The following is a 72,089-nucleotide window of genomic DNA, read 5'->3' as shown; positions in this document are numbered from 1 at the left end:
CGGTGCTCCCCAAGGTGAAACACTAGGGCGAATGAAGCCCTTATCAAGTAACTCTTGCAACTGTATTTTCAATTCTTTTAGTTCTGCTGGTGCCATTCTGTATGGTGTTATGGAGATTTGGTACACACCAGGCATAACATCAATTTCAAATTGCACTTCTCTTTCTGGAGGTAATCCTGGCAATTCATCAGGAAACACATCCGGAAAGTCACATACAGTAAGGATGTCCCTCAGTGCTGGACTCCCCACTTGGGTGTCTATCACATGTGCCAAGTACGCCTTACACCCTTTCTTAATCATTTTCTTGGCCAGTGTAGCTGAAATGATGTTTGAAGGTAATAACTGTCTCTCCCCATGTATTACTACATCACCATACTGAGGAAGACCAAAAGTGACTGTCTTCAGTCTACAGTCAATCATCGCATGATGCCTGGCTAACCAATCCATGCCCAAGATAATGTCATAATCTCTGAAGGGCATTTCAATTAAATCAGATAGAAAAGTATGTCCTTGGATCACCAAAGGACAGTCCCTATATAGCCTATTTACTCTGACCTCCTGGCCTAATGGACTAGTTACTAGCACATCATAGTCCATTGGTACACACTGAATAGCAATAGAACACATCACACTAGCACTAACATACGAATGTGTGGAGCCAGGATCAAATAACACATGTACATCTTGGTCAAGGATGGAAAAATTACCAGTTACAACATCTGACGTTTCAGCCTCCTCCCTCTGACGCATGGTATACACTCTAACTAGTGCGCCACTGGGTACTGGCTGGTTAACAGTGCTTTGACTTCCAGGAGTGTTACCAGGACCCCTACCTCTGCCTCTACCTCTAGCAGCTGACTGTGACCCTCTAGGTGCAGAGACTTGGGCTGATCCTTCAGATGTAGCAAAAGATCCAGACCGGCGCGGACTAGTGCAATCTTTAGCGAAATGTCCGCTCCCTCCACAGTTAAAACATGCACCGGTGGCCTTGAAACAAACCCCACCATGAGTTCTACCACAAGTTTCACACTGCCAGACTGATAGAGCTCCTCGGGGTGTCTGCTAGGTCTGCTGACCAGACCGGGGTGGTCCTTGGCCAGAAAATCTGCCTCTGCTAGATCTACGAGAGCTGGATCCCCCAAACTGTTTCCTCTTTCTAGAACCACTCTCAGATGCTGTCCCATAGTCTTTTCAGTCTTCTCTTTTTCTTGTGTACCCTTCTTCACTGCCCCTTCTGATTCTATCCTTTCCAGTTCCAGGGCCTGTGAGATCAATTCAGCAAAATTCTGATGTCGAAAACCCACGACTTGCATTCTCAAATTCGGCCTTAATCCGGACTCAAACCTCTTACATCTGTCTCTGGGGGTGGAGACTAAGCTTTCAGCATAGTGGCTTAGCCTTGAGAAGTCTCTCTCATTTTCTGCTATGGTTTTGTCCCCTTGTTTCAAACTCAAGAATTCTTGTAATTTCATATCTACATATGCATCAGGAACCCATTTCTGCCTGAATTCCCTCAGGAAGTCTGTCCATGTCAGCACAGGTGGCTCAACCAGGCTGTGCGGGATGGTCTTCCACCATTCATATGCATCCCCTTGTAACAAGGAAACAGAATACTCGAACTTCATCTCTTCCGTACACTGCAGTTTTCTGAAAACTCGTTCCATTCTTTCCAACCACTATTCAGCCTCTAGTGGATCCACAGTGGCTTTAAACTCGGTGGCCCCAAATTTCATCAATTTTTCATATTGCCGAGCTGAGGGCTGTGGTTGTGCTACAAGTACTGGCATTTGAGCTTGGGGTGGCACATTACCTGCCATTTGCTAGAAAAACGCAGCCATCTGCTGTACAAATTGAGCAGTGGAATCATGGTCGAGCAGAGCCGGAGTGGCTGACCCACTCACGTTCTGGAGTGTTGGGGCTTCCCCTTGAACCTCAGCCTCAACAGATTGTTCTTCGGAATGATCTCCTCCTTCCATTTTGTTTTCCCAAATTTTCTACTTCCTGAGATCAAACACAAGGAGGTTGACCTCCGTTAGTGCATATTCATGATGTAAATATGTCATATGTATCAATTAAAGACACTTGAGCAGTTGTACTTATCAAAGAAATATTCATACACATAGTCAAAATTTATTGAAAAACCATGCTCTGATACCACTAAAACATGTCACACCTTATCCCTATGTAAGGCATAACATGATCCCGTAGAATACTTAATGAACTATCGAACTTCACCTACCGATAACTCATTAAGTACCCTACAAGGGATTTTAAAACAATTTTCTTATATTTTGGAAGTGGTGAGCATTTTGGTAGGAATTAAAACCATTTATTCAAAGTTTAAATACTAGTAAAAATTTTTGTCCATTTTAATTTTGCCGCAAATTTTATAAAAATTTTGACAGAGTTCCGTTTGTAATTAGAGAAAACAGTTCTTCAAATACCTGAGAAAAACACTTCCAAAAAATTTTCACAACTCCCAACCTCTAATAAAAATCAATCAACTCAATTCAAATCACTTCAAGGTAATTCCACAATCCAAATCAAAATTTATCATCTCAAAATATTTAACAACTCCATTCACAAGGCATAAAATATGAAATTCACATGTACAATTATTAATTTACAGAAGGAAATCCAAAAAATAATATGATTACAATTTATTTACAACTGCTCAACTTACATTGATACATACAACATTACTATATTTACATCAAAATTAACTACAAGGGTATAAAGTAATACCGTTACAAAAAGATCAGTGGAGGCCTCAATTCAATAGCAGCTCACTCTGCTACTTTCTCCTTGCTCTTATCTGCGACAGCAAAATAAGCTATCGCTGAGTATAAAATACTCAGTGGTACACAATAAAAATTTAAAATGCAATACATAAATCGTTCATTGATGAAACACAATTTGAATACTTCTCAATCACATTTCACAAATATCAAAGCTCATAATAACACCATTTAGCCAAATAATTTATTAAAACACAGTGTTGCCAAAATCATATACACTTAAACCATGACACAAAATTTCCGATCAATACCGTGTTGTACACCACGACAAAGCAATCTACAACCCCATTAATCGAAATCAATGAGGGAGGTGGCTAGCTAGCTAATGAGTACTCATCCGATCTCAACCTCAACTGGCAAGCCAGAGAGGGAGGAAAATAAACGATCTCAACCCCATAAATAGAGGAGGAATAATGTAATACTGTCATGCTAAGTGTGAACATAAAATCAATTCAAAACAATTTATTCAAATAATTTATTGGAAATCTGGTAAATTTTCAAAGTCATATTCACAATCATAAGTGGCAACACAATTCGTAATTAACTCAAGAAAAATCAAATTTTCAAGAATCATATATTTAAACAACAATTACTGTGCACAGACCTGACGTGAGTCGCCTCTAGGCCTTGACTCAGTCTCTCAGAGCTTCCAAATCTTTTTCAGCTGAAACACACAATTTCACAGTGTTTCAGTACCATAACTTAGCATAAATCCAAAAATAAATTTCACTTCATTTTTACCTAGCTTTAATGTGCTAATTTCGACGTTCTCGAAGTTTTTGTGTTTCGGATTACTATTCACTACACTATTCAAGTCAAATTGTTGACTTTTTAAGGCTTAATAGGTATGGGAACTCCAACTTCACCCACATACCACATTTTGGTCATTAAATTTGTTGGTTTTGGTCATTTTCTCAAAGCTTAAGTCCTTTTGGCAAAATTGTCAAATTTTCAGTTTTGATGTCCCTAATTGCACTATTCTATTGGTCAATCTACTGTTGGAATTTGACAAAACTTCCTTCATAGAAAATGTTCCTTATTGTCTTAAGTTTATTCTCATTTTTGGATCACCCCAATTGGAGTTTTGTAGCTCAAGTTATGGCCATTTGAACCAGGGCTGCCGGGTTAGACACAACCCAGATTTTCTGGGCAAATTTTGGTGCTAGCAGTTTTGGGTCACCAACTTGGGGTGGCCAAATGGCTTGGTTGCTGGCAGAATTTGGATTTGTGTTCTTCATGAAAGTTTTAGGTCTATATCTCATCTAACCACTGGTAAAATTTCAGGTCATTTGGACCTGTCTAGCTTGAGTTATGACCAAATGAATAAATACTGTTCATTTGGTCAGTTTGTACAGTGGCAGACTGCACTTATCCAACTTTGGTCAATTTGTTCACTAGGTTTTGGTCACTTTTTGGGCATAGTTCCTAAATGAAATTTGTGTCATTTTATGTCTATTTTCATCCCCAATTAGTGCCATATCAATTGGACTTGTAAATTTTCATTTTTGGTCCTTCAAAGTTGACTTGGTCATGCTACCAGCAGCATGACCATACACCCTCCGAATTTAACTTAATTTCCAACCATTCCCACACAACTCATTTGGTCACAATTGACCATTTTTCACTTCAAAATAGGTCAAACACATCATTTACTCATTTCTCCAAATTTTTGCCTCAAAACCCTAGGCCTCCAAACCCTAATCACACTAAATTATTGCATTTAATCACATTTAAGCATTTCAATCTTACTACCATTCTCATACAAGTTTACTAACACATTTAATTCATTCAAAATACATCATACCCTCATACATCCATGGCTGGCCAAAATTTCAGTTTAGTCCCTCACATATATTTTTATTTCATTTTAAGTTTATTTACAAGTTCTTGATGCCATACATACACTAATTGAACTAAAAAAAATTGGAAGTTTGTATTACTAACCTTGTGCAGAATTTTCTTTCTTCTTTTCTTCAAATTTTTCTTCTTTCTTTTCCTTGAATCCTCTTTCCTAGTTGCCCAAACAAGGTCTAGTTATGGTAGGACAATTTTCTATGGTTGGATTTTGGGTTCTTCAAGCTCAAAAATGAGCTTTCATGGTGATTTTGTGAGAGAGCTTTGGGAGAGGGAAGGGAGGCGGCAACTTGGGCTAAGGAAGATGACTTTTGTTTTTTTTTTTTCTTTTCTTTTCTTTTATCTTTATCACTTATAGAAGACCAAAAATCCAATTTAATAAATAAGTTAATTAATTCCTTTATGGCATCATGCATGGGTCATGCATGATGTCATCACCTTTTTACTTTTCCATTTTTCTTTTTTTTTTCTATTAGTTCTTTAATTTAATTCTCGATTCTGAAATTTTCTTTTCTCCCATTTTATTTGACAGTTAGGTCAGGAGTCAGCTCTCGGGGTCAATTGACCAAATTGCCCCTGGCCGGTTCATCCCGGTTTGCAAATAATTTCATATTTCTTCCGGCTCCCTGACCTAATTATTTGACTGGCTTAACAGTTCTTTTTCGTGATTTTCTCTTTTCCACTGTGTTCATAAGTGTCCTAAGGACCGCAGCGTCACATTTTACGGTTCGAAATTTGAGTTTAAAACGACTTCGCAGTCGTTCCCGAGGAGGTCACCCATCGCTGTGACTCTCGGCTCGTTTAACTTCTTATGTTTTGTTTTTTTTGTTTATACTTAACTAATTGAACATTACTAATTATTTGTGTTTATGGTTTCTCTAGTTATCTTAAGTGTGGTTCTAATCCCCTTAATTGTCCGAACTGACACCGGTCACCAGAACAGTGAAATATACCAGGCTATACAAATAGGGGTGTTGCATGTGGCCAGTAAAATCCTGCTTGCAAAATCTTGGCTGCGGTCTTTGAAGTGCCGAAATGTCCTCCATATAGTGATGAATGGCAGTGATAAATGATACTTTCCATATCTTCCTCTGGTATGCACATTCTTATCAGCCCATAATTACATCTCTTGTACAGTAGTGGTTCCTCCCATAAGTAATATCTCACATCATGTAGGAATTTCTTCCTTTGCTGATAAGTCATGTTTGGAGGTAGTACTCTGCATATAAGAAAATTAACAAAGTCAGCATACCATGGAGCTTTAGAGAATGCAAGTAATTGCTCATCAGGAAATGAATCGTCAATTGGAAAATCTTCGAAATCTTCTATGTACTCCAATTTTAGTCTGGAAAGATGGTCAGCTACTACATTTTCATATCCCTTTTGTCCTTTATTTCAAGGTCAAATTCTTACAGGAGTAGAATCCATCAAATCAGTCTTGGTTTTGCTTCCTTTTTGTTCATAAGGTACTCGATTGTAGCATGATCTGTGAATACAATGACTTTTGACCCGATGAGGTAAGATTTGAATTTGTCCATTGCAAATACCACTGCTAGGAATTCCTTCTCTGTGGTAGCATAATTAATTTGTGCATCATCTAATGTCTTGCTAGCATAATAAATAGCATGGAGCTTTTTATCCTTTCTTTGCTCGAGCACTGCTCCAACTGCAAAGTCACTCGCATCGCACATCACCTCGAATGGTAGCTCCCAATTCGGTGGCTACATTATTAGTGCTGATATCAGAGCCTTTTTGATTCTGTTAAAGGAGACAAGGCAATTTTCATCAAAATCAAAGGGAACATCTTGACTTAACAATAAGTGGCTTAGCTATTTTGGAAAAGTCTTTGATGAATCTTCTGTAGAATCCTGCATGTCCCAAAAAGCTTTGCACTCCCTTTGACTAATGTTGGGAGTTGCACATTTTCAATGATTTCAATTTTTGCCTTATCAACTTCAATTCCTCTTTCTGATATCAAATGTCCCAGAACTATGCCTTCCCTTACCATGAAATGGCATTTTTCCCAATTTAGGACCAGGTTTGATTCTTCACATCTTTGCAACACATTAGATAAATTAGCTAGGCACTCATCAAAAGTAGTTCCATAGACAAAAAAATCATCCATAAAAACTTACATGATATCTTTAATATAATCAGAAAAGATAGCCATCATGCATCTTTGAAAGGTAGCAGGGGCATTACAAAGACCAAAAGGCATTCTCCTATATGCAAATGTTCCATAGGGACAAGTGAATGTTGTCTTTTCTTGGTCTTCTGAGTGAATAGGAATTTGAAAGAATCCCGAATACCCATCTAGGTAACAGAAATAAGAGTGTTTCGCTAATCTTTTTAACATTTGGTCAATGAAGGGGAGAGGGAAATGGTCTTTTCTGGTAGCATTGTTCAATTTTCTATAATCTATGCACATTCACTAACTAGTGACTACTCTAGTAAAGATTAGTTCATTGCTTGCATTTTGGATAACAGTTGTCCCACCTTTCTTAGGAACTACATGTATTGGACTAACCCATTTACTATCAAAGATTGGGTATATGATACCTGCATCTAGAAGTTTTAAAATTTCTTATTTCTTTCTTGACTATCTCTTTCATGTTTGGGTTAAGTCTTCTTTGGTGTTCGATTGTGGGTTTACTGTTTTCTTCCATGGTTTTCCTATGCATGTAAATTGAAGGGTTGATTCCCTTCAGGTCTTCTATTTTATACCCTAATGCTTTGCTATGGATCCTAAGTTCTCTTAACAATTTTTCCTCTTCTAACTTAGACAGGCTAGCATTGATTATAACAGGATATTTAGAATTTGAGTCCAGAAATGCATACCTTAGTGAAGATGGGAGAGGTTTAAGCTCTGCCTGTTTGGCATTTTCCTGGAGCTTACCTTCGGTTTATTCCTCCTTCAAATCTTCCATCTTGGAAGCCTTAGCTAAGGGTAGGGTTGAAGGAGCAGCCAACTATTGTGCACATGCTGCTATTTCTGTATTTTCATCATCCACTGTGTGGCTGCGCACAATACATGCTTCAAGAGGATCTTTAGGATGTGTCTTATGAAATTCCTCTTTAACTTGTTTATCAATTATGTCAACCTTGAAGCATTCATCAAGTTCAAATTTGTGTTTCATTGTGTCGAACAAGTTGAACTCTACTTCTTCTTCTCCTATCTTGAGGGTTAATCGTCCATTTTTGACATCTATGATGGCTCTGGCGGTTGCTAAGAATGGTCTTCCCAAGATGATAGGAATTTGGACACTTCTTCCATCTCAAGGACAACGAAGTCCAGTGGAATGAAGAATTTGCCCACTTTGATAGGGATGTTCTCAAGTATTCCTATAGGATATTTAATGGATCGATTAGCCAATTGCAATGAGATTATTATGGGTTTCAGTTCCCCGATCTCTAGCTTTTTGCATATTGATAGAGGCATTAGACTGACGCTTGCCCCAAGATCGCAGAGGGCCTTGTCTATTTTCTTATTACCAATGATATAGGGTATGGAGAAGCTTCCTGGATCCTTCAATTTCGGAGGCAGTTTGTTTTGCAAAATGGCACTGCATTCCTCCATTAGAGCTACTGTTCCATAGTCTTCTAGCTTCCTTTTCTTTGACAGAATTTTCTTAAGGAATTTGGCATAAGATGGCATCTGAGAAAGTACTTCAGTGAAGGGGATGTTAATGTAAAGTTTCTGCAAAACTTCTAAAAACTTTCCAAACTGCTTGTCCAGTTTGGCTTTCTGAAATCTCTAAGGAAAAGGTAGGGGAGGCTGATATGGTTCTGGTAATTTCTTTATCTTCCTTGCTTCCTCTTCCTAATCTTTCTTAACTTCTTCCTCCTTTTTCTCTGCTTGGTCTTTAGATTTTTCTATGGTTTCTTCTATTGATTCTACCTCTGGTTGTACTAGAGTTCTCCCACTCCTTAGTGCAACTGCCTTGCAATGCTCCCTTGGGTTCATTTCTACTTGACTGGGCAGTTTGCCAGCAGCCTTACTTGAAGAACTTGCTTGCTGAGCGATTTGATTCTCTAGCATCTTGTTATGGGTAGCAAGTTCGTCCATTCTGGACGTCAGCTGTTTAATCAATTTAGTTTGTTGTTGTTGAGCTACTAGGAATCCTTCCATCATAGTTTCCATGGTCATTTTTGGTTCAGGTTGTTGAGGTTAGAGAGGTAGTGGTGGCTGTGCAAAGTTCTGACCTCTATTCTGAAATCTAGGGGGTGCTGGAGCTTTGTACCCTTGTTGCTTGTTTGTTGGCTGGTTCTACTGATTGGACCATGAGAAATTTGGGTGGTTTCTCCATCCAGGGTTGTAAGTATTTGAATACGGATTGTTTGGCTGCCTCTAGTTGAAGTTTTCTCCATTATTCACATAGTTCATCTGTTCTATAGGTTTGTTGAAATTGTTGTATTCTGAATTCATGTATCCTCCTTCATAGCTGCCCTCAGGTTGACTATTTATACCAACTGCGTTGGCTTGTATTCTTTCGAGTTTCTTTGTGAGCTGATCAAACTGGGCATTTATCATGCTTAGGGCATCTACTTCCAGGACCCCTGCAGTTCTTCTTGTATTTCCTCTTTCATTTGACCACTAATAATTATGGTATGCAACCCTTTCTAGAAGTTTAAGTGCTTGTGGCACTGTTTTCTCCATTAGATCACCCTCTGCAGCTAAATCAACTGTGCTCCTTATAGAGGATAGTAATCCATTATAGAAATTTTGCACCAATAGCTAATCTTCTATGCCATGGTGTGGACATTCCCTCTGCAGGTCTTTATATCTTTCCCATGCGTCATAGAGTGACTCTCTTTCCTTTTGTCTGAAGGTGTTGAGCTCAAGCCTCAGCTTTACAGTCTTTGTAGGAGGGAAATACCTTGCTAGAAAAGCTTGAGAGAGGTTTTCCCAGGTAGTAAATGTTCCAGCTGGTTGAGAAAATAACCACTTCCTTGCTCTGTCCTGAAGGGAGAATGGGAATGCTCTGAGTCTTATTGCTTGATCAGACACTCCATTCATTTTGAATGTATCACATAGGGCAAGAAAGCACTGGAGGTGATAGTGTGGGTCTTCTGTTGGTGAACCTGCAAATTGGGTTTATTGAATCATTTGGAGCCATGTTGGTTTTAATTCAAAGTTGTTGGCTTTCACTGTGGGTCTAGTGACACAGGGCTGAAATCCTTGGACAGATGGAGCTCCGTAATCTCTCAAAAGTCTTGGTCTGTCTTTATTATCGGCCATGGTTGGGATTTCAGGATCTCCTTGACTGTGCTCTTGATGTTTCCTTTCCCTCCTGATGGCTTTCAGAGTCCTGTCTATTTCTGGATCACAGTCCAAAATTTCTTCTGGCTTTGTTCTGGTCATATACCAGATCGGGCACCTGAGAGAAAAGAAAAGAAATACAACCAGTAAAATAAAATTAAATAATAAATATAATTGCCTAAATCAGCTAAATCGCCTATTACTAAAACCAAAATTCCCCGGTAACGGTGCCAAAAACTTATTTCGCTATTTTGCAATCACCGCAAGTGCACGTATTGCTAACAAGTAATAAAGTGATAAGTAAAGTATCGTTCCCATGAGGAATTTTGTTTGGCAAGTACCAATCTACACAGAAATCTTGACTGTCTAGGCTATCGAATACTTAGAGAATGAAGTTTGTTAACTTTAAACACTAAAATGGTAAACTTAAAACGAAATGATTTTTTTTTTGAAGCAATTCTGGAATTAAGATTTCACACTTGAATCTTACTAGGGATGTTATCTCGTTTATTTACTGAATTGAAGATCGTTTTCCTTGATGGAAATCAGTCCTAAGTTCTCCTAAATCCTCTCTTAAGGCATTTAGGGTGTATTCTAATTAACTCGAACCCTACTTTCGTGGTGATCAAATTAATTAAAATCCTTTAAGACCTTTGACCAATTTTTAGGTTCCACAAAGGTATCATCCTATGTCTAGGTCAGAATTCCTAGGTTCAAGATCTTGATTTTCTAATGTTAATCTTCACCTTTCACTCCTTCAATTAACATCTACAATCATAACTATGTGGGCACCAACACGTAGCATGCATTAAGATTGCAAGAAATTAAATCAAGAAACGAATCTCAAATCCAATAAATAAAACTCAGTATTCATCCATAATAATAATTACAAGAGCTACTCTCCCAAATCCAGAATAAGAAAACTACTCACTCATGGTGAGTACAGCAAAGTCATGATAAAAAAATAAAAACAATAAAAAGAGAGTTATGCAGAAGAAATAAAATAATAAAATCTATCTAAGGACATGAAACGAAGGAACCAAAGAGAGTTTGCAGCTTTGATCTTATGAAGCTTCAGCTGAAAAACTTCTTTTGGTACTGATGTAGAGTCTGACAATAGCAACCTTCAGCAGCAGTCCCAATGATAGTGACTGACCTCCTTTCCTGATGTTTTCTTTTCTATTTATATTGGTTGCTCCCTTACCCGTCTATAGTATAGCCGAGTAAGATATGTCACACAGTGTACCGAAATACCATATTTTATCTCAATCATTTTTATTCTTCCTAATATATTTTTTTTCATAGTTATGAAGTACAATTTATGAAATATAATTCATTTCAGTCATTTATTGAAATCATAAATTTATTTGACGTTCCACAAGTTTTATAAAAAATTCGACAGAGTACCGGCTAAAAAAGGAGAAAACAGTTCTTCGGAACCTGTGAAAAACACTTCCAAAATTTTCAATCAATCGTAAACTCCATTTCATCAACAAAATCTCAATATTTTTCAACAACATTTCCATTTCTCAATCATTCATCTCATATAATATTCATGTAAAAGTCATAAATAAATATTCACTTTTTCATTCATAAACACAATTTCTACTATTTACATTAATACCAAAATACACTAAATAAGTTTCAATTACATATGAGAAAAATAAAAGTTAATTACAAAATACCCGAAATGAAATCTAGTGTCCTACCAATGCACTGACGTTGGTGAGGTGACACGAATACTATGCAGAGCTACAGATGATCTCATCTAGTCTGTGGTCTACTGGGCTCTCTATCGGTCTCTCCAAAACCTACGCGTGGCAAAAAGCAATGCGCTAAGTAATAATGCTTAGTGGTGCCAATAATAAAATAAAAAGAAATAACAAAAAATAAATATGCAGTCCATGTTCTGATGTCTTATGCAGACCATTTTTCGATCATTATTGGTAATCTTATTTATTATGTACTTGTTATATTCATAATTTCATTAAATTTATCCATTTTTATTTTTGGTTGCCCAAGTAACCTATACTGGATGACTAGACTTGATAAACGGGTAAATTGGCACTGAGTATCAAGTACCTCGGGCCGTAACACCATTGGTTACATATGTATCTCCCGGTGTGCAACAGAATAGTTAATAAGCTGTAATAACATTAGACACAAGGCCAAGTCTCAACACAATGTCAGAATGGCTAAAAGCCATAAAATCACAGAACGGCATAGTGCCATGTGTAGTACTGCTAACTGAACCCTATTGGCATGCCAACCTATCCAAACCAATCTTGTTAGGTGTACTAGGGCATGTTACACTTTTAAATTGTACAATTCTTGAAATTTAAGTTTAGGTGTTACTATTCATTTCATTAGTCAACTAAAATATTGACTTTTGCATAGACAATAGGTACATTGGTTCTAATACTCCCAACATACCACATTTTGCACTCTAAAATTGTTAGTATTGGTTGACAATACCATTTCTAAGCTTAGTGTTAGCTATTCAAAAGTTTCAGATTTCAAGCCTCATATTTACTGTTAAAATGGTCATTTGTACAGTAGGAATTTGGCAAAAGTTGTATTCATAAAAGTTGTTCCTTATTTTGTCTAGTTACATTTCCTTTTTTGAATCACTCCATTTGGAGTTTTGTAGCTCAAGTTATGGCCTAAACACCATAACTGGCCGGATTGGACAGCATCCAAAATTATGGGCAAAACTGGTTCTGCCAGATTTGGTAACCTAAGTTTGGTTGGCAATTGGACTAGGTTATGATCAGAATTTGGATTTGTATTCTTCATGAAAGTTGTAGGTCTATGTCTTAGCTTTCTTCTGGTAAAATTTCAGGTCAATTGAACATTTCTGCACTGAGTTATGAGCAAATGAATAGACACTGTTCATTTGGTCATTTTGCTCAAGCAGAATGCAACTCACCTGGATTAGGGCAATTTTTAGGTCAACTTGGTTTGGTTTTCTGGGCAAGGTTTCTGCACCAAAATTGTGCCATTATGTGTCTAGTTTCATGTTCAATTGACCTTTCACCAATTGAACCTCTACAACTCCAGTTATTGCTGCCCAAACCTGCTGGACTCATGGTTAGTCCTGCAGGTCAGCCAAGGCAGCAACACTAACTTCAATTCCCACTGCACAAACCACTTCATTTCTCACTCACACATACCCAAATGGTCACTAATTGACCATTAAAACTTACTTTTACCATTGCATGATCAAAGTCTCAATTTTATGCTCAAACCCTAACTCCAATTTCCAATTCATGGCATACACACACCAAACTCATACCAAATCACTTTATCCATCATCTATACTCATCAATAACATAATTAAGCCACTTAATTTCATCAAAAACCAACAATCCTTAAACTTTCTCATGGCTATCAAATTTAGAGATTTCATTTACTCAAGTTTTTCTTTTAATTTCACACAATTTCTACTTGATTTAGCATACTTACAAGATTAAAGAAAGAAAAGAAATTATTTAGTACACTAACCTTGAATTGGATACTCTTTGGGCTTGTTAAAACTTCAATTTTTCCTCAAATTTCTGCTGCCTAAAGCTTCCTCAAGGTGCTAGGTTAATTTTTTGTGAAGAAGGCTAGGGTTTCTATGGTAGAATTCCATGGGATATAAGCTTTGAGAAAGCTTTAATGGTGGAAAAAGTTTAGGGAAGGGTCTCGGCTGGCTGAAACAAGGGAGGAAGACAACTAATTTTTTTCAAATTTTATCTCCTTTTGATTGTTTTAATGTGTGCTTGTTGAATTCTATTTTGCCCATAAATTTTATTGTATCATGCTTGCATATGCATGATGTCATAATTGGGTATTTGATTCTATTTTCTTTTTCTTTCTTTTCTACTCAATTTCAATTTAATTTTTAGCAATATTTATTTATATTTTATGTCATAATAATTATTTACTTAACTAGAAAAGTCAGCCAAAAATCATATCTGAAGACGAAATGACCAAAATGCCCTCCTTTTGGTTTATTGAACCAAAATTATCTGTACCGATCGAAAAATTTTTCTAAGGATTTTCTTGGTATTCTAATGCCATAAAACCTCAATGACTCTTCTCTGGAGTCCCAAAAATTATTTTATGAATTTTCTCCCGAGTTTAGGGCTTCTAGCTGCGAAGACCGCAACTTCCCACGGGGTTACCAATCACTAGGGCATCGGCTCATTTAACTTGGTTGTATTTTATTTCTAAAAATTTTCCTAAATTTTTCTTATTAATATTTAGTTAATTATGGTTCCTCACTTTAGTTTAAATATTTTTCTGGAAGTTCTAGCTATCCGGACCGACACTGGTCGCTGGAACAGTAGAATGTACAGAGTTGCTACAGGGAGGGTGTTACAATAAATTTTTGTACTTCCTAGGTGCATAGCATAAACACTAGTGTGTGCCTCTTTCAGAATACTGGCTTTCAATTCCCCATCATCTGGTACACATACTCTTCCTTTGTAGTACAGACACCCATCTTCTTTCACCTCATAGTCAGTTGCCTTTCCTTCTGAGATTTTACTCACAGTAGTCATTAACTTCTCATCTATCTTCTATCCATCTAAAATTTGCTATAGCAGGTTTGGCCTCACTTACAACTCAGCCAAAATAACTCCATCTCGAGCCAACGATAGACGGGCATTCAATGATCTCAAAGCTACGATGGATTTTCTGCTCAAAACATCAGCAACTACATTTGCCTTCCCAGGATAATAGTCAATTACACAATCATAGTCCTTCAGGAACTCAATCCATCACCTCTGTCTAAGGTTGAGCTTCTTCTGGGTTGGCAAGTATTTTAGACTTTTGTGGTCTGTGTAAATGTAGCACTTTTCACCATACAAGTAGTGCCTCCATGTCTTCAGTGCGAAGATAATTGCTGCAAGTTCTATATCATGGGTAGGGTAATTCTGTTCATGTGGCCTTAGCTGCCTGGAAGCATAAGCGACCACCTTCCCCTCTTGCACCAATATACACTCTAACCCATTATGAGAGGCATCACTGTAGACCACAAAGTCTTTTCTCGACACTGGCTGTATTAACACTAGTGCCTCTGTCAACATAGCCTTCAACTTCTCAAAACTGGTCTAACACTTGTCATTCCAGTCAAATCTGACATTCTTGTATAACAACTTGGTCATTGGAGCAGCTATTAAAGAAAATCCCTTCACAAATCTTCTATAATACCCAGCTAGCCCCAAGAAGCTTCTAACCTCAGTTGTATTTCTGGGAGGCTTCCATTCCATTATTGCTTCTATTTTCTTGGGATCCACCCTAATCCCATCAGCTGACACTATATGTCCAAGGAATGCAATCTCATTTAACCAGAAGTTACACTAGGACAACTTAGCATACAGCTTCTTTTCTCTTAGGGTTTACAGAACAATCCTCAAATACTCATCATGTTCTTCCCTGGTCTTGGAATACACCAAAATATCACCAATAAAGACCACTACGAACCGATCTAGGTATGGATGGAAGATACGGTTCATAAGGTCCATGAATGCTACTGGTGTATTTATTAGGCCAAAGGGCATCACTAGAAACTCATAATGCCCATACCGGGTCCTGAATGCAGTCTTTGGCACATCTGCATCCTTCACCCTCAACTGATGATACCCTGATCTGAGATCAATTTTAGAAAATAATCCTGCTCCTTTTAATTGATCAAATAGATCGTCAATTCTGGGCAACGGGTATTTGTTCTTCACTGTCACTTTATTCAACTGCCGGTAATCAATGCACAACCTCAAAGTCCCATTCTTCTTTTTCACAAACAGCACTGGAGCTCCCCATGGTGACACACTGGGGCATATAAACTCCTTATCCAGTAACTCCTGTAACTAGATTTTTAATTCCTTCAATTCTGTGGGTGCCATCCTATAAGGAGCAATAGAGATTGGTGCTGTACCCGGTAATATCACAATAGCAAACTCGACTTCCCTTTCTAGTAGCAAGCCAGGCAATTCTTCAGGGAACACATCTGGGAAGTCTCTTACTGTGGGTATGTCACACAGATCTGGCTTAGCCTGCCTAGTATCCACCACATGTGCTAGGTAGGCTTCACAGCCTTTTCTCATCAGTTTTCTTGCAACTATGGCTGAGATGACATTAGACAAGAAATCTGTCGTTTCCCCCACAACTGTAATCTCATTACCCTTAGGAGTTTTCAATGAGATCCTCTTCAACTTACAATCAACTATTGCTTGATGACGTGACAACCAGTCCATTCCTAAAATCACATCAAACTCATGGAAAGCTAAATCAATCAGGTCTGCCAAAAATTCATACCCCTGAATTCTTAACGGGCAACCCTTGTATACTTTGTTCACCACTACATTGTGGCCCAATGGATTAGTGACCAGAATGTCTTGGTCACTCTTCCCTACTAATATTCCCCTTTCTACAGGTAGGTTAATGCAAATGTATGAATGAGTGGATCCTGGATCCACCAATGTATGCACAGATGTATTGTAGAGGGAGAACGTACCCTTGATGACGCCCGGGGCATCTTGTTCCTCCTGAGCTCTTATGGCATAGGCTCTGGCAGGTGCTCTGCCCTCAGGCCTCTCTGCTGGCTCAAATGCAGGTCTCTGTGATGGTCCCACTGCCTCAGATTTGCCAGATTTCCTACCCCTTTGTGGTGCAGGAGCAGGTTTATCTACTTGTGTTGGAGCAGCCGTAGCAGTTCTACGTGGACAGTTCCTTAACTGATGCTCTGTCGACCCACACCTTAAGCAGGCACCAGTCACTCTCCAACACTCCCCCTTATGCCATTTCAAGCAATGCGGACATGCAGAAGATGCTGGAGCTGGTCCCCTGAACCCCGTCCTTGGAGAGCTGCCCACTAATGGTGTGGACTGACCTCTCCTAGGGGTGAACTGTGGCCTGGGTCCCTGGGACTGACCCTGACCTTGAGGTTGACGTGAACTCTATGCAGGTAGACCTTTGAACTTTTTTCTTGGTATAGGAGATGAGCTAGATTAACTCGGGCCCCTCTTCTACTATCTCTCCCTTCTAGTCTGCTCACTTATTCTAACCTTTTCAACTTTTATTGCAGCTTCTACTAACTTGGTGATGTCTATGATTCCCAAGGCAGTAATCATGATATTTATGTTATCATTTAATCCCTCTTCAAATCTCTTACACTTTTTGGCCTCATTAGGGACTATTTCCCTTCCATAGCGGCTCAGTCTGACAAATTCTTTTTCATACTCTGCCACTGTCAGCTGTCTCTGCCTCAGGTTAATGAATTCTCTTCTTCTCTCTTCTAGGTATACACTAACCACATATTTCTTTTTGAATTCTGAAAGGAAGAAGTCCCAAGTTATTACTTCTGGCTGCACTTCACTAGACACAGTATCCCACAATTGGTAGGCATCATCTTGCAACAGAGATACGGTAGCTTCTAGGTTTTGCTCTGGAGTGCAGTGGAGTTATTTTAAAACTCTCCCTATTCTGTTCAACCAGTTTTTGACTACAACAGAATCATCTTCTCTCTTACCAAAGAAATCATCTACTCTAATTTTCTTAATCTTTTCAGATGTGATTTCTGCTGTGGAGGTGGAGGTGGTGGTGGTAGTGGTGGCATTACTCCAGCCATTTGTCTGAAAAACTCGGCCATTTGCTGGAACATGGCCTGTGGAGGCTAAGCAAGCTCTACTGGAGCTGGTGGAGCAGGTTCTCCCCTACCCCCAGTCTCAGCTGCTGCAGGTGGAGCATGACTCTCCACTTCCTCCTCAACTGCCCTCTGAGATGTAGGGTCCATATCCTATTCAAAATAACAAAGACAAATAGATCTGCATTAGTGTCACCTCGACTCTTACAAATGCAATGCACGGTATGGACTCGATCTAGACCCAGAAATGCCTAAACCGTGCTCTGATACCACTAAATGTGACACCCCTTACCCGTTTACAGTATAGCCGAGTAAGATATGTCACACAGTGTACCGAAATACCCTATTTTATCTCAATCATTTTTATTCTTCCTAATTTATTTTTTTTCATAGTTATGAAGTATAATTTATGAAATATAATTCATTTCAGTCATTTATTGAAATCATAAATTTATTTGAGGTTTTGCAAGTTTTATAGAAAATCCTTCAGAGTACAGGCTAAAAATGGAGAAAACAATTCTTCAGAACCTGTAAAAAATACTTCCAAAATTTTCAATCAATCCCAAACTCCATTTTATCAATAAAATCTCAATATTTTTTCAACAACATTTCCATTTCTCAATCATTCATCTCATATGATATTCATGTAAAAGTCATAAATAAATATTCACTTTTCATTCATAAACACAATTTTCACCATTTACATTAATACCAAAATACATTACATAATTTTCAATTACAAATGAGACAAATAAAAGTTAATTACAAAATACCCAAAATGAAACCTAGTGTCCTACCAATGCACTGACGTCGGTCAGGTGACACGGACACTATGCAGAGCTATAGATGATCTCACCCAATCTGTGGTCTACTGGGCTCTCTATCGGTCTCTCCAGAATCTATGCGTGGCAAAAAGCAATGCGCTAAGTAATAATGCTTAGTGGTGCCAATAATAGAATAAAAAGAAATAACATAAAATAAATATGCAGTGCATGTTTTGATGTCTTATGCAGACCATTTTTCGATCATTATTGGTAATCTTATTTATTATGTACTTGTTATATTCATAATTTCATTAAATTTATCCATTTTCATTTTTGGTTGCCCAAGTAAATAGATGGACGACTGGACTGGATAAATGGGTAAACTGGCACTGGGTATCAAGTACCTCAGGCCATAACACCATTGGTTACATATGTATCTCCCGGTGTGCAACAGAACAGTTAATAAGCTATAACAACATTAGGCACAAGGCCAAGTCTCAACACAATGTCAGAATGGCTAAAAGCCATAAAATCACAGAATGGCATAATGCCATTTGCAGTACTGCTAACTGAACCCTATTGGCATGTCAACCTATTCAAACCAATCTTGCTAGGTGTACTAGGGTATGTTACACTTTTAAATTGTACAATTCCTGAAATTTAAGTTCAAGTGTTACTATTCATTTCATTAGTCAACTAAAATGTTGACTTTTGCATAGACAATAGGTACATTGGTTCTAATACTCCCAACATACTACATTTTGCATTCTAAAATTGTTGGTATTGGTTGCCAATACTATTTCTAAGCTTAGTGTTAGTTATTCAAAATTTTTAGATTTTAAGCTCCATATTTTCTGTTCCATTGGTCATTTATACAATAAGAATTTGGCAAAATTGACTTTATGAAAGTTGTTCCTTATTTTGTCTAGTTATATTTCTTTTTTTGAATCACTCCATTTGGAGTTTTGTAGCTTAAGTTATGGCTTAAATACCATAACTGGCCGGATTGGACAGAATCCAAAATTCTGGGCAAAACTGGTTCTGCCAAATTTGGTAACCTAAGTTTGGTTGATAATTTGACTAGGTTATGATCAGAATTTGGATTCGTGTTCTTCATGAAAATTGTAGGTCTATGTCTTAGATTTCTGCTGGTAAAATTTCAAGTCAATTGGACCTTTCTACACTGAGTTATGACAAATGAATAGATACTGTTCATTTGGTCATTTTGCCCAGACAGAATGCAAGTCACCCGAATTAGGGCAATTTTTAGGCCAACTTGGTTTGGTTTTCTGGACAGGGTTTCTTCACCAAAGTGGTGCCATTATGTAGTTTCATGTCCAATTGGCCTTACACCAATTGAACCTCTACAACTCCATTTATAGCTGCCCAAACCTGCTGGACTCACATCCAGAACTGCAGGGCAGCCAAGGCAGCTCACCCAAATTCAAAAATGAAGCCACAACTCACTTCATTTCTTCATCATACACAGCCAAATGGTCACTAATTGACCATTTAAACTTTCATTCACCAACACATGAGCAAACCCTAGGTTTCTCCCAAACCCTAACTCCACAATTTCAATTTGTTCCATTTTCATATTTTCTACTTTAGATTAATGTTGTAACAAAGAATATAAGATAAAAATAAACAAAAGTGGCACTAACCTTCACTTAGTTACTTTTCAAGACTTAAAAACTTCACTTTCTTCCTTTCAAATTGCTGCCCAAGGCTTGCTCTAATGGTAGGGATAATTTTTAATGAAGGCAAGTTAGGGTTTTGAGATGGTTTAAGGTAGGAATTGAAGCTTTGATAAGCTTTCAATGGTGGTTTGGGTGTGGAAGGTGTTTCGGCTGGTTTGGGTGAAGGAGATGAATCTGATTGTTTTTGTTTATTTTTGTCTCAATTATCCCTTTTTAATAGGTTAGCTTAATTGTGATTGGTGGGGAAAGGGTTGATGACATCATGTGATGTCAAAATTGTCATTTAATCTCATTTTGTTTCTTTTTATTCTCTACTCATTTTCAATTTAATTTTTAGCAATATTTATTCACAATTTATGTCATAATAATTATTTACTTAACTGGAAAAGTCAACAAAAATCACCTCTGAAGGCGAAATGACAAAATGCTCTCCGTTTGGCTAAATAGACTAAAAATGTCTGTACAGATTACAAAAATTTTCTAAGCATTTTCTTGGAATTCTAATGCCATAGGAACCTCAATGACCCTTCTCTGGAGTCCCAAAAATTATTTTATGAATTTTTCCCCTAGTCTAAGGCTCCTAGTTGCGAGAACCGCAACTTCCCACTAGGTTACCCATTGCTAGGGCAGTGGCTCATTTAACTTGATTGTATTTTATTTCTAAAATTTTTTTCTAAATTTTTCTTATTAATATTTGAGTTAATTATGGTTCCTCACTTTAGTTTAAATATTTTTTTAGACGTTTTAGCTGTCCGGACTGACACTGGTCACCGGAGCAGTAGAATGTACGGAGTTGCTACAGGAAGGGTGTTACAGGTTAGGTCATTTTGAGTCCGAAAGGCTTTAGGAGTCTCGTTCGAATCAGAAAACAGGAGGGGAATTTGAGTCAGAAAACAGGCTGCAGTATAGTACACAGCCCACTTGTCACTACACGGGTCCCACAAAGTAGGGCCGTGTAACTTGCTGAAGGAGAATCGCGTGGTCTTGTTTTGGCATTGAGAGTTACACGGGTCTGTGCCAACTACACGGGTCTGTGCCAACTACACGGGCCATGTACTATTGTTACCATAAGGTTCTTCAAGCTTACGCCCGGCAGAGACTTACATAGGTCCCTGCAGATTACACGGGTCTACTTACATGACCCGTGTACTTGTGTTTCTCATCGATTCTCTTAACTTTCTTTTGGCAGAGAGTTATATGGGTCTGGGGCTTGGTTTACAAGCCCCGTGTACTTTGTATCAGCAGCAATTCTTTGTCTTTTTACCTCTTTAAGCTTTCCTTTGCACCCCCATCCTTTGGGGCTTCACCCAAATACCTGAAATAATGCAGAAAACATGGAATTAAGGGCTTGGCAACAGAATTTATGAAAACTAATGAAATCAACTACTATGCATAAAAATACTTGCTTAAATGCTAAGATTTAGAATACAAATGTGCTCAAAAACATCTATACAATTCAAGTGTATCAATTAGCAAATCCAAAATAATATTATTACAAACTCTATACAACTACTCATGACCAGTTATTACATCTATATACATTTACATACACCAAAATAAATATTATAATCAGGGTATAAAATATACCCGATAAAAATTCAGGGACATAGCTCCAAGATCCTCAGCAGCTCACTCTGCTGCTCCTCTAGTCTCTATATCTGCGACAGCAATAATATTCATCGCTGAGTACTATGACTCAGTGGTGCACAATATACTAAAATAACATTTATGCATAATTTAAATCACATTTATTCAAATACAATACTGAAAATGAAAAGACAGATACAAAACATGATTTATAAACTTTTAGTCTAAACAATTTCATTTAGGAAGTCTCAAAACGAATTTCATAAAAACACACAGTTAAATCATGCCATCCAGAACAATATTCATCTCAATAGCTGAAGGCTTATGAGAAATCACAAGGCTAGCTAGCTAGCTCAATCTATGGGTACCCATTCAAATTTCTTCCTTTATTGGCACACACCTCAACACTTCAGCCAGAGAGGGAATCAAAATTCGAAACTAATTTTTTCCACTAGTCATGCTAGTGAAACATTCAAATATATAGTCATGACACTGTGGTTTCAAAACTATCTTATCGATTTATCAAATATTTACTGACAATCAAATCACATATCATTAAATTTTCAACAATTTAGATCAAAAGCATAGTGTACATTTCAATCATTATTTTGCAATATAAATAAACCACAAATCATTTCATGTACTTTGCAAAGGAATTTTAAAAAATGTTTATGTTGTGCACAAACCTTATGCGAGTCGCCTCTTGGCCTTGACTCAATGCCTCGGGTTCTTTCTCGGTATTCTTTTCAACTGAAACACACAGTTTCACAGTGTTTCAGTATCATAATTTCAAAAATAAATTCAAATCTATTTATATCTAACTTAAATATGCTTAACTTGAAGTTCTTTAAAATTTGTATTTTGTGTTACTATTCACGATACTATTCAAGTCAATTTGTTGACTTTCTAATACTTAATAGGTATGAGAATTCTAATTTCACCCACATACCACATTTTGATTATCTAACTTGTTGGTTTTGATTGTTTTCCTCAAATCTTAAGTCTCTTAGGTGAAATTTCAAAATTTTAGATTAGGTGCCCTATTTTGCACTGTTCCATTGTTCAAGTTGCTGTGGTAATTTGGCTAAGTTTTCTTCATGAAAGTTGTTCCTTATTATCTTAACTTTATTTCCCTTTTTGAATCACTCCATTTGGAGTTTTTTAGCCCTAGTTATGGCCATTTGAACATGGCTGGCCGAATTTAGTGTTACCCAGAATTCTGGGCAAATTTTGGATTTTGGCAATTTTTGTGGGTTGAGTGCAAGTGGTTTTTCAAACAGGTTATGGTCAAAATTTTGGTTTGTTTTCTTCATGAAAGTTGTAGGAATATGTCTCAGCTTTCTATCGGTATAAAATTCAGGTTATTTGGACCTTCCTAATCCAAGTTATGGTCATTTACGTAACTACTATTTATTTGGTCATTTTTGTACAGGTCAGTGTTATTAATTCCAGATTTGGCCTAATTGTTCACTAAGTTATCATCACTTTCTGGGCATGATTCCTAAATAAAAAATATGTCATTTTATGTCTAGTTTCATTTCCAATTGACCTCACACCAATTGGTTTAGTAAATTTTCAGTTTTGGTCCCTCAAAAGGACCTAGGTCAAGCTACTTATAGATTGACCCTCACCAATCCGAATTAGAACTTGTTTCCAACAATTCATACATACCAAAAATGGTCACAATTGACCATTTCTCAACTCAAATAAGGTCAATAATATCAATTGACCAATTCTCAACTTTTTCTCCAATTTTTCACAAGTTCAAAACCCTAGCTACACATAAAGTTCAATCTAATACAATTTAAAGTGTATATTCATGATCTATACACTTAATTCACTACAAATAACCATTCAAACACTTAAAACTCATTCATTTCAAACCCTAACCCTAGCTGGCTAAATTTCTTATTTGGTCCCTTAACAATTGTTTTTGTTTGATTTTACATAATTTCCAAGTTAATTAAACTAGAATATAATCATTTAACTGCGAATTTTCAAGTTTAGATTACTAAACTTTTGTCAAGCTTTTCTATCCTTTTAATTGTTCAAATTTTCTTCTCTTTCTTGTGCCCAATCTCTTTTCCAAACTCGACTATCAAAGTTTTGTCGAGAGAGCTATGAATTTTAGGGTGAGAATTTAAGGTTTGTAAGAGCTTTTAGGTTCATCAATGGTGGAAAGAAAATAAATAAAAGGGAGAGAGGAAGAAGAAAGTGCAGGCCAAATGGAGAAAAAGATAAGAATTTTTTTGCTTTTAACTTTGTTTTTGTCTTTAGTTCAATATTTATCCCACAAATTTAAATTTTTAAATATTAGATTTAATGCATCATGCTTATGTCATGCATGATGTAAATAAACCTTTTTCTTTCTTTTTTTTCTTTTGCATTTATTTTTTCATTAGTTCTTTAATTTAATCCTCAATTCTGAAATTTTCTTTTCTCCGATTTTATTAGACAGTTAGGTCAGGTGTCAACTTTAGGGGTGAATTGACCAAATTGCCCCTCGTTGGTTCAATCCATTTACAAGTTATTCGATATTTCTTTTGGATCCCTAACCTAATTATTTAACTTGCTTAACAATTCTTTTTCGTGATTTCTTCTTTTTCACTGTGCTCGCAATAGTCCTAAGGACCACAGCGTCACATTTTACGGTTTGAAATTTGAGTTTAGACTGACCTCGTAGTCATTCCCGAGAAGGTCACCCATCGCTGTGACTCCCGGCTCATTTAACTACTTGTGTTATGTTTTTCTTATTTATACTTAACTATTTGGCAATTACTAATTATTTGTGTTTGGGGCTTAACTAGGTGTCTTAGATGTGGTTCTAATCCCTTTAATTGTCTAGACCGACACCGGTCACCAAAACAGTGAAATATACCAAGCTATAGGGGTGTTACAATACTTGAGTTGAAATACTTATGCATTCATTTGCATATAAATAAATTTAATTTCAAAGAAAAGCTAAAGCCTATATCATTGTTCAACAATGAGGGTGATACTGAAGCAAAAAAATTTATGAGGCCCCAATGAGAGAGCTACACTGGGTGAGCTACAAGACCATGAAGGGAGAGCTATGCTCAATGAGCTATGAGGCCCCTAGTGGGAAAGCTATGCTAGGCAAGTTACATGGCCCTAACGAGAGAGCTACTATGGAAGAGCTACAAGGCCTTAGTGGGAGAGTTATGTTGGGCAAGTTATAAGGCCTTAGCGAAAGAGTTATGTTAGGTGAGCTATAAGGCCCTGGCAAGAGACCCACATTGGAATAACTATGAGGCTCTAGTGAGAAAGGTATGTTGGGTGAGCTACGAGGCCCGAGTTGGAGAGTTACTTTAGGGAGCTACAAAGCCCCAGTGGGAGAGTTACTTTAGGGAGCTATGAGATCGTAGTGAGAAAGCTACAAGGCCCTGGCAGGAGAGCTACACTGTGTGAGTTATGAGGCCCTAGCGAGAGAGCTACACTGGGTAAGTTACAAGGCTGTAGCAAAAGCACTACTTTGGAAAAGTTACGATGCCTAGCGGGAGAACTACTTTGGAAGTACTACGAGGCCCTGGCGGGAGAGTTACACTGGGCAAGCTACAAGGCCCTGAAGGAAGAGCTACTCTAACATTAAGAAAAATGTGAAAATCATATAATCTAAACAAAATTCATAGAGATGGCATTACTGGACCAACAAGTAAAGCCAATTCGATGCCAAAGGTTGGTGGCATACTATGTAATCATGGCTTCTTAAGCAATAATTGATTAGTGGCTGCTCATATAATTAAAATAAAAAGGAATGGCTGCTATCCAAAATTGAGAGGGAGAGTCATTCTCCAGCTTAGATCCTGATAGCCACATTGTATTTTTAACAAGATTTTATTACAAGCTATTTGAGGGAATGATTAATGGCACATATAGTTAATAAATCAAATATTATATGTAACAAAGCACATGACAATGGAAATTCTATAAATTTTAATAAAACTAAAGCACTTTAGTTAGTGGCCTTCTTCTTTCTTGGGCCATAATATGTGTGTAAAGCCATGAATCTTAAATAAATGTTACACAGCCATAAACAAAATTTTCAGATTGTACTTAGACAAAACTCCAAAAACTTTCTAAGAAATTTTTAAGCAAGATAATGAATTTTTTTTAATTTTTTATTTTTTATCTTTTTGCAGTTAGGCTTTTAAAAATCTTCACTATCCACTTGTGGCATTTTATTTTTTTTTTAATTTAGAATATACAAAGTATGAGGGAGACAACTTTTGGTGTCAAATTCCCACAAATGGTGCCATTAATATTGTTCTTGGATTTTTCCTGCTGGTTTGAACCTACAAGGTAAGAGAGAAAATAGCTAGTGGATTGGCTTTACTTAATAATTATAGTTATAAATACATTAAACTACTTTATAATTCCTAATTATAAGTGTACTATCATACTATATATATGCTTAATTCATAATTATATTTATATCTTATAGTTAAAGATTACATAATTAATAAATAGTTAAAAGGTATATTATTTGACATACCTGCACTATATATATATATATATTGTTAGAGTCCAAGTCCAATTGGAATTAGGAAGTATAATTAGTTTAGGAAGTGAATTTAAATTATGAAGTTTAATAATTAAAGTCCTAAAAGGACTAGGTATTGCAGAAAGCCCACAAAGTGGAGAGGTGTGTTGGATTACGTGAGTTTTGTTTGAGTGATTTTGAAGGTGAAAAAAATAATTAGTGGCTATAATTATTTTTTTCTTGATAGTGAATTTGTTTGGTAGAGTAGATTTATGCCGAACTACGTTAAATTTTGTGTTCTTTATTTTGTGTGGGTGTAATTTTTCACAACAAGTGGTATCAGAGCTGTGGTTTGAGATGTCAAAGATGGCGAGCACAAAATTTAAGGTGGAGCCATTTGATGGGAAAATAATTTCAGTTTGTGACAAAGCACAGTGAAAGATGTCCTTATACAACAAGCATTAATCAAAGTATTGAACGAGATGCAACCAACAACCATGAAAAATGATGATTGGAAGGAGCTTCAACAAAGGGCTATGAATACGATTAGATTGATGTTAGCCCCATATGTGAAGTACAATGTCTTAGAGGAGACTTCACCAGTTATTTTGTAAAAGAAATTGGAGAGCCTGTACATGTCAAAATCACTAACAAATCGCTTGTACTTAAAGAAGGAGTTATATCAACTCAGAATGAATGAAGGTACTGATGTGAGAGATTTACTAAGGAGACTTTGAAGGTGGAGGAGGTTACTGTAGTTATCTTGGATGATGAGAAGTTTAAGAAGACAGGTAGTAGTAATGAAGGTAGAGCTTTTGTTACTGATTCTAGTAATGGTAGAAGCAATCCACGTGGAAATAATTGGAGAAGGAATAGTAAATCGAGCTTGAGACCATGAGTAGACCATGAAGATAGAGAATGCTACTACTGTCATGATATGGGTCACATTCAATACCATTATATAAAGATGAAGGAAAATTTTGTAGAGTTAAATAATTCAAAAAGAGTCAAGGAAAAGAAAAAAAGGAACTGTTGCAATTACAATGAATAATGGTGTTGATGAGGAATGTTTAATTGTGGATGATGATAAGGAAAGGCAAAAAATCTATTACAAGATGAGTGGTTAATGGATTCTGCTTGCCCATTTCATATTTGCTCAAAGAAGGAGTGGTTTGATGTGATTGAAGAAAAGAAAGGAGAAAAAGTGAAGCTAGCCAATGGGAATAAGATGGAAGTTGAAGGTATTAGAAAAGTGAAGATCAAACTGCATGGTGATTAAGTAAAAGTGTTCAATGAAGTGAGGTATGTTCCAAAATTTGAAAGAAACTTAATTTCCTTAAGTAAGTTAGATTCTTTGGGTTATGGGTGTTCGATTCATAATGGAGTCATGAGAGTTAGCTGAGATGCTCTTCTGATCATGAAGGGTAAGAAAATTGGTATAAAGAATCTCTACAAATTAGAAGAAATCACATTGATTGAAAAAATGCAAGTGGAAGCAAGAGATCAAGAGTGCAAGAAAGTACCAAAGAGAAAATTGACTTTTGCAGAATTATGAAGATTAATTCCATTTGACTTAGAGGTGAAGATTGTTAAAATCCAAGTCCAATTAGAATTAGAAAGAATAATTAGTTTAGGAAGTTTAATAGAATTTAAATCATGAAGTTTAATAATTAGAGTCCTAAAAGGACTAGGTTTTAATAGCCTATATATATAAATAGTTGATTGGCCATTATATAGAATGTATTGCAGAGAGCCCATAAAGTGGAGAGATGTGTTAAATTTCGTGAGTTTTGTTTGAGTGATTTTGAAAGTGAGAAAAATAATTAGTGGTAGCAATTATTTTTTTCTTGATAATGAATTTGTTTGGTGAAGTAGGTTTATGCCGAATCACGTTAAATTTTGTATTCTTTATTTTGTGTAAGTGTGATTTTTCACAACATATATATATACACACACACACACACCTATGTATGTATGTATGTGTGTATGTATTATATATTAATATCACACTTCAAAACTTAAACAGTTATTTTGGTTCAATTCTAATTTCTAGGCAGATCCAGAGTAGAAAATGAAACTGCACACTCCTACTTGCAATCCCTCACTTACTAAAGTGTATTAAATACTCTCATAATAAATGTTTCCCAATGCTCTAACAATAACTCTCACTCCTAATTCTAGAATAACAATAAATGCTACACTTAAAAGGAATCACAATCAATCAATTGCTTTGTTCAAGTTTTAAAGAGAGAAAACTTAAGCCCAATAAATTTATAATAAAAGTTTGTTGTAAATATATACATATCATAGACGGTCACTATTTACATTTTTAGCTTAATTATGATTACTAGGGATGCATTAAATGCAAATTGGAATTATTTATCTACCAAAATAGTTGTTATGGCATTGTCAAAAATTCTAGGTTTAGTAGTTGAAACTTAAGCTCTTCCTAGCGAACTATTTCAAGCCAAAACTTGGCTTTTTTTTAAAAATGGACTCTTAGCAGCTAAGAGAGTGACTTTTAGTGGCCGAAAGTGCTTTCTGCCATTCTGTTGATTCACCTTCGATGGCTGAAGCTTACTTCATGCAAGCTACTGTCTTGTTGTCGAAAATAGCTTTGACAACCAAACCTTTTGGCCATCAAACTTTAAACGATTATAATTTTTATGGAAAACTCACATTTTCAAATCGTTTGAATCATTTAAACTAGTTTTTAAAAAAAAATTCAACAAATGAAAATTTCAAAATAATTTTTTTCCTTCAAAATTTATAGAGTTGTGTTTGAATTGCACTCATGTATAATGCCTCAAAAAACTTTTAAACTTGTAAATTTTTCTTTTCTTAATAGTCAATAAATAAAAAAACTTTTAGGTTGCATTTGAATTCTAAGATTTGAATTTGAAATTTGTATTTCAAATTTTTAATTTAAAATTATAAATTTTAAATTCATAAATTTAAAAATCTTTTGTTTGGTTAACAAAAATAATTTTTATGAAAATACCTAAAAGTTGTGTTATTATGTAGGGCTGATACATTATACATTTGATTATAGTGAGATGGATTTGAAATAATAAAGTAAAGTTTTTAAACTTATCATAAATATATGGGATTTAGACAAAATCCAAATGCATTTTCATTTATAATATTTGAACAATATATTTAATGGAAATCTAAATTTATAGTACTAAAAAAAAATAGTGATGAAAATTATTGATGAAATATGCTTTTATTTTGTAGGTAATTAAGATTACCAATGAATTACTAAAAAAAAAAAATTCGTTCACAAATTCATGCATAGGTGATTTCCACCAACAAAATAGCGTTCGTAGCTAATTTACTAACAAAAAACTTCGTAGTGAAATTAGGATTTTTTTTTTTTATAAGATATTTTGTGGGGGAGATCGTAGGCTAAAAATGCATTACCAACTATTTACTGATGAAACTTTTCATCTCTAATTACTGACGAAAAGAATGTGATAGATAAAACAAATTTGGCGATGAAAATTGTAAGAATTACCGACCAATTTGTTGGTCAGTAATTATTTTTAATAATTTTTAAAAATTTTTACCTACCACTTTCTTATGCATGTAATTTTTTTAAATAATTTTTTTTTAAAATATTTACCTACTATTTTATTTCATCAGCAATTCTTTAATGTTTTTTAAAAAACATTTGCCTACCAAATGGTTTTGGTTGGTAAGGTTTTGTTCAAGTATTGAATTATACTATAATGGATCCCCAATCTTATATAGCTAACCCCCATTTTGTAATAAAAATTATAGTAAGTCTTTATCCCACCATTTTTTTAATCTTATACTTTGAATAATCTCATAAAGAAGTTTCATAAATTATAAAACAGCTCAATCTCAGATCACCTAACAGAAGATCTCTCCTATAAACTACTCCTTTAATAATTGTGACTAAAATTAAATTAAGCCATCATCCACCACAAAAGCCAAACAAAGAAGAATCACATTCCTACCCCTCAAACACTTATATTCTATCTCAACATCTACCTGCATTCTCCTAAATTTTTTGAAGGCACTAACTAATTGACAATAAGAATAGACATGTCAATCAAGAAATGCTTTACCAATAAAGCATATAACTGCATAGTAAATATAGTATAATCCTTTATCGATGTGATATATCCTCAATGGAATCAGCCTAGTTATTAAGTGTGAAATTTCTAATTCAGAAAGTAGTTATTCAAAACTTCGACTCATATTGAGAAAAATCTACTTGTTAATAGAATCTACGTAATTATAAATTCAAATCATCAATTTAAAATTCAAAATCCTAATCTTACATGAAAACCCCTTGGCTATTCCTTGTCGGATTTTCATTTAGTGCTTGCATTGCCTCTTCTAACCGGCTGCCAGAACTACACCAGTAACTGGCAGTTCTCCTTTTATTGGCAAAAATCAATAATGGCGCTATAATGGTGCTATCTTTGTGTAGGGAAAGCACCTTACTTTCCTTGATCTCAAATGGGTCTGTCAGGAAGTGCTCGACGAGTATGGCATTGATGGAGAGAGCCGAATGGGTGATTATGTGTTTTGTGAGTCTTAAGAGAGCAAATTAGGCGTGAGCTAGTAAGCATGGGTGTGAGGGGATGTATGGGTGTTGTGGGTTTTGTGTAGATAAATTGAGTTAGGAGAGTGATTTGAGAGCTTGTTCTAAAATGTAGTCGAAATAAGTGTGGGTAGCAGGAAGCCAAATATGGGTTTTCGCCCTATGAGATGATTGTGGTTATCTCTCTAAAATGACAACAAAAAAAGACTATTCAAAATTAAAAAAGAATTTTATTAAATTTAAGTTAAAATTGAAAATGAAACAACAAATTAAATTTAATTAAAACAAAAATTTGAAATCAAAAGTTAATTATCTTTTTTGTTCTTCTTCTCTATTTAGAAAAACAAAACATTTTAATTTTATTTTCTATTATGATAAACTATCACCCATATTAACTTTATTTTCATACTTATGTTAGAGGAAAAATCTAATTTCTAAATGTACATTTCATACTTATCACTAAGAAATTTTTTTTAAAATATATTAATACTTTTAGGCTAGAGGTATTATATGCCCTTGATTGATATTCCCTCTCCTTTCTCAGATTTGGGAGTATATAGTTTTGAAATTCTGTTTGTTATGAATTTCCAAATCTAGCACATTCATTAACAAGAGTTTGAGCAAATTAGATATTGGTAAAGTTTTTGTGTTTACTATTTGGGTCTTTCCATTTGGTTGGTACTCTCAAAGAAAGTGAGACTAACTGGGTATCTGGTTTTGTCTAGCTATAGAAGAACGAGATTCTAAGCTCTACAATGCCTGTTCTCGGTTCTTCTAGAATCTCTAGCATTCTTACTTCCTTTGGCTAAAGCAGTTGTTATTAAGATCTAGTTTCTCTATCACGGGCTTGATTTTGTTTGGCATGATGGTTTATAAGCCAACTTTTTATGGTGGTCGGTAATTTTTTAGGGCATTTTAATATTTTAATTTTTTTTATTTTTTGTCTAAATTTACTTACCAAATGGTATATCATTGGCAATTACCAACTAATTTGATGAGAATCAAGCTACATCCACGCCAAAGGAATTCATCCAAGGTCCAATTACTAGAGCTAGAGCTAAATTACTTCAGAATTTAATTTGTGAAATCTTAAGGAGCAAGGATTATACGCTGGAATGGCATGAAGAAAATTATAAAGGATTAAATTTGGTGAAAATTAAGCTTGGAAGTGACCAGGTGTCATGTGGAGCATTAGGTTACATGGAATAACCTGTGGACATGCATCTGCTGGCACCTTTTTGAAAGAATATTCCTTGCTATTATAACCACCTCTCTTTTGGACTTAAATGCCCTTATTTGCTGCTATATTAAATTTGCTTTTTGTTAGGAGTTTTTAGTCTGTTGATAGATTAATTTTTGTTTGGACTTAAAGCTCCTTGCAGCTGTTACTAAAGTAGGGATATTTTTGTCTTTAGCTTTAGAGCCAAGAGACTGTAAATACAAGTGTAATGAGAGAGTGGAGGACACACTTTGAATATTAATGAAAGATTGTTTCTGCTCCTTTAGTGAGTAAATTGGTTGTTGCCTTTGTTCTTGTGAAGCTCATTAACTTGTTGAGATTTCTATCTTGCAAGGTTTAATGTGCATAATATTCTTGGTTTATTCATTCTCCGTATGAATTAGTTCAAGAATCCCATTTCTGATATTTTTTTTGAATTACACAGCAATCTGATTGTGCTGGTCCAAAGAATCAAATTCATACATCTTGATTTGGTGCTTTCTATATTGTTCCTTTAATTCTTGAATGTGGGTTTTCAAGTTACCAATTACTTGAAGGTTCACATCAGTTTTGGTATCAGAGCCAAGGGACATCCAAACAAGGTAGATTCTCTGTTTCCTTCTTATTCTTTGTGCTTACTTTGTGTTTGTTACCTTTTTCATATTTGCTATTTGGCTCTAGTTCCATATTTGCTTCTACTTCTTCATCTTGCACCTGGTTCTTTCTTGCTAAACCTTGTTTTGCTTCTTATTGTGTTTCTGTTATTCACATTTTTGTTCATTGTATGCTTGACCGAAATTGGCTCTTGGGGTTTAGTATGATCTATTTGTTTAAAAATTTGTTTCGTTGAGTTTGTCTTAGGGTTTTGGGTTAATCAAGCCAAACCCATTATTCTAGCTATCTATTTTGCTTCCTTCATTTTGATATCAAGCATGAGAGCTTATTTGGGTCATTGAGTTCGACTTACCTACTTGGCTTGAAACTGTACCAACATTATTTAGGTGTGTTTAAGACGTTGGGTATAAATTTTGGGGGTTATTTGATATTGTTTGCCTGCTGAACTAAAATTTTACGGCAGAATTGATCAAATTAAGTTCACATAGCAAATATATCTAGAAATTTCTGAAAATTTACCGAGTGTTTATACCCCATTTTAGTAGTTCCCGAGTTAAATTTCAGCTTAAAATTCTACCGTTTGTGTGGGGAACCAAAATTTTGCGCAGACCCAATCAAATTAAGTTCACATTGCAAATCAGCCCAGAAATTCCTGAAAATTTATAGGTTATTTGTGCCACATTTGAGCTATTCTCAAATTAAATCTCAGCTCAAAATTTAACCGTTTGTGTGGGAAACCAAAATTTTGCGGTAGACACGATTAAATTTGGTTTACATAGTAAACCTGTCAAGAAAAGCCTGAAATTCTAGCAACAATTAGTCAGTATTGGGTTGCATTTTCCTACTCAATTTTAGATCAAAATACACTCATTTGCTTGGTGATCCTAAATTTATACAATTATTGGAATATTGTGTGAACTGCTAGTACTTGTGATAAGTTGGTGGCAAACTTTGATATTTAAGATTGATATCACTTCTTTAGGTTGTCTCTTTTCCAGCTTACTACTCTTTTATTTTGGTGTCTTCTTTCTTGATTCCTTATTGCATTACATTTCCATGCTTGAGCATTTCTTTTCTTGACTTCTTCAGTCACATTATTGCTTTCTTGATTACTCGTTTTGATCCGTCACGTTCAAGAATTTTATTGTGTGTTAAATTTTTGTGAGTACAATCTTGGTTTGAGTTACTTGAGTTTGATAAGAACTTGTGGACATAGCCAAGAGAGGTAAAAGGCACAGAGTGGTGAGTTCATAAGAGGGGAAAAGCCTTGTTGAGTTAAACACGAGTGGAGAGTGTAAACATGTAAGGGAGTGAGTGAGGTGTTTTCTTTACACTAACCATTTTCTTAGAGGTCTGAAAACATGTCTAGAAGGGGTGATGGTAGTGAGGGAGAAAGTGAAAATCCATTCTGCATGCAGGCTGTCGGACAACAATTTGAAAGAATGAATGTTGTGTGCAATGGAATCATAGATAGGTTGGAAAGATTCCAGCAAAGAGATAGGCAAAATGAGAGAAGGCCAAATAGGAGGGATCTTGTACCTCCAGTAGTTGAATCTGATGAAGATGAGGTTGATAACTATGATTTTGAGGTTGAAAGACCTAGGAGTGGTAGGTATGAGAGAAGAGCTGAAGATAGGAGGAATGGGGATAGGAGGATAAGAAGAGAGGAAAGAGAGAGGAATAGGGTAGATGACAATATCAAAAGTATTAAAATGAGCATCCCTTCTTTCCAAGGGAAAAATGATCCGGATGTGTATCTAGAATAGGAAAGGAAGGTAGAAGCTGTCTTTCAGAGGATAAGAAAGTAAAGTTAGTAGCAGTAGAATTTACTGATTATGCTTTGGTATGGTGGGATCAAGTGTTGATTAGTAGAAGGAGAAATTATGAGCAATCAATTGCAACCTGGGGTGAGATGAAAACTATAATGAGAAGGAGATTTGTTCTTAGTCATTATTATAGAGAGCTACATCAGAGGTTATAAAGATTGACTCAAGGTTCTAAAAGTGTTGAAGATTATCATAAAGAAATGGAAATTGCTATGATTAGAGCAAATGTAGAGGAGAATAGAGAAGCCACCATGGCTAGATTCTTGAATGGGCTAAACAAAGAGATTGCTCATATTGTTGAGTTACATCACTATGTTGAGTTAGAGGATATGGTCCACATGGCTATGAAGGTAGAAAGGCAACTTAAAAGTAAGTCAAAATTTGGAGAAAATGCAGGTACTTCATCTTGGAAGTCTAACAAGAAGAAACAGGATAGGGAAAATGCTGTTAGCAAATATAAGAAAAATGAGGAAAAGGAAAAGAAGGTGGAGAAGAAATTTATAGAAAGTAAAGGAAAGGAGGTTGCAACTACTACCCAAAATAGAGATGTGAAGTGTTTTAGGTGTTTGGGCAGTGGACACATAGCTTCTCAATGCCTTAACAAGAGAGTCATGGTCATGAGAGAAAATGGTGAGATAGAAACGGAGGAGGAAATTATGAGTGATTCCACATCTTAAGGGAAGGAGGATGCAGAGGTAGAATATGCTGCTAAAGGAAGTGCTCTAGTGATTATGACAGCATTAAATACTCAAGTAAAGGAGGATGTCGATGATGAATTGCAAAGAGAAACAATTTTCCATATAAGGTGTCTTATCCAAGACAAAGCTTGTAGTGTCATCATTGATGGGGGAAGTTGTGCCAATGTTGCTAGTATTATTTTGGTGCAAAGATTAGGGTTGAGGACGTTGAAACACCTTAGACCATATAAATTGCAGTGGCTGAATGAATGCAGTGAGGTGAAAGTAACAAAACAAGTGCTGATTTCCTTTGCAATAGGAAAGTATCAAGATGAGGTTATGTGTGACGTGGTTTCAATACAAGCTGGCCATTTATTACTTGGCCGATCATGGCAATTTGATAGAAAGGTGATCCACGATGGGTATAAAAATAGGTATTCTTTTAAAATGAATGGAAGGAAAATCATTTTGGCACCTATGACACCAAAACAGATTTATGAAGACCAAACAAGGCTTAAGCAAGCAATGGGTGAGGTAAAATCAAGAGTGGTCGAAAAGAAAGCAGAGAAGAAAAAAGTGAAAATGTTGTGAGTGAGCAAGACAAGGGTGGTTGTGAGGAAAGAAAAGAGAGTAAAGAAAACATTCCAAGAGTGCTTGAAAAAGGCGAATCTTCGGCGCAAAAGGAGAGCTATGCGGAAAGAGGGGAGAGAAAATTAAGCTTGTATGCTAAAGGAAGAAATGTGAGGAATGCCATGTTTGCCAACAAGCAAATGTTTTTAATTGTGTTTAAGGACTCTTGTTTATCCACATCTGACCTTGAGCCCAATTTGCTTAGTGTTGTTGTCTCCCTTTTGCAGGAATATGAGGATGTGCTACCTGAGGAGATGCCGGCTGGACTACCACCTATTCGAGGGATTGAGCACCAGATTGATTTTGTACCTGGAACAGTTATTCCCAACCGTCCAGCCTATAGAACTAACCCTGAAGAAACCAAAGAATTACAAAGGCAAGTTAAGGATTTACTAGCTAAGGGTTATGTGAGAGAAAGTATGAGCCCTTGTGCTATACCCGTCCTTTTGGTACTAAAGAAAGATGGCAAATGGCGTATGTGTGTGGATTGTAAGGCGGTTAACAAAATCACTGTAAAATATCACCACCCTATACCTAGATTGGATGATATGTTGGATGAGCTTTGTGGTGCTTGTGTTTTTACCAAAATTGACTTGAAAAGCGGATATCATTAAATTTGCATGAAAGTAGGTGATAAATGGAAGACTGCATTTAAAATAAAGCATAGACTATATGAGTGGTTAGTGATGCCTTTTGGGCTAACTAATGCTCCTAGCACTTTTATGAAATTGATGAATCATGTGTTGTGTGCTTTTATTGGAAAATTTGTTGTTGTTTATTTTGATGATATTGGTTTACATTAGAGACATGAATGAACATATGCATCATTTAAGAGCTGTATTCGATGTGTTAAGAAAGGAAAAATTATATGCTAACTTGAAGAAATGTTTATTTTGCATGGAAAAGGTTGTCTTTTTAGGATTTGTCATTAGTGCTAATGGTATTGAAGTCGATGATGAAAAAATTAGAGCTATTAAAGACTAGCCCATTCCAAAGTCTGCATCTGAAGTACATAGTTTCCATGGACTAGCTAGTTTCTATAGAAGATTTATTAAAAATTTCAGTACCATTGCAGCACCGTTCAATGATCTTGTCAAAAAGAATGTTAATTTTTTTTAGGAACAGAAACAAGATGATGTTTTTCACAAAATTAAAGACATGTTATGTTTCGCTCCTGTGTTGGCTTTACCTAATTTTTTTAAGACTTTTGAGATTGAGTGTGACGCATCAGGTATAGGTATTAGAGCCATTTTAATGCAGGATAAGAGACCAATTGATATGAACTTGCCTAACTTCGCCTCAAAAGCTAGCTCCCAAGGGGAGGTTTGCAAACCCATATATATAACACCCAAGACCTCTCTACAGAACCAATGTGGGACGCATAATTCCTAACCCCTTTAGACTGAACGTCCTCGTGACGCAACCAGGGTCATGACTCTTTCACCCCGACTTCTCCCGAAGAATGTCAGAGAACCTTTGTACATGGCCCACTGACCCATACAGAGTGAGGCTTTGATACTAAATGATATGAACTTGCCTAACTTCGCCTCAAAAGCTAGCTCCTAAGGGGAGGTTTGCAAACCCATATATATAACACCCAAGACCTCTCTGCAGAACCAATGTGGGATGCATCACCAATAGCATACTTTAGTGAGAAGCTTAATGGAGCAGCTTTGAACTATTCTACATATGACAAGAAGTTGTATGCATTGGTACGTGCCTTGGAAACGTGGCAACATTACCTTTGGCCAAAGCAATTTGTCATCCACACAGATCATGAGTCATTGAAGCATATCAAGGGGCAAAATAAGTTGAATAAGCGTCATGCAAAATGGGTTGAGTTCCTTGAGACCTTCCCATATGTGATTTAATACAAACATGGGAAAAAAAATGTGGTGGCTGATGCCTTATCTCGATGGTATAACCTTATTGCCCTTCTTGATGCAAAGTTATTGGGATTCGAATATGTGAAAGAATTATATGCTGAAGATGATGACTTTGCTAGAGTGTATGCAGCTTGTGAAAAGAATGCTTTTGAGAAGTTTTATAGGCATGATGGATATTTATTTAGAGAAAATAGATTGTGTGTGCCTAAGAGTTCCATGCGTGAATTACTTGTGAATGAGTCTTATGCTGGTAGATTAATGGGTCATTTTGGTGTTGCTAAAACTTTAGATGTGTTAAAGAAACATTTTTATTGGCCGAATATGAAAAGAGATGTTGAAAGAGTATGTGTTAGGTGCGTTGTGTGTGCTAAGGCTAAATCTAGAGTTTTGCCACAAGGTTTGTATACACCTTTACCTACCCCTAGTGATCCTTGGGTTCATTTGTCTATGGATTTTGTGTTATGATTACCTAGGTCTAAACAAGGCCATGATTCAATTTTTGTTGTTGTTGATAGGTTTTCAAAAATGGCACATTTTATTCCATGTCATAAAACCGATGATGCTACAAATGTTGCAAATTTATTCTTTAGAGATATTGTTAGGTTGCATAGCATACCTAAGAGTTTAGTTAGTGATAGGGATGTTAAATTCCTCAGTCACTTTTGGAAGGTTTTATGGGGAAAATTGGGCACCAAGTTGTTATTTTCTACCACTTGTCACCCACAAACCAATAGTCAAACTGAAGTAGTAAATAGGACACTAACTACTCTTTTGTGTGCCGTGGTTAAGCAAAATTTGAAGTCATGGGAAGATTGCATTCCACTTGTTGAATTTGTATACAATAGAAATGTACATTCTTCTACTGGCTATTCTCCATTTGAAATTGTGTATAGTTTCAATCCTTCAACTCCTTTGGATCTTTTACCTTTGCCTGTGAAAGAGCTTGCTAGTTTAGATGGAAAAAGAAAAGCAGAATCGGTGAAGAAAATCCATGAACAAGCCAAGCTTCAAATTGAAAAAAAAAATGAAAAATATGCTAGTCAAGCCAACAAAGGAAGGAAGAAAGTTACATTTCAACCTAGAGACTGGGTATGGGTTCACTTGCGCAAAGAAAGGTTTCCCTCTCGAAGGAAATCAAAATTACAACCAAGATGTGATGGACCTTTCCAAGTGCTGACCAAAATTAATGATAATGCCTACAAAATAAACCTGCCCGGTGAGTATAATGTCAGTGCCAACTTTAATGTTGCTGATTTATCTCCTTGTGTTGATGCAGGAACAGATTCCAGGACAAATCCTTTTGAAGCGGAGGGGAATGATGAGAATCAAGCTACATCCACACCAAAGTAATTCATCCAAGGTCCAATTGCTAGAGCTAGAGCTAAATCACTTCAGAATTTAATTTGTGAAATCTTAAGGAGCAAGGATTATAAGCTAGAATGGCATGAAAAAAATTATAAATGATTAAATTTGGTGAAAATTAAGCTTGGAAGTGACCAGGTGTCATGTGGAGCATTAGGTTCATGGAATAACCTGTGGACATGCATGCACCAGATCCAACCCATGTACATGCATCTGCTGGCACCTTTTTTAAAGAATATTCTTTGCTGTTATAACCACCTCTCTTTTGGACTTAAATGCCCTTATTTGCTGCTGTATTAAATTTACTTTTTATTAGGAGTTTTTAGTCTTTTGATAGATTAATTTTTGTTTGGACTTAAAGCTCCTTGCAGCTGTTACTAAAGTAGAGATATTTTTGTCTTTAGCTTTGGAGCCAAGAGACTATAAATACAAGTGTAATGAAAGAGTGGAGGACACACTTTGAATATTAATGAAAGATTGTTTCTGCTCCTTTAGTGAGTAAATTGGTTGTTGCCTTTGTTCTTGTGAAGCTCATTAACTTGCTGAGATTTCTATCTTGCAAGGTTTAATGTGTATAATATTCTTGGTTTATTCATTCTCCATATGAATTAGGTCAAGAATCCTATTTCTGATATTTTTTTTTGAATTACACAGCAATCTGATTGTGCTGGTTCAAAAAATCAAATTCACACACATCTTGATTTAGTGCTTTCCATATTGTTCCTTTAATTTTTGAATGTGAGTTTTCAAGTTATCAATTACTTGAAGGTTCACATCATAATTAAATGTGGTCAGTAATTTTGTTCATCATTTTAAAATTTTATTTTTTTAACTTTCTTTTTAAATTTAGCTACGAAATAGTATTTAATTGATATTTACCAACTAATTGTATTTGATAGGTAATTTTCTTTGACATTTTAAAATTTTATTTTTTAATTTTCTCTTAAAATTTAGCTACGAATTGATATTTACCAACTAATAGTAATTGTTTTAATTTTTTAATTTTCTCTTCAAATTTAGCTATAAAATGGTATTTAGTCAATATTTACCAACTAGTTGTATTTAGTCAGTAATTTTTTAGAAATTTAAAATTTCATTTTTTTTAATTTTCTCTTTAAATTTAACAACGAACTAGATTTCGTCAGTATTTACTAACTAATGATAATTTTCTTTGCATTTTTTAAATTTTATTTTTTAATTTTCTCTTTAAATTTAATTTATATTTAGTCGGTATTTATCAACTAATTTTATTTTATCGGTAATTTTGTTTGCTATTTTAAAATTTTATTTTTTTTATTTTTTCTTTAAAATTAGCTGCAAACAGGTATTTTGTCGATATTTACTAATTAATTGCATTTGATTGGTAACTTTCTTTGCTTTTTTAAAATTTTATTTTTTATTTTTCTTTTTAAATTTAGTCATGAAATTATATTTAGCCAGTGTTTACTAAGTAATTTTACTTGGTGGATAATTTTGTTTGCCATTTTTAAATTTTATTTTTAAATTTTCTCTTAAAAGTTAGCTATGAAATGGCTTGTTGTCAGTATTTAACAACTAATTGTATTTCATTGGTAATTTTTTTTGCCATTTTAAAATTTTATTTTTGAATTTTCCCTTTAAATTTAGCTATGAAATGGTACTTCAACGGTATTTATCAACTAATTTTATTTGGTTAGTAATTTTATTTGCCATTTTTTTTTCAATTTTCTATTTAAAGTTAGCTACGAAATGACATTTCGTCAGTATTTACCAACCAATTGTATTTGGTTAGTAATTCTCTTTTCCATTATAAAATTTTATTTTTGAATTTTCACTTTAAATTTAACTATGAAATGGTATTTTATCGATATTTACCAATTAATTGTATTTTATCAGTAATTTTGCTTGTCATTCTTAAATTTTATTTTTTTTCAACATTTTATCAGTATTTACCAATCAATTGTATTTGGTTGGTAACTTTCTTTACAATTTTAAAATTTTGTTTTTGATTTTTCTCTTTAAATTTAGCTATGATATAATATTTAGTCGGTATTTACCAACTAATTCTGTTTAGTCGGTGAGTTTGTTTTCCATTTTAAAATTTTATTTTTTAATTTTCTTTTTAAAGTTAGCTACGAAATGAAATTTAGTCAATATTTACCAACTAATTAGATTTGTTCATTAATTTTGTTTACCATTTTTAAATTTTATTTTTCTAATTTTCTATTTAATGTTAGCTACAAAATGGTATTTCGTCAATAGTTACCAACTAATTGTATTTGGTCAATAATTTTATTTGCCTTATTAAAATTTTAATTTTAAATTTTCTCTTAAACTGTAGCTACAAAATGGTATATCGTTGATAATTACCAACTAATAGGTTGCTGTCAATAATTTATTTTCTTTTTAAAATTTTATTTTTAATTTTTCCTGAAATATTAGCTACGAAATTATTTTGCATATGGTAATTATCAATAAATTGGAAATGATAGGTAATATTATTTGCCATTTTAAATTTTTATTTTTTTATTTTTTCTTTAAAGTTAGCTACGAAATGTTGTGTCATCGGTATTTACCGACTAATTTGATATAGTCAGTAATTATATTAGCCTTTTTTTTTTTTTTAACTTTCACTAAAATGTTAGCTATGAAATGATTGTTCGTTGGCAATTATAACTAATAGGCTTTTTTTTTTACTTTGTTAAAATTTTATTTTATTTTTTATCGGTAAGTATCAACAAATTTTTTCATCGCTATTTTTTACATTTAATTGCTAAATTTACCATCATTATTTGGCGCCACCTTTACCTATGAAAATTGATCGTTGGTAAAGTTTTCGTATGGAAGTGGCTGGTAATTTCAACAGTAATAATTGGTTTACATTTTAATTCTTTTAGCTTCCTTTTTTATTGGTAAACCATTGATTGATAAATATTAAGTAATTATCAAAAAAAATTAATTAATCGGTAATTCTCATAGTTATTTTTTTAATTTCTTATGGTACAGAGTGAAATTCTTCAATCCAAACATAATACTAGAGTATTTTTTCATCGCTATTTTTTACATTTAATTGCTAAATTTACCATCATTATTTGGCGCCACCTTTACCTATGAAAATTGATCGTTGGTAAAGTTTTCGTATGGAAGTGGCTGGTAATTTCAACAGTAATAATTGGTTTACATTTTAATTCTTTTAGCTTCCTTTTTTATTGGTAAACCATTGATTGATAAATATTAAGTAATTATCAAAAAAAATTAATTAATCGGTAATTCTCATAGTTATTTTTTTAATTTCTTATGGTATAGAGTGAAATTCTTCAATCCAAACATAATACTAGAGTATTTTGAGGATATAAAAATAGTCACTAACTTAAGTACTTGGAGTCATCTTAAATATCCAAAGGCATTTCCCTAGAGTTGAGTTAAAGTAATCAATTAATTTAAATATCACAAAGATGAAAAGAAACATTATATAAGAGTTTCCTGTTTCTTTACTTAGATCCAACTTGAGTTTTACTTCCTTTTATTCAAGTTTGACCTTGATTTGAAGTATTTCTACTCATTTCATTTCAAACCTACAAATTTAATTAAAAAAAAAAACACATTATATATATATATATATATATATATATATATATATATATATATATATATATATGTAAACTGTTTATTTATGATTTAACACGTACCAAAAACATATTATTGAATTCCATTATATCACTCTTCTTTCTACAAATCTAATTAATTATTTTGTTTTTTTTTTATTTTAATCACTTTGATTATTGATATCCAAAATTTGATACTAAACCTTTACAATCAATGTGAATACCTAATCAAATTATTTATATATATTATTAAAAAGTTATATTATATTAAAAATATTGAATCCATATAAAATCTAAAAAAGTAATTGTAAATATTATTAAAAATTATATCTCATCAATATAATTGTAAATATAATTAAAAAATTATATTAAAGTAAGATTATTTTGCTTAGAAAAAATAAACCTCACAATTTCTATGCTTGTCTCATAAATTTTCCGTAAAGTGTTATTTATTTTTTCAAATAATCACTTTATATATATATATATATATATATATATATATATATATATATATATATATATATATTCAAAGTATCATATCTTGTAAAGTAACTATTTATAATTACAAAAAATATAAACATCAATTTACATAAAAATTAATTAAATAAAATATATGAAGCAAAATAATTTTCTTTGTATAGTTAAGTATAGAAAAAGCAAGACATTAAGTCTAAAAGAGCAAGACATTAAAAAAATGACAAATGCCCCCATGCAGGATCGAACTACAGACCTTCAGTTTACAAGACTGACGCTCTACCACTGAGCTATAGGGGCTACTTGAGTAAACTTGAAGAAAACTGTTTAATTGTTACTAAATGAGGGAAATGGTGAATGGGGTTTATTAGGAAGATTTAAAAGGACGGAGAGAGCAAGCGAGTGACAAGAATGGCGTCGTCGAAAGGCGGAGGAGGAGGAGGGAGCAGTCCAGTGGTGAGAGTAGCGGAGATGGAAAAGATGAGTATAGAGCAACTGAAAGCCTTGAAAGAGCAGACGGATCTCGAAGTCAATTTGTTACAAGAAAGTCTCAACAACATTCGCACTGCCACCACCCGCCTTGAGATTGCATCCTCCGCCCTTCACGATCTCTCCCTCCGTCCCCAAGGTCGCCCTTCTGAATTTCTCCCAACCATTCCTCTTTTTTTTTTTTCCTTTGTCGATTATTTATTTATTTTTGGAAATTTGAATTTTAGGGAAGAAAATGTTAGTGCCTCTCACTGCATCGCTCTATGTACCTGGAAAGCTCGATGATGCCAATAAAGTACTTGTTGATATTGGGACTGGCTACTTTGTTGAGGTCTATATTTGATTTCATCTTATTTAATTTAATATAGGATAATAATTTTCCTATGCGTTGGAGAGTAAAAGTGTACAAAAATATTCATCTGATTTGGGTATTTAATGCTTTCATCATCCCACATTGATTTTTATGTTTTTGTTTTTTTTTTTTTTTTAATTGCTAGAAAACAATGGCTGAAGGCAAAGAGTATTGTGAGCGCAAGATCAACTTGCTCAAATCTAATTTTGATCAACTAATTGAGGTATGCATCTGAAAAAAGTCTTGTACTATGTATTTTGATTGAGTACAACTTAATTTTTGTCTGTTTTACTGAATTAGAAGCTGCAAATCATTAGGAAAAGGAGGAAATGTTAAAAGATGAATTTCAATTTGTGATAATAACTTAATTTTCATTCCTGCCGCCTATGACATGAAAGCATCTATTTCGAAACTAGCGAGACCACCATAACTCTTTGCTTACTATTCAATCCATCCAATGAGTTCTAAAATTTCTATTGGTTACATTTGAAAACCCAATATTTGAGTTTCATCTTTTACTTCAAATTGCATAAATAAGGTCCTGAGTTATAAAAAGCTGAAAGAAATGCATATATTAAATTGTATTGTTAGTGTATTACTTGGTCAATCTTGGAATTTCAAATTCTTATATTCTCAGCCGCTTTTTTTCTTTCGCATTTGTAAATCTATTCAACCAAACAAAATATGGATTTTAAACCTTATTCAAATCTGAATCTCTTTGGTTTAGATTCCTTTATCTAAACATATGGTTGTTTAAGGCACGCCATAGATGCACGAGCACCTAAGGCGCAAGGCACACTAGGCCCTTGAGCCAACCCTTCTATTAGGGTGAGTTGAAGTGACATCAGAAAGGCAGATGCCTTTTGTGGCTGCAGGGGGTGCCTCACAAAGCTCCACCATTGTCAAGTTCTTCAACACTAAACTTGCAACTTTCTGATCTGACAGAATCTGGTACCACTGAGCCAGAATGTCTTTGGAAACACTCTCACTGGCTTGTGAAACTCACAAAAAATTCAACAGGATCACCATATCTAAAGTTTCTTTTTGATGGGCACTCTTGTCTTCCTTGTTTCGTTGCTTTCTTCACTGTTGTCCCCCTTTTTTTGTTATAAATGGTCAAGAATATCTTTGGGCAAGCTTATGCACACGGAGATTAGGTCCCCTGTTCAGGCGATCTTAAGGATGCATTCTCCCACATTGGCCTACTGTATTTAGGATATTTTTTAAACATTTGTCGAGCACACTCCAGCAAAGTGGAACCTTGGTTGATAAGGAAACGAGCTCCCATCCTTATCAATTGGAATAATCCCGTTGGGTCCCTGTTTAATATTTTAGATGCATTTGATATCATTTTTTTTAAATATCTTCTTTGTATTGTGCAAGCAAATAACAGTAGTACAGCTAGTAGGAAAGTGAATTCATAAAAGTGTAGGAGTTATTGTAATATGGTTTTATTACTGAATGGATTACATTCAAGTTATTTACACTTAGAAAAAAAGAAGGGGGGAAAAAAGGGCGGAGGAGGGGGGGAGGGGGGGGAAACAGTTGAAGTTGTTCATTACACTTTTGGGCCAGTGAATATGAGTCTGGCAGCTCCATTGTTTTGTATATAATGTGTGCATATCTCAACAAAGATACTATTTCTTTAGACCTTTGGTTGTTATTATGCTAATATTATGAATTTGTTGTGGAAGGTTTTCTTTCTTTCTTCTTCTTCTTCAGTGTCCTTGATAGTTTGATTTTAGACACTGTTTATTGTCATGCAAACCCATGCTAATAATAAAAGCTATGGGGTGCAAAATGTTTTGAAGAAGTAAAAGTTATAAGAAAGTATACCTAAAAGTTAAGGTTTGCACAGATTGAGACTTTTTATTGTTCTACATAACTAGGTTGCTGTAAAGCATAAAATTCTTAAATTTATTTGGAACAAATTACAGAATTGAATAAATTAGGATAGATGAAAGTTTTAAATATGACTCTGATGTGCATATCCTTTTATGGTACTCTTTATTTTCTCTCTCTTTTTCATCTTCCTTTACATTGTATCATCAATTATGAGCTATTTCTTGGAAAAAAGTTATCAATTTTGATATCAATCAAGTGTGTGTGTTGTTAACTTTTCCAACTAGTATTTAGCTTGGTTTTACTCTTACAGAATAAATTTTTTAATATTTGGCATTTCAGATAGTTTAATGTTCATTTTTGTATTTATTTATTTTTATTATTTAAGAAATCAACCACAGGAAGTCTTTCAAAATTTGCACATCTTCTAGAAATGTGATCATTAGATTCAATGAATCGGCCCTCTCTTGATGATCTTTTGAAAAATGTTGTTATTGGAATGCTGACAACAAATGACTTTTTAATTATTTATCTATGGAGTTGTGGTTTCATGCTTTTACGCATTGTGGCTTTTTTTTTTTTTTTTTGACAATTTAATACTCTTTGGTTTATGCTGTTAACAAATTTAGGCCTGATCTCTTAATGACAATTGGTTTTGATGATGAAGCACATTTTTCTAAATAAAATATATTGTTACATGATGTGGGTCCCACTCTTGAATAATAATTTGTTTATAATTAATTAAAATTAATTTTTAAAAAATAAAATGTTTTAAACTATAAGAACACAATCCCTCGATCAAAATATTGCGAGTCCCAAATCAAATCTCTAAACCCTATAACATAATCATGATATCATAATATTTATGTACATATTTTCATCAAGCAATTTGAAGCGAAAACAACCAGACAAAAAAAAGGGAAACCCAAAACAAAAATGAACTTAAAGTAAACTCTATGCCTTTGAGAAGATTTGTTTGATTTGAATGAAAGGACACTCTATACTTTAAATACTTTAAAGGACACTCCTTATTTATTGCATTTGTTCCCACTTCTTAGCTTTCAGTGAACTTTTTTATCAAAAAAAGTAGGAAAATTCAAGTACCAAAATCAGAGAGGAGCTTGACCTGCCATTTGTGTGTGCCACGTAGTGTTTATGCATGATAGCCTGATAGGTTGGATCTTTTTGGCTATTTTCTTGAGCTTCTTCTTTGCTTATTTGTTGAGCATCTTCTTCATTGTGTCTGCTTCTTTTCCTTGATTTCCTATATTTCGTGTAGATCGCCAAAGTCATATCTTTATTTCTTACAAAACCCAAAGAAACCCAGATAACTTGTTATTTAAGAATTTAAAATTCTGTTGTTGAAATGCATCGGCATTGTATTGTCAGCATTGTGCTTGAACTTTGAATTTTCATGCATTTGCTTAATTGAAGCCGAAGCTGAAAGGGAATGATCACTGTTGAAATTTGTCAACAAGCTTTTGATTTCAAAGGAATGGGCATTGAAAACCCATTTGTTCTTATTTTGGATCATTTAGTGAGATTTCGATTAAGGCCATGTGGCTAGAAGATTTGATTTGGCATTTTGGTATTTTGAGTTACGGATTGTCAGTTTTTGGTATTTAGACAATGGTTATTTTTCTGGTATGCAGACATTGATTTTTTTTTTTTTTTTTTTTTTTTTGTCCTTAGGTGTGTTATTTATTTGTTGAGAGGGAAAGGAAAAGAGAAAGGGAGGGGGGTTTGGTTGGGGGGAATTGGCACGCCGGGGGGTGGTGGTGGGGGAGAAAGAGTGGAAGAAGTTGGGGGCAGAGGACTAATCCTTCTCTCAGCTTATTTGGGACGAATCCTTCCCAAATGGAGGCATTAGAAAATCTAGTAAACTTTAGATTTTTTGTATGTTTTTGGTAAAGTTGGCTCGAATTGGGACTTGAATTTGAGATCTCACATATTTGGAGACGACTTAAGTGTCATGATGCCAAAACTCATTGACTAGATTTTTATTTATTTATTTATTTATTATTATTATTATTATTATTATTATTTAAGTAGCTCACTATTGTTTTGATGACATTACGTGCAATTCAAAATGCAGCTTGCGTCGAAAAAGAAGACAGCGGCGGATGAAGCTGGGGCAGTCTTACAGGCCAAGTTGAAGCAGATGGTCCCTGCAACATAGTGGGGTTCTAGGATCTTGTAATATTTAATTAAGTTCTCGAATTTCTGGAATTTTCGTTGTTGATTACTGCACTCAGTAAAATTGTTTTATTTTTAATTTTATTTTTGTTTTTTAAATTTAATTGAGGTACTATAAGCTGGATTATAGTTAGTGAGCTATGTAGTAGGCTTCTCTCTTCTTATTTTTTATCGTAAAGATAAATAATTTTAAAATAAATAGATACTTTTCACTTTCTTACACCTTATAGAAAAATCATTCATGTTATTTTTATTAGTAATTTAATTTTATTTTTAAATATTATTATTATTATTATTATTATTATTATTATCTAAAAGAGATGTCTAATTTTTAATGTTATAAATAAAGTGTTATAGCCTTCATTTTGAAGTTGTAGATGAAAATGTAAATTTAAAAAAAAAAGATTTATTTTTTAAATAAAATAAAATAAAATAAAAGTTGAGATTACAAATATAAGCATTTTATATTTTTATTATTCTCCTTTTCGTGCTCTCTTTAACAATTTTTCTTTCGTTTTGTTTGGGGGAGTATGTTTTGCATCAAACTGACTCATTTCTTTATCTTTCTTGATTTCGTTTTTTGGAGGATTCCGACTCCACAGTAAAAGAAATTAGGGTAAGTAACTTGAATGTATTTATGGAGTATTAAAACTCATATGAAGATGAATATATATACCGTTAAATTAAATTTTTTACATATAAATTTATGTATTTTATATATACATTTTAATTAATTATGCATATATTTTGATATAAATATTTAATTTAACGGTAATTAAATTTATTCTCATATAAGTTCGAGTTTATATTAGATGAACATTATGTGATGTAATGATTAACGCTTAAATTTTAACCCAAGTAACTTTTTCATTTATGTGACATAATGATTAACACTTAAATTTTTATATTTTAAAAATTAAATAAAAATATTCTTAAATTTTAATTTAGTTATACACTTTCATTTTTCATCTATGTTTTTCAACTTGTCATTAATAAAGAAAGAAAAAAAAAGTTATTATTTTGTTTTTAAATTTTGTTATTATGAACACTTTTGTACTTAAATTTTTATAATTATTAATATTTCAGTTTCTCATTAATTACTTTTTAATTTTTATAAATGAGAGTGTTTAACAGACTCAGAGCTTAAAAATATTTTTATCTTTTTTTTTTTTGAAATATAAAGACTCAACTATTAATTATGGCATAATACATAAATGAAAAAGTAATTTACCCAATAAGTTATTATCTAGATTTCATTTCATTATCTTCTTGTTTAAAATTAAAATTTTATGAAAAAAATTAATTTAATTAATTTTTTCTATCAATATTCATATTTGAAATGAAAAGAATTTTTTTTATTTAAAAAATTTATTTTTAAAAAATAAAAATCAAGTATGATTGTAAGAAAAATAAAGTGGAATAAGAAGCTGGCTTAGAAAAAATGGCAGGATCTAACCACATTAAAATTTAAAAGGGGCCTGGAATTTGAGGGTTTAATTGTAAAAGATGTATTCAATTTTGAGTATTATTTTATTTTCGCCTTTAAATTTTTAAAAATTTTTATAAAAATTATTAAAATTTTATTTGCATCATAAAACTCCTTTTAACCCGAATATTTAGAGCTCAATGGCTAAAATTACTGTTTTGTAATTGATAGACAACCCTTTAAGTTTTTTAAATTTATAACTTTGCCATTAAATTTAAATTATAATTTTATCATTATTTTTTTTAATAGGGGCATTGGGTTGGGGGAGTGGGAAAATTTATCATTATTACTTAAATTTAATTTAGATAAATAAAATTATATGTTTAATCTTAATTTAATTTAATTATAATATGAATTATAATTTTTCATTTGAAATTAAATTTTAAAAAGTATTCTAATTTGTTTTTTTTTTTATCAGAAAATATAATTCATTGAATGAAATATTAGAACAAGGTCAAAGCCCACACAGATACACTTGCTATAAACTCTTCAACTTGAGACCAAATCATAACAAATAGGGTCAATGGAACATTCTCGTCTTCCTCAACAACCGACATAATAATCTCTTATTCAGCAACTCAGCGCTAGCTATCAATAGGGAAATTGCAGGTCAACAAACAAGGGCGAACAAAATCAAACAGCCCAGTGGTGCTTAAACACCTCACTCAAATCAAAGTTTTCTTTTAAAAAAAAAAAAAAACCGAAGTTCTTCATTGCGAAAGATCCTTCAACCTTGAGGAAAATATGGAAGATTTGCAGTAAATCCGGAGAAGGCAGGGACTTAAACCAATGCCGAAGGGACCAGGAAATAGGCTTGGCAAAGGCAGCCTTTCATATTTGCCCTAAGGAAAAGGGTAACCAAATTGGTACCACTCCTCATAGACTGCCAACTAATCTGCTCCTAAAAGCTTCAGTCAGACTTCAAAGGAGGGCAACTGCAAAAATAAAGTAACCCACTAAACCCCAAACAAAATCGGGCTTTTTACTGTATAGGTATACTGTAGAATTGGAAATACCAGAATAGGGTGGACTTCGTGAAAATTACAGGAAGGGGTTGAGATGTGATAAGTTGGACAACGGATCAACAAAAACGCCATTCAAAATAGCGTCCGCACTAGGAAGCCATTCAAAATAGCGTTCTTGCTCTAGGAAGCCATTCAAAATAGCATCCACGAAAAGGGGGTGCCAATAAAAATGGCGTGGAAGTTGGGACGTCAATACAAATGGCGTCCATGGACATCAATCATTCGCGGTCAAGTTGGGACGACGTCAGCCAGTGTGGGACGCTATTATGAATAGCGTCCAGAGTGCCTCGCACGTTTAGCTCCCATGCAGCCTACAGCACGTCATGTTGGTCACGTTTAGTCACGAGGCAATGCAGAACGCTATTCAAAATAGCGTCCAGAGTCGGCCACACTGGGCGAGGCGAGAATCTCTGTCAGTGAATCTCATCTCTGGCCAATAAAGGGACTAAGCAATGGAGATGTTTTTTTTAATAGCGTGCAGAATGGGAACGCTAATAAAATTGGCGTCCAGATTTTGGCTTTTAATTCATTCACAGTGTGACACCCCTTACCCGTGTACAGTATATCCGAGTAAGCAATGTCACACGGTGTATCGGCACCCTCTATTTTAACTTAATCAATTTTTGTCATAGTTTTGAATATAGTTTATGAAATATAATTTATTTAAGCCATTTATCGAAATTATTATTTATTTGAGGTTCCGAAAATTTTAAAGAAAATCCGGCAGAGTGCCGGCTAAAAATGGAGAAAATAGTTCTTCGGAACCTGTTAAAAACACTTCCAATATTCATATCTCATCACTCTCAAACTCCAATATCAAAATCTCAATATTTTTCAATTTCGTTTCTCAATCATTCAGCTCATGTGGTAATCGTGTATAAAACACAGATAAACATTCACTTTTCCATTCACAAACATAATTTTTCATTATTTACATGAAAATCAAAATACATTACATAAATTTCATTTACACAAAGGAAAATAAAAATCAATTACAAAATACCAAAATGAAGCCTAGTGTCCTACCAATGCACTGTAGGTGGTGAGGTGACACGGACAACATCTTGAGTGCAGGATGGACTCACCCAGTCTGCGGTCTACTGGGCTCACGATCAGTATCTCTAGAACCTACGCGTAGCAAAAGCAACGCGCTAAGCAATGATGCTTAGTGGTGCAATAATAAAATAAAAGAAAATAGCAGAAAATAAATATGTATTTAATGTATATGTCTTATTTGTTTTGTATCTGTTATATTCATTTATTTCTTTAACCTTGACCATTTTCATTCATTTGGTTGCCCAAGTAACCTATACTGAACGACTGGACTGGATATATGGGTAAACTGGCACTGGGTATCTAGTACCTCGGGCCGTCACACCATCGATCACATATGCATCTCCCGGTGTGCAACAGAACAGCCATCAAGCTGTAAATAATATTAGGCACGAAGCCAAGTCTCAACACAATATCAAAATGGCTAAAAGCCATAAAATCACAGAATGACATATTGCCATGTGCAGTACTGCTAACTGAACCCTATTGGCATGCCAAACTATCCAAACCAATCTTGTTAAGTATACTAGGGCATTTGATACTTTAAAATTCTTCAATTTGTGAATTTCAAGTTTTGGTGTCACTATTCACTTCATTAGTCAACAAAAATGTTGACTTTTGGATAGAAAATAGGTGCATTGGTTTTAACACTCCCAATGTACCACATTTTGCATTTAAAACTTGTTGGAATTAATCACCAAATCCATTTCCAAGCTTAGCACTAAGGGGCAGAATTTTCAGTTTTTGTACCATAAATTTACTGTTCCATTAGGGACTGTTACATTGGAAATTTGAGGAAATGGTAAACATGAAAGTTGTTCCTTATTTTGTCTAGTTGAATTTCTTTTTTTGAATCACTCCATTTGGAGTTTTGTAGCTCCAGATATGGTCCAAAAACCACAGCTGGCCGGATTTCCAATCTGCAGAATTTACCAAATCTACAGTACAATGAACAGTGAATGCCACTGCCTTGTTGAATAGGTTCTGGTCATAATTTGGGGTAGGTTTCTTCATGAAAGTTGTTTTTCTATATCTCATCTTGTTGCTGTAAAAATTTCAGGTCAAATGGACCATTCTACAGTGAGTTATGGCCAAATGAACAGTTACTGTTCATTTGGTCATTCTGCAGAATTTGCTTGCAGGGTATCCGGATTGGGGCCAACTTTTGGTCCACTTGCTTTGGTCTTTTAGGTATGGTTTCTTCAGAAAAATTGTACCATTATAAGTCTAGTTTCATGTCCAATTGGCCAAACACCAATTGAACCTACACAGCCAAAGATATGGCAGTCCAAACAGGCTGGACTCACAGCCTCATTGCTGCTGTCACTAGGCAGCCTACCAATTGGGTTTGTAACACTTTACTTCACTTCAAATTATGATTAACTTGCCTCAAATGGTCACTAATTGACCATTAGAATGTTCACTAATCACTTCATAAGCCAAGTCAAATTTTCACTCCCAAACCCTAGCTCAAATTCAAGGTTTACACCAATTACCCTAGTTAGCACACCAATTCATTATACATGTGTATATATATACCTTAAACATCATCTTTAGTCCACTCTAAGTCCATCAAAACAATCACTCTTATTCCTTCCTTAGGGCTGCCGAAATTCAAGGAGTACATATACATAAATTTCATTCATTTAATTCACAATTCCTTACTTATTTTAAGTCCTTAATATGGAATAAAAGAAGTATAAATATAAATAGGCACTAACTGTAACACCCTAGGCAAATCCCACATCGACAAAACACGGGAGAGATGCTGGGTTTATAAGTTGGTGGTTCGTAACTCCTATTGACGCGTTTTAAAACCATGAGGGCTTCGGCCTAGAGCGGACAATATCACTAGTGGGCCGGGCCATTACATTTGTGGTATCAGAGCCGCTCCGCGTGCAACCTTGAGCGATGGTGGGGCAAACCTCAGCGAGGACGCTGAGTCCCATAAGGGGGGTGGATTGTAACACCCTAGGCAAATCCCACATCGACAAAACACGGGAGAGATGCTAGGTTTATAAGTTGGTGGTTCGTAACTCCTAGTGACGCGTTTTAAAACCGTGAGGGCTTCGGCCTAGAGCGAACAATATCACTAGTGGGTCGGGCCATTACATTTGTGGTATCAGAGCCGCTCTGCGTGCAACCTTGAACGATGGTGGGGCAAACCTCAGCGAGGACGCTGAGTCCCATAAGGGGGGTGGATTGTAACACCCTAGGCAAATCCCACATCGACAAAACACGGGAGAGATGCTGGGTTTATAAGTTGGTGGTTCGTAACTCCTAGTGACGCGTTTTAAAACCGTGAGGGCTTCGGCCTAGAGCGGACAATATCACTAGTGGGCCGGGCCATTACACTAACCTCTTTGCTCAACTTATTGAACTTGTGAAAACTCTAAAATTTCTCCTCTTTGTGGCTACCTAGAGCTTCCTTAGGGTGTGTGGATAAGTTTTTGTGAAGGTGACTTAGGGTTTTAGGGTGAGGTTTGAGAGATTTTTAAGCTTGAATGGAGTGTTAATGGAGGTTTAGGGCAAGGGTATGATTTCCGCTGGTTTGAGGAAGGAGGAAGCAGCTGGTGTTTTTAATTTCTTTTGTCTCACTTATCTCTTTTTATTAGTTAATGAAATGGTTGTTTGATTATAATTGGTGGAAACTTTTAAATGACATCATAATGATGTCATATTTGGCATTTTATTGCATTTTCTTTTCTTTTCTTTTCTACTAACTTTAAATTAGTTTTTCATCAACATTAATTCATATTTTATGTTATAATAATTATTTACTCAACTGGACAAGTCGGCCAAAAATCACCTCTGAAGGCGAAATGACCAAAATGCCCTCCGTTTGGCTTAACGGGTCAAAATTGTCTGTACCAATTGAAAAATTTTTCTAAATATTTTCTTGGCATTCTAATGCCATAGGGACCTCAATGACCCTTCTCTGGAGTCCCAAAAATTATTTTATGAATTTTTCCCCGGGTCTAGGGCTCCTAGTTGCGAGAACCGCAACTTCCCTCTGGGTTACCCATCGTTAGGGCACCGGCTCGTTTAACTTGGTTGTATTTTATTTCTAAAATTTTTCCTAAATTTTTTTTATTAATATTTAAGTTAATTATGGTTCCTCACTTTAGTTTAAATATTTTTTCCGGACGTTCTAGTATGGGACCGACATCGTCACGAGCGATAAAATGTACGGAGTTGCTACCGGGAGGGTGTTACAACTCTTCCCCTCTAATTTAAATTTCGTCCTCGAAATTTACCTGATGCAAACAGTTGAGGGAACTGTTGCCTCATCGTCTCTTCACTTTCCCAAGTTGCCTCTTCGGTGTTGTGGTGCCTCCAAAGCACTTTCACTAGTGGAATCTGCTTGTTTCTCAACTCTTTCACTTCCCGAGCCAGGATCCGTAGAGGTTCTTCTTCATATGTCAAATCCGGCTGTATTTCAATTTCTTCCCTGGAGATGACATGTGAAGGATCTGAGCGGTATCTTCTTAGCATAGATACGTGAAACACATTGTGGATCTTGTCCAGCTCTGGTGGTAAAGCTAGCCTATAGGCCACTGGACCCACACATTCAATGACTTCATATGGGCCAATGAACCTAGGGCTTAACTTACCTTTTCTTCCAAACCTCAATACCTTCTTCCATGGTGACACCTTGAGGAACACTTTGTCGCCAACCACATATTCTATTTCTTTTCTCTTCAGGTCGGCATAAGATTTACATGCATGCGAGGCAACCTTCAGATTGGCTTTGATTAGTTTCACTTTCTCCTCAGTCTGTTTCACCAGGTCTGGCCCCACCAGTTTGTCTTCGCCCAATTCAGTCCAGCACACTGGAGTTCTACATTTTCACCACCTACAGTGCATTGGTAGGACACTAGGCTTCATTTTGGTATTTTGTAATTGATTTTTATTTTCCTTTGTGTAAATGAAACTTATGTAATGTATTTTGATTTTCATGTAAATAATGAAAAATTGTGTTTGTGAATGGAAAAGTGAATATTTATCTGTGTTTTATACACGATTACCACATGAGCTGAATGATTGAGAAACGAAATTGAAAATTATTGAGATTTTGATATTAGAGTTTGAGAGTGATGAGATATGAATATTGAAAGTGTTTTTAACAGGTTCCGAAGAACTGTTTTCTCCATTTTTAGCCGGCACTCTGCCGGATTTTCTTTAAAATTTTCGTAACCTCAAATAAATAATAATTTCGATAAATGGCTTAAATAAATTATATTTCATAAACTATATTCAAAACTATGACAAAAATTGATTAAGTTAAAATAGAGGGTGCCGATACACCGTGTGACATTGCTTACTCGGATATACTGTACACAGGTAAGGGGTGTCACACACAGCTCTCATTTTCCTCTCGTTTACAGCTCCCGCATCTTAATCCCTCTCATCTCTTATCGCTCGGCTCTGTTGGTGGTGGACGAAGTAGCTTTCGGTAGACCAGCAAAGGAGGAGGATAACGTTTGTGGACCAGTAGAAAGGATTTTAGTGCAAAGTGTAAAACTTAGTTACTCTTAAAAAAAGGTATGTATTTTGAATATAATAAATGTTAATATTTTTGTACATTTTACATATTTGAGAAAATGAAAATTATTTATGTTAAAATTTTTTGAGTGCTTAATGTGTTTATGTTTGTTGAAAAATGATGAATATTTGTTAAATATTCATGTATGTCTTAGAAGTTAGATTATTATGATATTTTTAGTATTTAAGATAATGTTTATATTGTGACATCAATTTATACTGTAACATAGTTTTTTTGTTTATTTATTAAGTAGGCTGCACTTGGAATCCGGAAAAATTAAGAAATAATTAATATATATATATATATATATATATATATATATATATATATATATATATATATATATATATATATATAATGTAAATAATTTTAATAATATAAATTTATATATATAATCAATATAATAATAGTATAATAGTTAAATAGTTATAGATAGTTGAAAATGAAAGTGAGAATTTATTAATAAATAATTAAAATGATAAAATATGAATTTTTTTAAATAAATTATATTATGGGATAATATTAGTGTAAGTGATAGAAGAAAGAAATTAAAAAAAAATTATTGTAACTTTAGTTTATAATATATTATAGTAAAATAAGTATGAAAAAATATTTTGAAAAAAAAAATTTTATAAACTAAGCCTGAAAATAATATATTATATTAAGGAAATTGTATGTTGAAAAAACAAATTTACATTTACCCATGCTAATAGTTTACTTAAAGTGTATAAAAAAATAATACTTAAATGGTATAAAAATAAAATAATTATAGTTGAAAATTTAAAAAAAAAAAAAAAAGAAAAAATATATGTAATATTATGGAGTTGGTAGGTAAAGATACTACAATGTGTTTAATTAGAATATATGGATATATGAGAGGGTATTCATTTATTCAAATTTATTCTTAATTACTCGAACTCATCTTAAACCAGATTGGTATTACTTGGAAAAAAAAAAATCGAACCTGTTTAATTTTATATATTTTAATTAATATTTTGCATTAAAAATTTAATAATTTCATAAAATATTAAAATTCTATTTTATATAAAACACGGGTATAATTTTTCAAACCCGAACCTATCCCAAACCCGATGATACAATACTCAAACTCGTCCTATTAGGGTTCGGTCAGATCGAGTACTCGCATAAACTGACCTGGTGTGATTTATTTTTTAGTCAAACAGAACTGAATTTTATTCCGGTTCGATTTATTTTTTAGTTAAAATAATCGAATTGAATACTTGTATTCACCCCGATCATGGGCAAGATCCTAGCTTTATTTTATTTTATTCATTTGCATATTGTATAATTTTGAAATAAAAAAGTATAAATTATTTTAATAAACATTGATGTAATAAATAATATTTTACATAATAATATTTTCATTATAAAATAAATATTTTTAACGTAATTACATTTTTAATAAAAATAAAAAATAAAAAATAAAATATACATATTATTTTTAATTTTTTTATTTAATAGATTTTAAATAAAAAAATTTGTACACTATTATGAATAGCATTTTCCCTTTGTATGCTATAGTGAATACTTTATATAACTATCATTTAATATGTATAATATTAATTTAAATAAAATTAGTTTTTTAATTATTCAGAAAAATGTCAGTTCCATCGTTTGGTACTTTATACTGGGATGGAGATATTATTATGGATGATGAAGGCTACAATTATTGTAGGGGTTCATCTATGGTTATCACTATTGGTAGACGCATGGATTTTGGTACTTTAGGAATGAAAATAGTCCGAGGAATAGGACTTCAAGTTGGACATGAATTTATATCGAATATCTTTTTCAGACAACCCATTGTAGGAGATGGTTCAGTGAAATGGGATTGCATAAGTTTGGCAAATGATGACGATGTGAATATTATATTTAATTTCATTGATGAAATTAGGGGTATGTCATCGATTGAATTATATATTGACATTTTTTCGACCGGATGCATCTACAAATATTATTGATGAAGCAAGCCCATCAAATACCGATTACACTGAAGCACTTAGGTATACGGATGCAAGTGATGAGACAGTGTTAGAAGATGAAATGTATAAAATTGATAACAATATGGCTTATGATAATGTTGTAGGGAGTGTTAGTGAATGTCAAGATATTGTTCCAAATCAATTTGTGTACCATTAACAATTCGCTGACAATGATTATTGTCCCAATGATGATGAGGATGATGAGAACGAAGAGGATTGTGATGAATAATGGATTGGCAGTGATGACTCAAACATCAATGAGGATGTTGGTAATCATAATGAGTTAGTAGTAGATATGCCTTTTTACTACAATACTCATATTACAAACCCAATAACGCCGCTTGTCCTCCTCCGCCTTACAGTGAAATAGATTTTTCATTGCTAATGGTTAATCCATGGTCAACACCAAAATGTAGTTCTATGTGGGATCCATCGAAAGAGTTTGAATTAAGAATGATATTCTCATCTAGAGAGGATGTCCAAAACGCTGCCAAACAATATCATTTATATAGGCATCATGAGTTTTGTAATGAGGAGACAAAGAGTAGAACATATGCCATCAGGTGCAAAGACATAAAGAGCAATTGCAAGTGGAGATTGCGTGCCTCACGGGCTACAGGAAGTGATATATGGAAAATTACGCGATATAACGGTTCGCATACATGTGTTAATCCATCACTATCACAAGATCATTAGCAATTGGATAGCAAATTTATTTCTGATTTCATTCTCGCTATTGTATGCGAACAGTCCAGTGTGAAGATAAGAGCATTACAAGCCGAAATAAAAGATAAGGTCGGATATATGCTAAGTTATCGAAAGACCTAGAAGGCTAGGCACGATGCAATTATTAAGATCTTTTGTGGTTGGGAGGAATCTTATGGAAGATTGCGACAATTAATGCTTGCATTGTGCAAACTAAGTCCTGATTGTTTGTTCTTGATTGAAGATGATCCTTTTTTTGTTAATAATAGATTAAATCCTGCTTATCGAGTTTTTGACAGAATGTTTTGGGCATATAAATAAACAATAAAAGGATTCAAGCACTGTCGACCGGTTATATTCATAGACTCAACTTTTTTATATGGAAAGTACATTGGGTATTTATTTTGTGCAACGGCACTTGATGGCAATAATCATATTTTCCCAATTGCGTGGGCAATAGTCGACCTTGAAAATACAAGGAATTGGGATTGGTTTATGTCTTGTTTAAGGGTGTTTGTGACAAATCGTAAAGGTATATGTGTCATATCAGATCGGCATATTGCCATAAAAAAGGCAATGCAGCAAGATTGGTGGCAACCTAATGATAGACATCATCGATACTGCTTAAGACACATCCTCAGCAATTATAACACAAAGTTTAAGAACATTGAAATGAAAGAAGCTCTTCGAAAGGCAGGTTAGTTGTAAGTTTAGTACTTATTATAACTTTAATTTAAGTATAAATGTCACATAGTGAACAATAATTGTTTTGATTTTTTTTTTACAACCCATCAAATTCAAAAAATAAAATTTTATGAGGCCATGAACATAATCAAAAGCAAGCATCCAGACACATTTGAATGGGCTAGAAAGATACCTTTTGAAAAATGGACACATTCTCATTATGGATGGAAACGTTATGGCTCTATGAAAACTAATATTGTTAAGTCAGTTAATGGAATGCTTAAGGGGATCCGTGGTTTACCAATAACTGCAATGGTAGAGAAAATATTTTTCCAATGTGTCGATTATTTTGACACACGCCATACGGGTCCTCCGCGAGCAACTGCAACTGGGTTTCAAATTTACACCAGCATGTCGTCAAATATTACTTAACAATTTAAATGAAGTAAACTCACTTAATGTCAGGATCTTTAACCGCAATTGTGGTGAATTTGAAGTGTGGAAGGGTATATCTGAAGTAAAGTATGTCATCAAACTTGATGAAAGGACATGCATGTGCAAAAAGCTTCAAGGAAGACCAACTTCTGTCAGGAAGAAGAATGAAATAGATTGGAGAGTGAATCGAAAAGAAGGGGATGAAGGAGTGGAAGTGTGATTATTGGAGATTAGAACCTTGAATTTCAAAAATTATTTCTAAGGTTACATGCACCATACCAAGTTTCTTATGAACCTAATCAATTTCCAATGCCCAATTGCATACCAAAATATATTTTAGCATGCATTAAAATTTCATTTGCCATTAAAGATTATGAATTAACATTTAATTCAATTAAACACTAACTAAAAGAGGGATTTTAGATATTAACATCTTGATGCATAATTGATGCAATCTTAGGATGCTCTTAGGACCCCAAATGTTGTCCCTCTAGCTTGTCCACCATAAGCACACCAAGAAGCAACTGTGGTAGCCCCAAATTTTCCCTCTCAAGCTTTGCCAACCACTTGAAGATGGGGTTTAGTGCTTTAGTGAAGGCTAATGGGTATTTAGGACACTAGAAACCTTTTCTAGCAATTTTAATTCAAAGAAAACAAGGGATTTTTCTTTGAATCAAGTGAGAAAAGAAGAGAGGAAATGGATTCACCAAGGAGTCATCCACTTTGAAGAGAGGAAGAAAAATTGATTTTGTTTCTTCTTTCTTTTTCTTTTATACTTAGGTTAAAATCTCATTAAATCTCTTGCTACATGTCACTACTAGATTTAATCTTACTTTTGTTGACTTAATCTCATTAAGCCAAGTGTCAAAGGTAGATTGAATCTTGACTTTTATCATCTTGCATGATTGGAAGACAAATGGCAAGCTCATTTGGTGCCATGTGTCACCATCTCATGGTGCCACATGTCACCATGTGAAATGACCAATTTGCCCTTACTCTTTAATTTGAGTTCTCAACCCAAAATTATAATTTTTCTTCTTTAAATAAATTTATATCAAATATAAATTAATTAATTAATTAATCTCTATTAATTAATTTATCATAATTAAATTCATATTTAATCAAATTAAATATAAATTTAATTTATACTATACATCCAAAAACCTAGATTTGGTTTCAAGTCATGCCAGGGACTTTACAATCTTATTGCAAATCAAACCTCTTTAATTAATTAATTAAACTCTTTAATTAATCAATTAAATTACATTTTAAATGATAATTAGCTTGTGTAGATGTGTGACTTACTAGGCTCATTACTTATTGACAATGAGAAATAATATTAACTCTTAATATCATTAGAACTCTTTCTTACCATAAATGATTTTTCTAAATTATTTCAGACATCTCATAGACCATGGTTGACACCTAGCATAGTATGCCATGGCCACCCAATCAGTAATAAGGAACACCTTAAATGAATCTTTAATCATATGTTACAATGCACTAGAATATCTCTGTTACAAAATCCCAATTCGAGCTGGAGTCATGGTTAATGTCAAATACCATTTGCTGTGAATAGTATGTTCTCTTTTAATTACAGTTCCTGATTAATTAGATTTTTTTGTCAAAAACTCTTTTCTGACTAAATCTGTCTGTCTTGGCCAGAAACTTGAAACATCAAGAACAATTAAATGAACATAGGATTTTATTCCTATTTACTTAAGGTAACGGATTCCATCTTGATCAACATCTATCTCCATATATAACTAGTAAGAGCCAACACATACCCATATACCCATACACAGTACAAGTATGAAAGCAGTATCAAACTCAAACCACCCATATACAAGATAACTGTGTTATCTCAGGTCTAAAGATTATATGCACTGATATGATATATGACAATGCATTAACAAGAGTAAACTCCATGTGCTTGTCATAAGCGTCACTGGTTTGGCCTACTTATCATGTATAAGTGCCTATCATATTGTTATGTGGCATGAGACTCACCACTCAATCTTATTTATATCTGTCGACACCATATTTTGGCCGATCCCCAGAATCAATAAACTTCGAAACCGATCCTTAGCACTAAGTCTCTCCTTGCCATCTAACCACGGTTCCGATCTCTCTTCATAGAGAATTGAGTCAACGCTAAGCCTTACCGGTCTCTCAATCATTCACCGATCTCTCAAGCCAATTGTCAAATATCCTGACCAGTTAACTATATTCCCGATCTCTCTTGTCAGACAAGATTGAATTAACACTAGATCCTTGCTGCCAGTATTCATGGTCGACCTCCCTTTTAAAAGTTTAGGAATAATCGAGCTAAGCTTCTAATTCGGTTTAATGAAGATCCCGATCTTAGATGTTCAAGCCAAATTTTCAATTAAGTTCTGTTTAACGTTGGTTCTTTACCAATCTCATGCATATTGTGTTTTCCGATCTCTCACACTTAGGATAATAATCGCTTCCAGTTATTCCAATATACTCAGACAAACAAGGGTTTAGAAATTTTCCGATCACAACCATTCATTAAACAAAAGAGTCATTTCATTTCATTTCATTTCAGAATTTGTACAAGTTATTCGGCTGGGGGTGATCCCCCAGCCTGATCTACATTTCGCTCATCCTCTCCCTCCTCTTCACTATCCTCACCCTCGCCCCCGGGAGCCAGGTCGGCCATCGAAGAGAAGTCCTCTTCTGGGTAACGCTTCTGGAGTTTGGTCAAGAGGTCCTTGTGAGCATTCACATAGGCACCAGCTATCCCTGTCACCATCTCTTCGTCTTTCTCCTTAAGCTCCTCGATAAGTTGAGCAACCTGAGAAGCTTCGTTGGCCCGGAGCGCCCGGACTTTCTCGAGAGCACGATCCCTTTCAGCAAGAACATGATTCTGTTCGGCCAGCCGTCTTCATAGAACTTCGCCTGCCCCTCAACTTGAGATATGTAATCCTGAGCGGATGCGAGTTGGGATTGGAGGGAAGTCATTTCCTGATTCTTCTTCTCGACCTCCTTGCCCAGGCGATGAGCCTTTTCTCGAACTATGGTCTGGTTCACCAGACACTCCACGTTCAGGCTCATGGATCGAGTCAAGATATCGTCAAGGCTGTCAGGATAGCTGTCCGATCCTCCAAGGCAGATGGAAGACCCCAAGACTTTGGCAAAACCGGGGTTCTCCCGAACAGTCCGGTTATTCTTCAGGGACTCGATCAACGTTTGAGCGCCACGAGAAGAGGCTCTCACAGAAGATTGAGAAGGACCCCTTTCTGTGCTTGGAGCAACTGGAGGAGGTGGAAGCGACTCTTCCTGTTGAGGAGGAGATCGGACAGCTTCAGTGATCGGTGGCCCCGAAGGTCGGGGCGGGTCCCCTTGTACCTCCCTAGGTTCATGACCGGGTGTTCGAAGCTTTTCCGAACGCTTCATCTCCTTTATTTTCCGGGAGATCTCTCTTTCTTTCTTCCGCTTCCTGGAACCCTTATCACCCGCCATACCTGCACAAAGAAGAGGTCAGTGAGATCGCTAAGGTCCTGAGATCTGAGATGTAGAAAATACCAGTGCCGAGGTCAGAGAGCGGAAGTTCGCGATCTTGGCCGATGAGCAGCTGTATGGTCCAATGGTGCAGCTCGGCAGTCACCGCATCTAAACAGGAATACTTTTGAGTGGCAGCTTGATTCTTCAGATCCATCACTATTAAGCTTTCCTCCTGGCTCAGGGTAATGCGCTTCGGAAGCAAGGGCCCCTGGTGCCACCAGCTATGGGGGAAGTCCTCAAAGCAGGTCGGATTTTTGCTCCTCAGAATAAAGAAGCGGTTCTTCCAATTTTTAAGGGAGGAGGGCAGATCGGTGAAGAGCCCGCAATGAGGCTTCGCCTGAAAGAACCAGTGCTCGTCGTCCTTTCGGCAAGTTAGCCTGTCCAGTTCGGCGAACACCTTAGCCGTAGGTCTGATTCCCTTAGCTCGGCATAGGCCTCGGAAGGCTACTAAGATCTGCCACGAGTTAGGGTGAACTTGAGCAATGCACACCCGGTGAAGTTTTAGGACCTCCTTGAAGAAGTCATCCAGAGGGAACCGAAGACCGGCCTTTAACTGTTCCTCGTATACCATAACCATGTCATTCTCTTCAAAGGAGTGATCGGCTCGGTGATCGCCGTGACACCGGATAAGTTCGTACGAATCAGGACGAATATTGTACTCCTGGCTAAACGATTGCAAATCAGATTCTTGCAAGATCGATGGCAGCTCATCCATAGGGAGATTCTCCCTCCCTGAAGAAGGTGCATGCCTTGATGGTACGATCCGCCCCCGAGCTGGAACGGAGACCCTAGTAGGTTCTGGTTGCGTGCTTAGCCCAACCACCTCTTCTTCGTCAGACGACCACGAGAACTGAATGGAAGGAGGGCTCGCCGCTCTCTGACCCTCGGCACCGCTCATTTTCAAAGAAAACAAAGAACTTAAACTAAAAAGAAGATCAAAGCCCTTACCGGAGTCTGATCGGCGTCGGAAGAACTTGAGCAAACGAGAGAACTTTGAGGTTGTGAGCGAGAGATTGAAAATGACATACAGGAGCAAATGGCTAACCCCTCACCCCTATTTATACTTGTCCGAGCATTTAATGCTCACGAGGTTCTAGGCAACGCATCGATTGGTGGGACTCGCCAGCTGTTCTGACACTTCTCTCAAATATTCCAAAATTCCATAAAGAGATCGGCTAACTAGAGATTGGCATATCAAGATAAATATTTCGAATTGCGGATCAGTTAAGGGTTGTTCAGTTAGGAACCAGATCCGATAAGCACATCAAAGCTCGGAAAGTAATCAATGCAATAAAATGATAATTGACGAAATAAAATTTTTATTTCCAAAAGATCGGATTACATCATTTGGGCGATCTCTAGGGATCGGATTACAATAAAGGTCTAACTACATCATTTGGGCGATCTCTAGAGATCTGATTACATTGAAGGATTACATCATTTGGGCGATCTCTAGAGACCGGTGGAACATCCTATCTAAAAGGCCTATGTCAAAGCCTAGTCTCGTGGCTGAATCAAAAGATGTGTTTGACCAGGAGACCGGCTGTTGACATCGGATAGATGTACAGCTCAGATGGGGTGACTATGACTCCCATAAAGATGAGAGACATCGTCATCGATGTTACCGCTCGAAACCGAGCCGCTATCGGAACACCCAATGTGGAGGAAAGACGCTGTCGGAACACCCAATGTGGTGAGAAGCCGAATAAGCTCAGAAGAGCGATCGCCAGGGATCAGCCGAACATTAGCAATCAGCTCACCCGAAATCGGTTCGCTGATTATTCCAGTTGAGCGACTCGAGATCGGCACGATCGAAGTCCGCAACCCAAATCGGTCAATCGATTCAGTTCTCTCACCATCATCAGTTGAGGTTTTCACTATTATTCGACCACCGGGATCGTAAATTTTCAGTCGGTGAGTAAAAAAGTCCATTGGAAAGAGATCAAAAGCCACAGCCGTAGCCGGAATTACTGCCGGAACAGTTAAAACAAGTAAGAAGGAAGAGAGGAAAATCAGATGAAGGAAATGTCTCTGTCGTCAGGGGTATATATAGGGGGAAAACGGGCATTTATTGCTAAGCAGAAAACGAAGCGGACGCTTCGAGAATCGAAAGGAATTAATGCTTTGACCGGACCAAGGCTGATTAAGGGATCGGAATAATAGAGATCGGAGGATGGGAGATTAGCATGAGAGATCGGAATAGGAGCGTGTCAAGAAAAGGGATCGGAAGACAAAAGGAATAAGACAAATCCCAAATAACCGTCGTCAGAATCAGAGCCGAGGTAGTTAAAGCGTGGCAGACGAGATCTCCACCGCATGCCTAAGAATCGCCCGCAATGCTGACAGGTGCCAGGGTATGTCATGACAGTCCTGTACATCCCAATCTCCACCGTTGATTTCACTTGTAAGGACGAACCCGGGGCCCTTGGATCAAAGAGGAAGACAACAAGACCGGCTCCTTTTATGCCCAGCCCTCGGATCGTTCCGGACAAGAAGATTTGGGACCGTCATATTGAAAGAAGAAAAGGACAAATATTCTGAAGAGTGATCTCAGCCATTCATTTTGATTCTCTTTAATTCCTGAACATCCGATCATGTCCTTCGAAATCTTGACCCTCCATCTCCCTCAAAATAAATCCTGACCCTTCATGGGGAGCACCCGATTCCTATAAATACCTGCATGAAAAACTGTTCAGGGGACGGGCAAAAAAGAGAGGTAGTTATTATAGCGGAAGAACTCTGAAACTTGATTCAGTTTGTTACTCTGCTACTTTGAAGTTTTGATTAAAAAGACTTTTGAAACTAGTTTTCTGAAGTGTTTTCTTGAAAAGGATTCTGAATACTGAAACTCTACATTTTCAGTTTGTTCATTATCTGGTCACACTCTCACTTTCAGCCTTTTATTATCTCTGTCTTCATTCTCATTATCCAAGCTCAATTTCATTTCGCTTGTTTTTCATCTTAATCTGATTGCATTTTAGCTAAGCACCCTTCAGTCCACAACGAACATCAACCCTCAAGCTAATCAGTCTGCTGTCTTATTACTATTTGTCACCCCGTAGTTATTTCAATAGATTTGGCTCCTTACAGGTAAGAGCTCATATTGCCGTTTTGTTAAGTGTTTACGTTTACTTTTCGCATTTTCTTTGCTCTTTTTATGCATGTGATTTTCTCCAAGTTCATTTAGTGCCAAAGAACCTTAAAGAATGTTACTCTCGAGTTTATTTCTTTAGTGATCAGTCCATCATTTTATTAACCTTCGTCATTTCTGAATGCAAATTTTCTAATTCCTAGTAGCGTATAAGTGGTTGGGTAAAACGTAGGTAACTGCAACTTAAGGGTCTCTTTTAAGAGAGAGAGCCTGAATAACACGTCAGAAAAATAGCCAAACCATTAGGCTGACGTAAACGGCAATCCGGCAAGATGCCATAAAGTGGAATAAAACCAAAGTAAACGAAACAGAATAGATCGGACATTAATAGGTACTGGTAAAGTGACCTTAGGGGAAGTCAGCAAAATTCAGTCCAGCTTTTCTTATTTAGTCACAAATTATCAATTAGAAGCCTTACCCCCCCCCCCCCAACACCTTAGAACGTCAGAATCCTTAGCTTTAAGACCTTATGACATGTAGCTGAAATTAAAATTTGGGAGATCGGAAAGATCCCATTAAGGTTCCTGTTAATTTAAAAAGAGATCGGAAGAGGGTTCTTATTCGATTCTCAACTCAAAACTTTAATTAAATAGAGATCGGAGGAGAGTTCTTATCCGGTCTCAAATCAAAATTTAAATAAATACTTAATAGAGATCGGAGGAGAGTTCTTATCCGGTCTCAAATCAAAAGTTAAAATAAATACTTAATAGAGATCGGAGGAGAGTTCTTATCCGGTCTCAACTCAAAATTTTAATAAATATTAAATGGAGATCGGAGGAGAGTTCTTATCCGGTCTCAACTCCAAATTTTAATAAACATTAAATAGAAATTGGAGGAAAATTCTTACCGATCCCTGAGCTAAAATTTTAATGAATACTTAAAAGAGATTGGAGGAGAGTTCTTATCCGATTCTCAATCCTAAATTTTAAATACCCCAAGAGAGGTCGGAGGAGAGTTCTTATCCGGTTCTCACACCTAATTTTAACCTACACGCAAAACAAATCCAAAACCAAAAATGATATGCGACGTCAATTGACTAAGGTTGTCTCATTTACTTATGTATCTGGGTGATCCGAATTTAGTGAAAAATCAAAATCTCCTTTTGACAAAAGGATTAACATGTCCATTTAAGCCCTCCTAACTAATACAAAGTTAAATCTACTTACCCTTATTAAGGGACGAGGTGGGGTGCCTAACACCTTCCCCACCCGTTTACGGACCCCGAACCTAGAATCTCTGTCTTGAAGTGGTTTCATATTTAATTTATCTTCCCAAAAGGTTTTCTTTAGTTTCCCTCAAAACTAAGGTGGCGACTCCTCACTCATTCCCACTTCGGTGAGTGATCGTCCAGGCGACCGCAAAATCCCTTGCGACAATATCTTATATAAATACCTTGGGAATAAACATGATTACAATCTTTCTGGATAAGTCATGTCCTTTGTGAAGTATCCTCGATTATGAACCAATTTATGATACTTTGTGCTATAAATACTGTCACTCATATTCTTAATAACTTAAGAATAGAATTTCTAACAAAATGTCAATGGACCTTTTCTATTACACATAAATATATTATGTAAATGAAAAAGTGAAATGGCCTTTTATTAATAAAATATGTACAAGATACGTATAAAATGATATGCTCTAGGGCATACTACTAACAGGGGATACATCTAAATTCCATTGTTTGCTATGTAGTGAACAAGGACACAAAAAAAAAGGGTTGTCTCTTGCGAAAGAACACCATGAATTAATTATGTACATCTTTTGAAATACTATGTATTATTATCACAATTTGTTGGACACTGTATTTATTTTTATATTTTCATTTTATGTGTATAAATGTAATAGGGATTATTGAATAGAAAGAAGATAAGTATCTCATCACATAAGACTCATCCAACCACTTCAAATACAAATGCATTTGATAACATAGTGGACAAATATATTGACCTTAATGGATGTACATGGTATGGTCATAAAAGAGCTTTCGTCAATCAAAATATCATGCATGTCTCCATCAAGGAATTGCTAACCATATATTTATTGGTAAACATTCAAAGAATTTATCAAAATTTGAATAAGTTACAATCGCTGCACAACAGGAATGGGATAGATTATGGGAGATACGTGTGAATTGGAAGCATATTGTAGATTTCACGATTTATCCATCCCTAAGGTTTGATCAGCTGAGGTTGACAGGAATTCGGTCGAAGGTATCCAAAAAGTAAAAACACAAGTATCTGCTGAGAATGAGATAATGAATAATTGCCTTGAATTATTTTACAAATAACAAATTCCATTCAAAATTATGGAGCAACTTAATAGTGCACCTGAACCTACCTTAACTGCGTATGACGATGACATATCTTATTTTAGTGATAGTGATGATAGTGATTTTGCATATTATCTCCCACATTGCTTACCCCCATGTTGTTAGGTTAAGTATATTTCAATATTATCTTATTCATATATTGTGATTGTAAGATATTCGTAATGCACAGTTAAATATTACTTGTTGCCTTTTGATGTGGTTGCGTTATGATGTTTTTCTCATTTATTTATTTGCGCTCCCTTTTGTTTATGTCTTAGATAAGATAATGGCTCGTATAATGCGCATTCTAAAAAGGATTGTCAGTAAACAACAGCAGGCAAGGGTAAATGGTCTAATTAGGAATTTGAGCCAAATGCCTGTGGAAGTAACACCCTCAAGTACAGGAGATTACCTAGTCTGCATTGTTAAGCATATGATTAGGGTGAACGGGCTTATTCAAGAAATCATATGGGAAGGAGAGTTATTAATAGGTAAAAATAGATATTTGGCTCTAAGATCAGCTTTGAATTGTGTCCATGACAAAGGCATACTTGACCCCGTATGGCGAAAATTAGAAGTTAACCATACCCCATCATATTTACTACTGCTTAAAGAATTTGTCAAATAATATGCTATTTGGGTCGCTGCGAGGACAATGTGTTGGTCAATTGGCATAAAAATGCGTTATAGTAACAAACATACTTTGGTTAGGCCCATGTTGCCTAAAATCGACTACACATTAGACAAAGATCTTTATGATGAGCTAATCAGATCATGTCCTGTCAATCAAATAGTCAGGTTGACCTAATTAGTTCTAATGTTGTAAACAATATGTATATGAATTATTGATGTACTAAACAATGTTTTACTTCAATCTTTGTATTGACTAAGTAATGTAGACTTATTAATTAATGCATTGAATGAAGAATGCTTATTTTTATAATTTAATGCTTTTATTACATGTTTTTGTTATCATTCATTTATTAATTAATGTACAAGGAAAAAATGTGAATTGTTGTAGCTATCAAAATACAAATTGAAAATGTATATTTGTCGTAATGAATAGGTATGGCTACACAACAAGAAAGAAGAGATTACATTGTACCAGGTCCAATTGATCCAAAGCTTCTTCGACTCCAGCCACAGCATTGTTCTGAAGGGATCTAGAATGGTACTATTGAGCATGAAGTGCTTATGTGCAGAAGGCAAGGCAACATATTGCATTCTAACATTGATGACCGAATTATTCCTCATCTTCACGAATCTGGATTTATTGGTACTGCTAGACTAGGATTTTTTTTCTCTTAACTGGCACCTCACTAGTGCCTTTATAGAGCGATGGCAGCCAAAGACTCATAAATTTATGATGCCAATTGGTGAGTGCACAATCAGTCTTCAAGATGTTGGCATTATTTCCAGTTTGCCAGTACATGGTTCTGCTATTACTGGAATGTCACGGGCTGACTGGCCGAAAGTTTGTGAGAATTTATTAGGAGTTAGACAACCCTAAAAAATGATCTGAGGACATATACTAAAATTATCGTGGCTAACTAACGAGTTTGGAGTGATTCCACATCATGCCGATGAATTAACAGTGTTATGGCATGCAAGAGCATTCATATTACGACTAATCAGTTCGATCTTTTCTGACAAGACAAATTCACATGTCAACTTGATGTCCTACCTCTTTTAGAAAACTTGATAGAAGCTGCAACATACAGTTGGGTTAGAGCTTGCTTAGCATTCCTTTATCATGAGTTATGTCAGGTTGCAGTTACTGAAACAAAGGAGATTTCAGGATCACTATTCATTTTAAAAATCTGGGCCTAGGAGAGATTTAAAATAATCTCTCCATCAATAAGAGATCCGTCAGCACCTCATGATGCACCCATAGGTGCTAGGTATGTCAATAAATTTATATTATTTTTTCCATTAAGCAATTAATAAATTGATTTTTATTGCATTACATTTTAATTTTTCTTATAAATTAACAGGTGGAGTAGAGCTCGACAGATCATTGAAGTAACAACTCATGTACTACTGCAAATTTGGTACAACCTTGACCGAATGCGACCTGAAGATGTAAACTAAAATTTCATAAATCTCACTTAAAATAATATGTTATATTTTTCCTTACATTTATAATCACTTAATGTTTTGCTAATATTAACTTGCAGATTACATGTGAACCATATAGTAAGGAATTGTTAGATGAGCTGCCAGACATATGTATCCAGGGCTGTTCTATTTGGAAGGTAGTGGTGCCATTAGTTTGCTTCCATATTATTGAATGGCACCAACCTGACAGAGTGATGAGGCAGTTTGGTTTGGCCCAGCCTATTCCAGGACCACTGATGCAAACAGACGAGCTGCATGAGATTACTTTTCGATTTAGTGAGAGTAATTGGGCACACCACCATGTGACATACATTCATCATTGGAATATGCAAGAACACAACATTGTTCAAGGGCAAGAATTGGGACAACCACTCCACCACCATTCTGAATATATGGAGTGGTACCATCGAGTTACAAGACATTGGATCTCAATAAGTGAAGCTGCTATTGGTTGTGTGGTAATGATTTACAACACATATTTTTTCATTATTAAATACTTTGTAATGGCTATTTTATATTTTTTAACTCAATATGTTAAGTAATGCATAATCTTTTTATTTTTACAGGAGGATGCAATTGAGGATTGTGTCGCAAGGGATTTTGCGGTCGCCTAGACGATCACTCACCGAAGTGGGAAAGAGTGAGGAGTCACCACCTTAGTTTTGAGGGAAACTAAAGAAAACCATTTGTGAAAATGAATTGAAATGAAACCACTTCAAGACAAAGATTCTAGGTTCGGGGTCCGTAAACGGGCGGGGAAGGTGTTAGGCACCCCACCTCGTCCCTTAATAAGGGTAAGTAGATTTAACTTTGCATTAGTTAGGAGGGCTCGAATGGACATGTTGATCCTTTTGACTAAAGGAGCATTTGATTTTTCACTAAATTTGGATCACCCAGATGCATAAGTAAATGAGACAACCTTAGTGAGTTACAGTTACGTGTTAATCTTATTTAAAAGGAATATTTTTTTAAAATTTAATTTAAGAATCGGATAAGAACTCTTCTCCGAACTCTTTAATATCTGTTAAAATTCTGAGTTGAGATCGGATAAGAACTCTCCTCCGATCTCTATTAAAAATTTTGAGTTGAGACCGGATAAGAACTCTCCTCCGATCTCTATTTAATGCTTATTAAAATTTTGAGTTGAGACCGGATAAGAATTCTCCTCCGATCTCTATTTAATGTTTTTTTAAAATTTTGAGTTGAGACCGGATAA

At 35.0% G+C, this 72,089-nt stretch overlaps 1 protein-coding gene and 2 non-coding genes across 3 annotated transcripts; 2 read left to right on the top strand and 1 right to left on the bottom strand.

Moving 5' to 3' along the window:
* The first annotated feature begins 9,397 nt into the window (after positions 1-9,397).
* On the top strand, positions 9,398-9,504 carry LOC131181255 (small nucleolar RNA R71). Its single transcript, XR_009149881.1, has one exon. It is a non-coding gene; the product is annotated as a small nucleolar RNA R71 (small nucleolar RNA).
* Positions 9,505-43,171: 33,667 nt separating this feature from the next.
* Positions 43,172-43,243, bottom strand: TRNAT-UGU (transfer RNA threonine (anticodon UGU)). Its single transcript has one exon. It is a non-coding gene; the product is annotated as a tRNA-Thr (tRNA).
* A 71-nt stretch (positions 43,244-43,314) lies between these two features.
* Positions 43,315-47,906, top strand: LOC110653946 (prefoldin subunit 5). Its single transcript, XM_021809758.2, has 4 exons — positions 43,315-43,571; positions 43,660-43,763; positions 43,930-44,007; positions 47,722-47,906. Exons 1-4 carry the CDS (start codon positions 43,355-43,357, stop codon positions 47,803-47,805), a joined length of 483 nt encoding a protein of 160 aa, XP_021665450.1. The 5' UTR covers positions 43,315-43,354; the 3' UTR covers positions 47,806-47,906.
* Positions 47,907-72,089: the final 24,183 nt, after the last annotated feature.

This window comes from Hevea brasiliensis, chromosome 6 (genome assembly GCF_030052815.1).
Source record: "Hevea brasiliensis isolate MT/VB/25A 57/8 chromosome 6, ASM3005281v1, whole genome shotgun sequence".
Taxonomy (NCBI): Eukaryota; Viridiplantae; Streptophyta; class Magnoliopsida; order Malpighiales; family Euphorbiaceae; genus Hevea; species Hevea brasiliensis.
The sequence above is the reverse complement of the archived record's forward strand: the minus strand, read 5'-3'. Positions and strand labels throughout refer to the sequence as shown.

Bases quoted from the DNA above. Each gene is read 5' to 3' on its own strand.
- LOC110653946 (XM_021809758.2), top strand. From the start codon at position 43,355: ATGGCGTCGTCGAAAGGCGGAGGAGGAGGAGGGAGCAGTCCAGTGGTG. The intron at 43,572-43,659 runs GTCGCCCTTCTG...TTTGAATTTTAG, and splicing joins TCTCTCCCTCCGTCCCCAAG to GGAAGAAAATGTTAGTGCCT. The intron at 43,764-43,929 runs GTCTATATTTGA...TTTAATTGCTAG, and splicing joins GGACTGGCTACTTTGTTGAG to AAAACAATGGCTGAAGGCAA.